This window comes from Coloeus monedula, assembly GCF_965178545.1.
Source record: "Coloeus monedula genome assembly, chromosome: 7".
In the NCBI taxonomy this organism is placed as follows: domain Eukaryota; kingdom Metazoa; phylum Chordata; class Aves; order Passeriformes; family Corvidae; genus Coloeus; species Coloeus monedula.
The window spans coordinates 18,580,586-18,641,533 of record NC_138787.1 but is presented as its reverse complement, the minus strand read 5'-3'; the positions used below and the strand labels follow the sequence as shown (position 1 = coordinate 18,641,533).

At 39.1% G+C, this 60,948-nt stretch overlaps 2 protein-coding genes across 2 annotated transcripts; one reads left to right on the top strand and one right to left on the bottom strand.

Moving 5' to 3' along the window:
- Positions 1 to 791: 791 nt before the first annotated feature.
- On the bottom strand, positions 792 to 4,202 carry ATP5MC3 (ATP synthase membrane subunit c locus 3). The gene is made up of 5 exons (XM_082284667.1): positions 4,121 to 4,202; positions 3,971 to 4,048; positions 2,918 to 2,995; positions 2,372 to 2,565; positions 792 to 1,036 (listed from the first exon to the last, which is right to left on the bottom strand). Exons 2-5 carry the CDS (start codon positions 4,007 to 4,009, stop codon positions 922 to 924), a joined length of 426 nt encoding a protein of 141 aa, XP_082140793.1. The 5' UTR covers positions 4,010 to 4,048; positions 4,121 to 4,202; the 3' UTR covers positions 792 to 921.
- LOC309574792 (uncharacterized protein) lies at positions 3,048 to 28,099 on the top strand. Its single transcript, XM_082284666.1, has 4 exons — positions 3,048 to 4,067; positions 11,897 to 11,968; positions 18,883 to 18,990; positions 20,955 to 28,099. Exons 1-3 carry the CDS (start codon positions 3,404 to 3,406, stop codon positions 18,918 to 18,920), a joined length of 774 nt encoding a protein of 257 aa, XP_082140792.1. The 5' UTR covers positions 3,048 to 3,403; the 3' UTR covers positions 18,921 to 18,990; positions 20,955 to 28,099.
- The last annotated feature ends 32,849 nt before the right edge of the window (positions 28,100 to 60,948 follow it).

Genomic DNA, 60,948 nt, shown 5'->3' with positions numbered 1-60,948 from the left:
ACCCCCTCACTAGGTTAGTATAGTAGCATAAATGCATGTAGATTGTTACAAGACAGATACTACAAGGAGCAAAAGTAGATACTACAAGGAGCAAAGGTAGATACTGCAGCTATTTTTTTTAACCAAAACGCTTTAATCCTAACCCTCTTAAAAGAATGTGCAAGATACTGTGAGGCTGACTGAAACATTAGAAAGCTGGAAGCTCTCCTTTAATTAGGTGATCCCAAAAACGCACAAACTATTTAAAATGTAACGTCAGTGCATCACAACTAAATGCCTTAGACCAAAGGAAAGCAGTTGTTTATTTAGCTCAATGGGGACACCCTCCAGATCCAAGTGGAAAACCTACCACGGGAATCAAAATATCTAGTGTACTTGAAAACTGATACGAAGTTTCCTATCACTTTCATGGATTTGTGTTTAGCTCCTTCCATCAAGAGGTGCCAGAACGTGTGTGTCAGCTAGCTTGGGAAAAAACAAATTGTGTAGAAGAACAGCTCTGGAAGTTTAAAACGCAAGTGAAGGAACAAGGCCAGCAGTACAGCCTTTCACACCTAATCTGCATCCTTTGATCTTTCAAGTATATGCCACAATAATTTAAACAAATAAGATGTTTGACTGGAAGGGTTCTATGCAATATGTCATTATCAGGAGTGTGGGGAAACACAAAAGGTGCTCCCCGTCCTGTTTGTCACTGAAAACACCGACAAGGAGTAATCCATGGAGACTGAATTACAAAATGCCATCTTCCAGACATCCCAGTGACAAAGACAATAAATGCAGGCAACAAGTTGACAGTTAAAGTTGTTATCTTTAATGAAATGACTTTGGAAATAGCATCAATTTCCATGACACCAACATTTTGGGAGTCCCATAAAATGCAGTTACATTCCAATGCCAATATTACAGGCAGATCTCCATTCACATGGCAAACAGGATCAAGAAAGCAACCATCAGACAGAAGAGACCCATAGCTTCAGACAGGGCGAATCCCAGGATAGCATATGAGAACAGCTGCTGCTTCAGAGAAGGATTTCTAAAAGAAAGAGAAGGTGTAAGACCTTTTTATCCTTACAATTAGATGTTTTTCATACAGTTTAACCTCACACTTCCTTGCCACAGATTCTGTAACAGGAAAATCCAATACATCCAAGCAGTTCTTTTGCAAGGCTTTCACTCAAGATAAAACTAGTTGGCAACTAAGACTAGATTCAGGTTATGCAGATGGTGTAACAGTTTTCCAAATGTGCACAGTTTTTGTGACTATACTAATGTAACTTTTGAATTTGACTTGCCTCCATCCTCCCATGCAGAAACTATCAGCACTATGCTTCAGAAGTTTATTTCACATCTGTGATATGAGAACTATACTCCAAGGAATTCTATGCATATCGTGTTTTAAGCAGCTCTCAAGACAAATACAGGAACTGAAACCATGTAAGTGCAGGACAAACAAACAAAGAAATATGCAGCAGTTTGTTGCAAAAATGCAATGACTATACCTTCAAGAAGTGAGAGGAGAAAATGTCCAACATAAAACTATGAAGCAATGTTCTACAACCTCTTATTGTCACGTTCATGCCAAATTCAAAACTCAATATATGAATTTTGTAGTGAAAACACTTGTTTCTTCAGGTGGAAAGCGAACTTCCTCGTCTTCAGAAGGGCTTAAAAATCCTTATTAAGAAGTAAGACTTAACTGGTTGGAAAAGTAGTCAAGAACAGGAAACCTTTTCTATGCCTGTGTAAGTTCTGCTCTTTCATGATGCCACGTGAACTACTTCTATTACAGGAATGTTGTAAAATTATCTGAAAGTTCATCCCTACTACAAAATCCTCAGCCTTGCCCCCTTCAGATTTCGAGAAGGAATAACTCATTTGCTGAAGTAACTGCGTATTCTGAGATGCAAAGCTGAATGTGTTAGAAAAGCAAATCAGGCCTCTATTTCTAAGCAACAATTCTGACTACGAAGACTAAAGCATACAGACTCTCATTCCTTACTACGAGTTCCCACACTGTTTTTCTTTAGGATTTTCCCCCTTACACAGAAAAGATCCAGTCTGGATTTTTAGTTCAGTTCTGGAACCAAATGCTCAAACACTGGACTTCCATGACCATAAGACTGACCAAGTCTACTGATGCAATTTCTTTCATGGCTCTCCTCCAGGAAGTGTAGAAAGTTCTGATTTTAACAACAGAGCCATCCTGATGAATATGGTACAGTTTCATACAATTCTCTTCAGCCATGTTTGTCAGTAACAGTAATCATTAACAGGACTTATTACTGTGCCATCATCCTTTCTACAGCTCAGCTGTCTTAAGATACATCTGCATACAATTCAAGAGTTTTTAAAGAGAGAGATTGATTACCTGGCATAACCAATGATTAGACTACCGAAGACTGTTCCAATACCAGCACCAGAACCAGCCACACCTACTGTGGCTGCACCAGCACCAATAAATTTGGCAGCAGTGTCAATGTCCCTGCTGATAGCACTAGTCTGGAATTCTCTAAGTGCTAGTCGGGAGACAGTATTTTGGGCCCCGTTAACTGTTGAGTTGCCCTAAGAAAACAAAACATGAAAAAGCATTATATTCAGACAAAAGACCAGGTGATAGTGTTATTATGCAGTTTTAAAAGCTGTATTAGATCCAATGTCTAGTTATTCTTCAGAGTGATCAGACTGTAAGAGTCATAAACTTCAGAATGTTACCTGTTCCACCTGAAAGCACCAACTTTATATGTAAAAGACTTCTCAGGGAAAACAGCAAGACAGCAATGAGTATTATCAGGTGTTCGACTTAAACCAAGTTTCACACTATAGGTATTTGAGTTAGTACAAGTGAACTCTAAGTTGAGGACATTTAGGCTCACCAGGTAATTTAGGAAGATACAGAATTTTGTTTATAAGGTACCTCTCCATTCTTGACCTCTGGCCTAGACAACACAGATGCCGAAATTGGTCTGTACAAGACTCTTGATCCAGCACGGATCTGTAAGAGAAGGAAAAAAACTATAAAAAAAGAAACACTTTATCATAGCTATTCCATACAATAGTAAGTGAATAAGACTATAAGCTACTAAGCCATTTATCTTCCTTGAAAGACAGAAATCTCTGTACAGCTGGATATACAATAAACGATACAGAAGCAAGCACTGCCATGCGATCTGACAGCACTGTTCTCAGGAGATATTATTGTAAACAGCCGCATCCTTCAGTGAACATACACATGCATTATGCTGACAGAAAATAGAGCAAAACAGCGACAAAAAAGCCCAACCGACCAGTAGGCAGTGAAACACGTTTTGAAATTAATAAATAAAAGTCATCAAAATTAATTTCAAAGTTGTTAAACGCACAGATGTAACCTAGACTTTTGAATTTAGCAAGGCACAAATGAATGAATCCTTTTTCACAAGCGGCCTGCATGTGTCCTTGGGCTCCCAGCAGTCTAAGGTCATATCGGCTCTTGCACAAAGCTCTTCCTGCAGGGGAAACCTGGGCCTGCACCATGCAAAATGAGACCTTTTGCAGGCCAGAGAGGGCATTTTCATGCAGGACAATCTCTCATCTTTGCAGGGGCAAAAAATCCCGGCCTTGCACAGGACAAGCAACAGGCTGGAGTTTGACCTACAGCGAGGCACAGAGCGCAGTAGGCCCAGGAGCTGTTGGCTGCGCTGACCTCCCTCTCCTCCGCCGCCCGTGTGCGAAGGCCCCTCACCTTGGCACAGGGCCCCGGCCGCGCCAAGGAGGCGGGAAGGAGAACGCGGCGCTGCCGCAGTCTGCCCGACCCCCACCCCTTCGCTCTCGGCTGGGCAGCGCTCGGTACGGGCTCGTCCCAGGGCGCTGCCGCGGGGCTCGGAGGTCCGCCCAACCCGCGGCAGCCTCGCGGCCGCCACCGACCCTGTCGCCGACAGGGACGGAGGCGGTGAGGAGGCGCAGGCGTCCCCCGCGCACCCCCACTCACCAGGGAGGGCGAGGTGGCGAGCTTGGCGCAAGCGAACATCTTAGCGGGCGGCGTCCCGGGGGTCACGATCCAGCGTCTCTGCGGAGAGAGAGAGAGGGTGAGGGTGCGGCGGGCGGGGGCGGCGATGGGCGCGGATGGCGCGGCTCTCACCGTGGCGGTGCCGCGCTCGGGCCGACGGGCGGGCGGGCTGGGCCGGCTGTGCGCAGGCGCGGCGGGGCCGGGCGGCGGAAGGGGCGGGGCGCGGCCAAGGTCACTTTGTGCCGGCGCCATTGGCAGCGGCGGGGGGCGTGCGGCGCGCGCCGCCTTCCCGCGCAGCCGCGGCGCGCCCGGGGGCGGAGCCACCGCGGGGATCGTGTCAGCGTCCCGCTCCCTGGGGCTCGGGTCGCGGCAAGGAAAGGGGGCGTGTCGGAGGACCCCTGCTGTGTAAAAAGCCCCTACTGTTTAATTAGTCATTTCTGCACGATGAGCAGCTTCACACCCAAGTAACGAAAAAATCCTTTTTAATCAAGATTAACCGAAATAGGATTATCTTCACTGAGTTGAGCATGTGTTCCCGAGATTCCCGCTTTAATCACTTACATGTGCTTTGATGTTTTTCATTTGCTAACGGGATTATTATTTTAATGGTCATTTGCTATTGTAACTAGTGTTAGCGCCAACTAGTAAAGATGCTGAAAAATCGAGGTTTCGAGTAAAACACTGGAAAATATATATTTAGGTTAAATTTTCATTTGATACAATCTGTGCCATAAAAATCTAAAATTGTGTGCTGCAAACGCTCTCCAATGGACCAAGTAAGGGGCTGTGTGTGCTCTATTTAGGGATGGGAACAGTCTCTTAGGTCTTAGGTGCTGGGCTCCTGCAGACTTACAGGACGATTGATATTGCTGTCACTGGTTAAACTGCAGGTGCCACAAAGCTGAGACATGGTCCATATCAGCAGCTTGAACACCCCTCAGCAAACATGGACAATAGGTGCTTTCAACAGCTTCATACTAATGTTAACCATAATGTTGCTTTTATAACCTACAGCGTGGTGTCTTCTGATCATTAGGTACCGGGGAGGTGTACTCAGCTGTAGGTCTGAAGGTGAGAAACAACAGTACAGTTTGAATTTCCCAGCCTTCTGCTCCCTGCCTCAATCCAGCAGCAAGCTTGGTTTGGTTCCAGTGTGCATCTGTCTTAGTAACAGAGCAGTAAAAATTCAGTCTGTAAAGGCCAGCAAAACAGCTTATAAGTTGCCAGTGGTTTTGGTTTTCTGGTTTTTTTTTTTTTTCTCTCTTCACAGCTTACACACATTTTTTGGGAACTGAGGTGCATGGGCAGATCTGCATTGTCTGCCACGTCGTTCTTCCATAGACCAACACTAAGAAATAAGTATCAATGGCAAAACCTTTTAATGGTTAGGCAGAACTTTTCACTCAAAAAAAAATTTCAGTCCATATGCTGTTGTGGGAACAAGTATTTCCAGCACCATGAATAAAACCATAAAGCCAAGGTGAATGCTGTACTGTTGGAATGACTTAAATGTGACCTGCTGCTGTACAGTAACATACAGAGTACCCCATTTATGAGGATGAGTACAACAAAGAAGATCTCAAGAAATTCGGTTGCTCACAGAAGGAAGTGCAGCAGTTAGAGACATGCTTTCTCCTTGGGAAACTGGAGGTCTGGACCTCCAGGCATGAAACAAACCTTCCTCCAGCTCTCATGAATGGAGAAGAAAGTGGAAATTACACTCCTGTATATACACAGCACAAAGCTGCACAGATTCAAAACTGCATTAAACGGAAACCCTCTTCTTTCACAAAAGAAGTGCCCTCTTCTGTCATAATTCCCACCCCAGAATGTTTTGCAAAAAATGCATTCACAAGCTGTTTGTTGTGAACAGTGTCAAAACCACTATTAAACACTAGTTTATTGTTACTTTTAAGGAATAGCAGCTGATACTGTATTTTGAATGTGACTCAGCTGTTCCTTTCAGGGGGATTTTGAAGAGCAGTTACTGATCTCTGGGGCCAGGCTGAGTTTAGTTCAAGCAGATCTTCATAAAGAAAGACTTGTTAATCTCACACCATTTCCTGTCCTATGGCTGGCCTGCTGGTAGGTCCCCAAGGAAGTGCATCAGTGCACTAAAGACAGTGTAATTTCTAGTTTCTCACCACGTTTCTGAAAATCTTTGAGAGTAGATTCCCAGTTTTCCAATTGTCTCTCCCCATCAGGACCAGTTACGCGTGTGGAGAGCAGCCAAGGATGCCGGAGGAGGTTTTCTCCCCATTTTGCCTCTAGCAAGGAAGACAGAGTGCAGATGTTTGAGCAGTACAAGAGCCGCTCCAGTCCTCTCCCACAGCTCCTGTGGCCTTACAGCTCCCTGCTGCTGAGCCAGGTTTCTGTCAGGGCAATAAGAACAGCGACCACTAGCTGTGGTTCACCAGTATGGCCTTCTTCTTTCCCAGAAAGGAAAGAGAAAAGGTCATCCCGAGTTTTCCAAGCTTTCTAAAGACTTCTCCTGGAACCATAAAGCTTCTCCCAGTGTTTTTGTCCTTACTTTTAGAACAGCAACATCTGTTTCACCCTCGCTGCCAAGCAGCTCATTTCCTAGGTTCCCCATGCAATGGATCAGTCCTACAGCGACATGCACTTTTGCTTTATAACCCTGAAATGAATTGGTATCTACAGAGATCGGGCTCTGAATGCTACCACGCATGAGTATCAGCAGAATGGATGTTGCATACAAATGGCATTTTTCTGGTGACTTCTTAAAGAGTACTATCAAACCTTGTATCTGTCCAGAAAGCAGGTAATAAGGCAACTCGGCACAGTATCCATAAACTGGAATGCCTGCCTGGTAGATATGGGTTGGTTTTCCTCCAGGTACAGACAAATCATGGCAGTTGCATATTGGTTCAGTTGAACAAGAAAAATCCTGTACGAGGCTAAATAAATGAGCATGTCCTGAGTGCTTTGCACTGGAGGGTCTGCCAGAATTCAGCATTTATTATTAACAGCTTATAAAAGATGAATGTCTATATCTGAATGTTCTATATTTGCTGAAGGAGGAATCTTGGCTTTTTAAGAGAAATCCCATTGTCCAAAGCCTAAATAAAATGTTCTCCTGCTAGATCGAAACCAATTCCTTCAGGTTAAATTTTATCTCCCAGCAGAGGATTATTAACTCAAAACATGTCACACACTCACACTAGTCTTTCTTTTAAAATCTGTTTTGAAGAGGAGATGTGTCTGGAAAACCAATATATTCCAATAACTCTTAATTGTTGGAAGACCCCCAAAGGATGAAATTGGATCAAAGGCCTCCTGAGATTATCCTAATGTTTGTGAAATATTTTAAAACTTAAGGGGTATTACCTCAGGGTTAGCTCTCTTGAACATCCAGATTTATGATGTACTTTGCAGGGCATTGATTGATATTGATTTACAAAGTCAGGGGTTTTCAGTGTTTTTCACAGCCTGGGCCATGTTTCAGTCCTACCTCTTCCATTCACAGCTGTGTGGTTGAATTTTCCCATTCAAGACTGAATCTTCCCATTCAGGACTCATAGAACTGGAGCAATGGTTTGTGGAAAGAAGATACATAAAAGAGAATGAATACACTCGGAGTATTTAAACCATTTTTGCTCTGGGAAGAAGGAACAAAGCTATTATTGGATGGCTCTGCTTTAAGTAGAAATTCTCTTGGTAGCACTGTCTTAATACCTGTTTACCTTACGGATTATTAGTAGGTGCCAAATTTTGACATAAGTAATGTTGTTTTAATTGCAGACTGGACTGGATTATAAGAGATGCTTCATAGGAATACAGATGATAAAGTTTTTTCTCTAAATTCTAAACTTCTCCTTCACAAGGGAAAAGGAGAAACTGTTTCTTCAGTAATCTTTGTCCCTGAGAGCACTTACCCAAGCAATTTTTTTTTTATAAATTAGGTTTTTTATAGTCTCAATGGCTTCTTTCAGTGGAGAGCAGGAGGCAATTAACAAAGTAGAGCTAATTTAGGCTGTAGAGCATTCTGGTCAACAGACCATTGATTATTTTAACACCTGAGTCCTAGAAATGGGTGAGGTTAACCACAAACATCATACCATGTTCATACTAGGTAAGATTTGGAACGTATGCTAATACTCTTCAGAACATTCACACAACTTGAATGGGAAATCATGATAATCCTTATAATGAAATTGTTGGGTCTTTAAGATCTGCTTTAAATATCACAATGATTATATAAGTAGGATCTGCTACACCATAGCCTATATATGTCAAAATGGGATGTTGTCAAGAGGAGAAACATTCTGCATCAGCAGAAATTCAGCATGGAAGAGAGGCATACTCATCTTCATCCTAGCTATTGGATTCTGGTGGAAAGTGACATCAAGGCTCTAAGGATGCCAGAAAGGACTGGTGGAGCTGCTTTCCCTCTGGATAACAAGTCCTCTTGTCTAGCATTCAGGTTCTACTGGTTACTTTTATGATGCTCTACAACAGTATAAACATTAAAAAATACAGCGGTCCTTTTGTAAAACCGAGCATGTCACAAGGTGGAAGATAATACTGTATTTTTGAAATTAATTTTATATGTCAGCAAAAATTATAATTTGTCTATAAAATTATGATTCCCAATTTTAATGTAACTTTTATTTGTATTTCATACAATCATAGAATTTTTAAAATTCTCAGAGATTATTGAGTGCAACCATTAACCAATGTAACTTAAAGTGGAAGGTTCATGAATCGTTTCAATTTATGCTTTACATCCATTACACTGTGTGTGTCAGCATTGCCGCATTCAGGGTGAGCTCTTGTGTTTAAATATCATTATTATGTACCTACCCAGTATTTTTTGGAAATTGATTTTTGAGTAAAATCTGTAATAAGACAATCCACTGATGTTTAAACAAAGTAATTTTTATAAATGCACAGAAGATTCAGAACTTTTAGAATGAATATACCTCTTACCTCTTACCTTAGAACATGAACTCCTTTAACTAAGTTTTCTTACTCATGATATTTCTCAAGGCTGTGTTGCAAAAAACAGCTGATACCTGAAATGGTCAGTCAGTTCACTGGGTAACACACACGCGGATTTCTAGGTTACAAAATATTACTGGACTTAAATGAAGAGAAATTCAGCAATGCTTTATATTCCTACTAACAGTACTAAACACCTTTTGAACAGAAAACAAAGTTCAGCTGTAAACTGACACTATTGGCTGCCCTGGTTAGAACACAACATTGGCAATCCAATTTTAACACCTTTCATATAATACACAGCACAGCCAGCCAAGACTTTGCCCAAAGTATAGCCATTTTTTTTGAGAAGCATCCATAGATTTTCATAGCTGAAGTTGAAGAAATCCAAAATGGAGGAATGTTTTCTTAATGGGCTCTTCTGGCTTTTTGTGCAGGGAGAATTGTGCAGGGAACTCTGCAACACCAGAGTTTTAGTTTTTAAACAGAAATACCTAAGCAACTTTTTTTAGATTTGTTGTTTTTCCTGTTTCCCAGAATTATATAAATGATCCTAGACAAGGCTTTTTAGGTAATACATTTTGGCTGTTCACAATCTAAAAAGAGAAATAGGAAAGGTAACTGTTCAGTGCTCAAAAAAACCCCACAGGAATTAGTAAATCTTGTTTGGAGATTAAATTAGTGTTTTGGATAACTGATCTGTTATGGCTGTTTGTGCCATGTAGAGAGCAAAAGTGGGGTACACATGTATCTGCCAGGACTGTGGCAGAAGGATTTTGCCTTCCTCCACCTTCTTCACAGAGGCTCTAGTTCCAGTTGATGATCCCTGGTTGCAGGGGAGATGGGGCTATAGCCCATTAATACATGCGAGATTCATCTGCATAATTGTAAATGACACACCTCCCAACTACGAGCTTAGATTCTCATACCCCTGCAAATTGCTTTAGGCTCACAGCCTAAAAGGCAGTGTATAAATGAACAATATTCATTATCATCTGAAAGCTTTTCAGTCTGAACCACTGAGCAGAAAACCTGTGGAATCCTTTGACTCCAGTGCACCGGTTGTGCCCTCTAGGACCCGGTGCCAGTCTGAATCCAGAGAAAAAGTTGCTGTAGTTCAGCTGCCTACTGTCATGCTTTGCATGGCTCAGATGAGCTATTTTTAAATTACTATAATTGATTTTGCTCATAGTTACACAAGAGATCATATATTCTCATGTTTCGTACCGAAAGTAGACAAACTCTGGACAGCCTGCCATTTCTAAATTCTTGGAAAGGACTCTGTCCCTAATACTCAGACTCAATGAACATCCTGGTTCTCTGGCATGCCTGTATTCATTCCCATCTGTCATGCTGGCATTGTTCCCACTCAGAATTATTGATGCCAATTTCAACAGGGCATAGGTGCTAACCAAACATGGTTTTAGAGGGACAGCTTTCATAACACAGCAAGTGCCATCTCTTTTGCCAGGAGATCCTGCTGTTTGCAAATAATTCCAGCTTAAGGCCACATGCTTCATTACATGGGATCACATCTGTAGATGCTTGTGGGTATTATTAAAAAAAATCAACAAATGTCTACTGTATTTCTCTTTCAGTTTGGCTCAGTGCTTGGAATTCTGTGTGTGGAGAATGAATGCTCTTCACCTTGTTAACAGGAGTGAGCCATAGGCTGTTAGATACTCTGAGCAGTCTTAACAGGTTACTGCATCAAAGCTGGCACAACAAACTGCAGAGTTTAGCAGAGCTGTGCTGCTTTTTTCAGGTGCCTTTTGACTGCTTTGTGTCTGTAGTTTGTTCTGAGGAGAAAATGATAGAGCGTTGTGTTTTGCACCACAGCTTTTGCCTTTCCAGGTTCTCAACAGATTTGTGTGTAAGGCATATTCTGCCCCCACCCAATTGTAAAATGGCACATATGTACTACAACACTAATACTGCTTATTAAAGTTATTAGTCTATATAATGCTCTATAAAAGATACATATTGTACGTATAAGGATACATATATTGTATTTATATGTTTATCACATTAGTATCGTAGTAGTATATTGTAGTCGCACTTGACTCCTGTTTTGCCCCCTGAACAGATTACTTGTGTTTGCAGAATTACACTGTACTGTATAAAAGCTAGAAATAGCTTAGGAAAGAGCAAAACCTGTTCATGAGCCTCAGCTGGACAGCCCACTAAGCTCAAATTTTGAAATAGAACTTTGTAGTGAAGCAAAAGAATATTTTGCCCAGAATATATCTCAGAAAATACTGTTTGGAATAAAATAAGATTCAGGGTAGATAATTTCCAGCCATGTGTTTCCAGTCATCATTTTTGACTCTTAGATATTCCATCGTTCAGCCAGGATCTGTGGAAGATAAACCAAAAAACGCAACCCCCTCGACCCCCATAGTATTTTGGCTGAATAGCACTAGGAGGACCTCGGTTCACATGCTGTGCATAGAAATGTATTTTTGCAAATCAGAAAAGGTATTTTCAGTTGTTCTCTTTACTAGCAAAAACCACTGAAGGCTGTTTTCAGTTGTATTTTACCTCTGTCTAAAAAATGTTGAATCTAAGAATGTACAGAAGACTCAAACGTTTTTTAGAGTCCTAGCACTTCAAGGACGCAGAGTGACAAGTAGACACATGAATATATTGAAAAATTCTGTTGGGAATCAAGGTTTAAAATAACCGAACATTTCTACTGACTGTACATTTCAGAGTAGTAATATGTACATTTCTGATCATTTTGTTATTGTTTAGCATGTTTATGAAATTGGGTACAGTTCACAAGATTTCATAGGCTTTGAAGGATACTTAATGTGCTTTTCCTATGCTTTTGATAACTTCAAAATACTGTATTGAGCTCAAGAAACAAAAAGCCTCATTTCACAGTAGATTACTGTATCAATTGTAACTGATCTTTACATCCTCTCACCTGTCTTCTGTCCTTAGTCTTTTTGGCAGCTAACCTGACCTTGTGGGCTGTCAGCACTGATTTGTTTTCCATACCACTTGGACTCAGAGGTATTTTGCTTTTCTTATCTTCCCCTGCCTCCTAAAAGTGCTCCCTCATAATAATTGTATACCTTAGAAATCATCTGTCCCTCCGGTAAGGGCAGCAGAGTGGCAGAAGAGGTGCATGTTATTAGTGCCATGGAATGAAAAACTTAAAGGCATATGCTTGAGAGAACAAGGGTTTTCCAACCCAATAGCTCAGGAGAGGTGAAAAGAAGGTTCTACTTCAGCACAGTCAGACCAGGAGCTGCCTCATGGGAGGGCTGTTGCACTTTTGGGTGAGTTGTATTTTGATTGTTTCTTACCAGCCATAACAGCAAAGTTATAAGGCTGCCTGGTTGGAGTCTCAGCTCTGAGACGTTGCAGTGAACAGCCAGTCCATTATCTCTCTGTACAAACTTCAAATCTTTTTCCTAAAATATGAAGTCAGACGTGGTACTCTTGTTAGGGAATACCTACCAGCAGCATTGCCGGGGCACACAGTTGAGTAGCTGTAAAAAATGACTGGTGCATGTCTAGGCAGCTTGGAAGCTTTAGCTCATTGAAACTGCTATCTCTAGAACACCAATAATTAAAGATAGCTGATTTGAAAAAAAGCCATGTCTGGATTGCTCCAATTCATGGCTGGACTGTGTTTTTAATGCCTCTAAAATGACTAATAGTGTGTATAAATAGTGACATCCAGTGTTCAGTTAGATCAACCACAGGTCTGTGTTCCGTAAAGCCTTTTAATTAAAAGATTTATTACAGACCCTATTTAAAATGCCTATGTAAAGATAGTAGATAACCTGCCAACTGCAACACACCTCCACAATAAAAATTTCCTTCCTGGCTTGTTGGGGAACAAGAATGGTGTGGCTCTTGTATAATGCTTTAACTTTCTTTTTTTATGACAGCAAGAGTCTGATTATTCCCAGGTGTTTTTGATTTCTTCTTTCTTTGCTTCTGTTGCTGTGAATGTGGCCATTAGGGCAGCAGTCATAAAGGATGTGTTCACCACTTCCTTCTCCGTCTGTCTCTTAACAGAGCCACAAGTCCACCGTCTTCTATCCACATTAATTCCCTGAGGTATCCACACAGTATTTGTGTTGACTGCCTTAATTTTGATCTTCTCTAATCATTCCCTGCCAGATGGCAGTTAAAGTTTAATGGTCCCTGTAAAAATAGTTCCCTTTCTTCTTTTAATCAGTCATGTGTGTTTGCTTAGCTAACTGTTAGATGTTCAGAAAGCACGAAGGGACCACCAACACAATTACTTCAAAATACACATCCGTATTGTGATTTCAGTGTTACGTAGAAGTGAAGAGTTATAGTGTAAGTAAGATTCCTGGAAATTAGTATGGGCTACATTACCTTAAATTTTCTTTGTTTCTTTAGATTTATTAAAAAGATTAAACTAATAATTTGTGACATTTCACGTAATCACATGTAGATTACTTTCAGTATTTTCTAGGCTCAAATGTTTGTGTTTTCTATGCTAGAAAGCCTATGAGTATTATGCTTTTAGGGATGAATTGAGCAATACACTTAAGCATCTGCTTAACTTTAAGTACCTGTGTATAGCTAATGATAGATAATAGGGCCTTGAGCAAGGTATTTTGAAGTATGCTTCACCTTAGGCCCCTAAGTACTTCCAATGAAATGATTTACCTTCTTGAATTTTTTAGAGTATGTATCGACACCTAATGACACAGAACTTGAAATTTTCCAGCACGTGTTTACTTGATTGAAGCTTATTAGGGGTTCAGGCTTTTGCTGAATAGAGAATTTAATTCAATTGCATATTCATGCTATGCCTAAGTAGCAAATCACTTCAGAGGCAAATGGTTTAAGTTATATCAGACACCTATGGAGTGAGCAGGTAAGATTATACCTCTGAGGAATATGGAGAGCCTGGGAAAGTAATAAATTAGGAGTCTAATCCAGCTCAGAGTACTGCCAGAGAAAGGGGTTCTGTGGAATTAAATGGAGACTGGATCAGGGTCTGAATGCCTTGCCTAAAGCAATACAGGAAATATATGGCAGAGTCACTAACAGAACCCAGATCTCCTGATCCAAATTAGATTTCGTTTGTATCTAACATCTGTGTATGCTGCAACTGGATGTGTCATCACAGCCTGCACAGGCCAGCTTCTAGATTAAAGCTCGCATGATAACTCCTACGCACACTGCAGGAATCACACCCACTTACACATCCCAGTAAGATGAGACTTAGCAGAAGTGCAGACCATCTACTTTATTCTCCCTAGTAGAAGGCTGAGAAAATAGGGATCCTTGTACCTTCCTTGAAAGCATATTTTAACAACCATGTCCAGAAGTTTTAAGATATGACACACTATGCACTATGACAGTACTCTGAACCTTCTGATCACTTAGTGCTTTTTGATTTTGCCATCAATGCCAGGGAGTTGGACAAAGGGAATTGCTCTAGCTCCAATTTTCCTCATTATGCCTCAATTAGCAATAAGCAATTTGGTTCTAACATAATAGAAATTTTGACCCAAAGGAAAAATTCTCTGTCCTCCATCTAGGTATTTTTCCTCAGTTCCTTTCTACATGCAGGTTTTTTGGGTAAGATCTAGGCCTGAGAGCGGAGATGTGGATGGGACGGTTTGCATTATGATAATAACCAGATGACCTCACTGAGATCAGAGCCTCAGGGTACTGGATTCTGGCAAAAACATAGTAAAAGTCAATCCCTGCACAAAAGAATGTGAAGTATAAATACACAAGCTCTTTGGTAACTCTGGGATGGAGAGGTTGATTCGCCCACTGTCAGACTGTGGCCATTGCTAGTGACTCACTCTTGATCTCTTGTGCCTTAGCCAATGGCCTTAAACCCAGAAGCACCCTTCTTCTCTACTTACAATTAATTAGAAAGAGAGCCCAGCTTTGTTACTTTTGGTATGTCAGAGTTGTAAAATCTGTCTGCTGTGGAAGAGTGGACATACCTTTATCTTTCTGTACCCTGATTTCCTCTCCTGTTTCCATATCAGACAAACATACACTGGTTCCTTACTTGGTTGGCTAAATATTGCAAAGATAAACAAGCCAAGCAGAGCTTGCTGGGCTGATGATGGTTACTAGCAGGCATCAAAGTGAAGGTGTTCCCCTGTGGACACAACCCATCATGGTTGGGCTGATGCCCAGTTCATAGGAGGGAACATGAATCTTCCAAATGGAAAGGGAGATAAATTGCATCTAAACATGCTAATGATGATAATGTAGAGAGACAGATGTGGTAACTGAGCATTCAAATCCCTCCATACGCTCTTTACTTCTGCTACACTATCACATCATATACTACTGACTAATATAAGCCAGATGCAAAACCAGAATGTTGAGTTTATATTCTCGACATCTCCAGATCTGTACAGCTTATAGATAGAACATTTTTCCCTGGCAAATTCACACAAAGGTCATTTTTATGAGCTCATATAAAGAGTGAATTGGAAAGCAATCACTGGTGTTTGTTTCAGCTGCACCACTTCTGTTAAGGAATTCTTACTATAAAAATCAAGGCAAAGCACAGCTCAGAAATCTGGATTCCGTGCAAGGAATTTTGTTTCCTTGTCCGTTGTGTGGCCACTCACACCTTTGCAAAGAGGATGCCATTTAAAGGCTTGTAATTCAGAAGTGGCTTGGATCAGCCTTACATAAATGTAAATGTAATATGTAAATGACATAATGATTTCCCAAGGTGAAAGGCAGCAGAGGAGGAGACAGAGCTCTGCCAAGTGAGGTCAAGTGTGGAGAATACACAACAACCATGCAGAACACTTATACACCTGGTACAGTACATGCCAGTTGTAAAGGCAGAAAGCCAAAGGTAATGAGCACTGTGAGAATTACCAAGAGCTCCTTTTTGGCCCAGGTTCTTGCTTGTAATTGAAGCGCTATCCTCTACTGATCCTTCAGGTGGTGTCGGAACAGTTTTATCCAGGCAGGTTTCAAGGGAGAATCAATCCCTACCGAGTAAAAGAAACTTCCTTTACATTATAGCTCTGTGCTACAAGCAAGCTATGGATGTGACTCATGAGTATTCTTAATAGTTTCCAAAGAAAGTGAAATTCCTGAGAGAGATTTTGATTTTAATTTAGAAAGTGATTTTTATGTGTGCTCCAAGATGACTAGGAAACTGTATGTATGTTTACATATTTATGTTATTAGAACATATAATGCAATGTACGTTAGTGCCTTTACTGCATTTATTAGAATATATGTTTTAAAATACTTCTGTACAGTATTAGGAAAGAATAAATCAAATATTAGCCATCCAGGAATATTCTCCATTAGTCTGTACTCTCCATCAATTTTAACAATGGGCTATTTATTTTTCTTTAACTGGATTCTAATGTATTCACAGACATTGAGTGGTTATAAGACATCATAATGTTATTCCTGGATAACAGATTTTAGCTTTTATATATCCTAGTGAGCTCCTTTTCTACAATATTGAATTTCAAGGAATTGGTGGCTACTCTGTGATGTTGAAAATTTCCTTCTATATGTCTTCAGCTGCCAGTCTTTGAAATCTCTTTTAAAGGATAATCTATACTTGAGAAAATAGCCAGACTGAAAAATCAAAGTCTAACTTGGCAATCTCACTGAAGTGCATGTAGTAGTCGCTTGGCTTTCCTTGCCTTCCACACTCTTCCTTCATATGTTTTTATTTCAGTTACAAACTGTTTAGGACTAACACTTGCTTTTGCTTTTGAAAGGGGATCTGGGATAATTGTGTGCTTCCTAAATAATCAAATATATTTTTTATTCTTTTCATTTTATGGGTATGGGGCATCTGAGTTCAGAAGCATCCTTCAGAAATGTCCATTTGGGAAAAACATTCTGAGACTTTTAAAGATAGAGTAGTAAACCTGGGAAGCACTGAATGTTTAACTGAAAAATCAGAAATACCAGCAAAATAATTATTGGAGCTGCAGAGAATCTGCAGGTTTACAGAAGACTATAATGCAAACATTTTTTGCTGATAGTTCTTTTTTTTCCCCCTTCTTTTTAACTCTTTTTTTTCCCCTGGAAGTTCAGTGATGTACTATAGTGAAAGGAAGGAACTGTTAAATTAATTTGAAACTGAAAATTAAAAACCAATAGACTTTACTGCAAATAGGAAACGGTGGAAACCCCCTGTGATTCAATCACTGCAAACCAGACTGGGAAGAGCAGTACACTTGATGGCACAGCTGCAAGGACGAAGCAAGCTGGCCTCTCTGTTACTGTTGATATTGGTCTGGGAAGACACATACTTAGTAAGTAACACTAAATACACTATTTCTATTACAATTTTCTATTTCAAATCATGGAAGGACCTCCCCTTTGGCTGTCTGTAACTGCTGAAGAGCATCACGTAGTTAATTTCTCTGTTTATCAGTAAGGCATCCTTTGAATCACACAAAATGAGTACACTGGTAGAATACAAAACCAAAACACCACACACAAACAAGAGAAAGGAGATAATACAAAATTATATTTTAGCTACTAGTGTAAGTAGACTGACAAGTCTAATATAAAAGAATCTTCCATACTACCTACTATCTTTTTATCTTTTGGTAACAATAAGAGTTTAACAGGACATTTACATCTGATTTAATGCAGAAGGCTTTTTTTGAGAAACAGAAACCCAAATTATAGCTGAGAGAACTTCAGAAAAGAAAATTCATCTTCCTCAGAAGAAACAATGTAAAGAAAACTTAGTAGCTGTATAATGTATCACTGCTTCAGAGTTCCTAAGTGGAAGTTAGCTGGTATATTAAACTGGCAGTTTATCCTCTTTGAATATATTGTATTCACCTAACTCCTGAGGAAAGCACAAGAACATTAAAGAAGTGCTTTTGCACCTGTTATACTACACTTTGCATTTTTAATGCTTAGCAGAAGCTGTTAGTGTTTTAAAATCTTCACCAAATGTATCCATGCAGCATGGAAAAAGCTGAAGTCGTTAAACTGCATGTCACACAACAGAATCATCTTGCATTTAATGACTAGATTTCTACAGCAATTATTAAATTTGGACCACGTGCTGCCCTAGGGGGAAGCCAAGTTTTGGTTCGTTTTGAGAAATCAGTCTCCCCGGTGTGCAGTAAGAGTGCTGCTGCTGACACAGGCAGGCGCCAGCGTGCAGGATGGCACACAGGATGTGTGAGCACAGACGGGCACGGTGTGTGTAGGGAGACCTGTCACGATGGAGCAGGTACAGGTGGTGGCTTCCCCTGCCCAGCAGCATGTGGGAGGCACTGCCAAGGCAAGCTAATTTTTCTGCAGGAGGTAGAAAGAGCCAGCCTTCCCTTTTTGATTGAATACAACTATTTTTTTCTTTACAGAGTCTACATCCTTGAGTTTTTCTCTCATTTTCCCCTTGTGTTCCCATGATAACTTGACACAGAGTAAACCTAAAATTTTTCTTAACTCCTAACAGGCATTTAGTAATTGCCTGAGATAAAGAAACACTAAGAGTTTGGAAAAAAGTAAACAGCAGTCACAGCAAAAGTGTGTTAAAGAATTTGGCGCATCTAATCTAAAATAGTAAAATGACCAAGTTCCAGGGCTGAATTATTCCCAGAAGAAATACCATGACTTCATTCAGGAAGCATTACTCAGTGGGATTATAGCTGGAACGTTTTCAACCTTAAGGATTCATCTCCAGAAACATCATCCTTGGAGTGCAAAATATCCTGAACCTCCCAGACCTAGAATAGGTTCTCTGTTAATAACTCACATTTCTGCATATCATAAACTTCAATTTGCTTGTGAGTCATTTTTCTGTTAAAGAATTGTGTAAAATACTAATTTTATATCAGTAAGGGTTGAGAGTCCAAGGAATTAAGCTTTCACTGAAATGTGGAATTTCCCTACACACTCTTGAAAATCCTGTCTCCAGTATAAAAATATTTCATTTTTTTTCTTTACAGAAGAAAATTTCATGCAGTTATTTACGGCCTCCCTGTAAGACGTGATAACCTACATCCAGAGACGTGAGATAAGGTGGTCTCCTACCATGAAGTGGACTGTTCAGTGTGGTGAGAATATAAATATATAAATAAATATATAAATAAGAATATAAATAAATAAATATTTATTTATTAAAAAAAAAAAAAAAAAAAAATTAGAAGTACCCAGAAAATTGACATTAATTGAAGCATGCAAAGCTATAAGACATCAAGAGCTTTGGGGAGCTTTTTCTCTTGGTGCTTAAGACGCGCTATGGAAATTTCTTGCCTGGTGGGATAAACTAATGGGCTGACAAAAATACAAACTCTACCTAGCAGGAATTGCAGTAAAGGAGTGTCTTAGTTCAGAGTGCACTAGAGAAAACACCATGTTCATTGTATCTTGACTTTCTTTCTATTACACAAGAACTCAAACTGAGCCAGAGTGTCCTTGATTTCACTCATAAATACTGTGTAGAAAACTGACAGTCCTTTTATTTTTCTTTAAAACTGATATGGGGGTGGTGGTCCTGAATAAATATTTTCATCTGGAAAAACATGTGGAGTAATGTTCATTATACTAAATACTTAACCTAATTTAATTTTAGGGTTTTTTTCTTGAATGTCATCCTTCCATGATTGTGAAACTTTGGTGCTTCCTTGGATGACGCCTTGGACACCCACATGGAAATTTCCATTGGAATTAGGTTAAAGTAACTCACTCCTATAAGAGAGTAAATCAAGAAACTGGAACTATACTGTAGTTCTCATTGCAGTCCTCTCAAAAATGCGGTTGCTGCCACTGGTGGTGGTTTTTTGTGCTGGACAGCCAATTTAAGAATTACGAGTAATTGGAAAGCTTTTCTGTATTTGTCATAAAACTGTATTTTAATGTTGGTAGCTCAGATCACTAATCTAAACCTTGCTCCTTGTGTACCTGCATGCAAATGTGTAGTCAGCACTCCTATTATCACGTCACTGCTTCCAAGTGTACCCTTGACAGCTCACAGACAAGAATATCTCTTGAGGAGAAAGTAATTTAGTTATGTAGATCTCCCTATTATTTCAGTCCAAAAAGCTCAGCTTAAATAGACTATCAACTGAACTGAAATGTTTTTTGCAATATGCACTGATGTGAGACCAACAAACCTATTTTGCTGAGGTGCCTTAAGTAGACTTGGATCTTTAGTTTTAGCTGTGCTATTACATTTCCTTGAAAGCTCCCTTATTCATAAAAATAAAAAGGGGGGAGACACATTTTCTTGTGACTTAAAGGCACCTGGCTGTTGGGATTTTTGTCTTTCAGTTTAGGGAATAATGAGTGGGAAATCTACACGCCTTGTGTCTGAATGATCAACACTTGCATTGCCATGTGCTTTCCTGTTAGTGTGGAGGTACAAGCTGTATGCTAAACACTAAAGTCAGGCTCAGATTCTTCTCCCAGATGCACATGTGCAACTTCTATAGCAGTGAGTGAAAGCTGCATACACAGATGAAATTTTAAATTAATACAACCTTGCATCCATTTTTCTCAGATGAGAATTTTAGTTTAAAGAATTAACAATTTACTGTCATTAAGTCCTTTAGCCCTTTACCATATTCATATTATGAAAATAAGAATACCTTTCACACACACGGTGTTAAAGACAGATATAGTAGGAGGTGTGGAGTGTCTTGGCTGGGAAATCATGTGAGTACTATGCACATACATTTCCTGAGTAAGCTGCTTATTGTTTCTGTTATTGTACTTCTGAACAATTTCTGTTGGCAACAGGGTATTGGCCATACATTCACAAAGTTTGGGGCAGAATCCATTCTGGATGCTAGCTTGCATCCTGATTTTTATCAAATGGCTGCTTCAAAACGAGGTTTTTTTACATTAGATAGTTCAGCACTTTATAAAAAGAAACATGGTTGAAAATACATTAAATTGCAGTAGGTATGCCACACTGAACACATCAGATGAAAAAGAGCTCAGTTTGACACAAAAATTGTGGATATTAGCTAATTTACACATATAAACTGTGAATATTTTATTTTGTATTCTGGAACAGGTATAACTCCACGACGCTGATTGTAGTTTCATCTTTCATCACCAGCAGAGGGAGCAGCAGTGACTGAGCTGCACAAACCGTGGGGGTTTAATCCACTCCATCAGCCAAATTCCCTCTGCAAACACCCTGAAAAACCTCTAGTGCTGTCAGCAGGAACCAAAGAAAAATGTCTGATCCTTGAATACGTTAAAATATTCCTATTTTCTTCAAAATAAACTCTTGTGTACCCCCTTAATTAAATGAGTAGCATCACATTCACAGCTTTGTGAAAAATATACGGCATACGAGTGGTATTTGGAAAGAGATCAGAGACCTGACAACACAGACCATGGCCATCACATCTCATAAGCCTAAATCATGCTTCAGAGATATTTAGCAAACTCTGTTCCTGATTTTGCAACTTAAACCACAGTTCTGTGGGAAGACACATTTCAAATACGAAAACTATAGTTACTTGAGACCTAAGATTTTGAAAGATGTTGGAATGCATTTCAAAATTGTCAGTTGTTGTAGTTTGCTTTCAGACAGTGTTTAAAAGTGTCAGAATCCTTAAATCAGTCCTCATTTTAGCATTTTCATTCAACCAATCTTAAAAAAAAAAAAAAAAGGAATTTCACAGCTGTTAAAAAAACTTCTAAGAGAAGACTGGATTTAAAGCAGTCTAGTCCATTACCAAAGCTCTGGGTTTGAACACTTCTGCTGTGGGAAAGCAGTAGAGAGACCCTCTGCTACACAACTCCTAATTGAGTCCTAATGTGCCAGTGAATACATTAGTTGGCTCTCTGACATTTCACCCATTTCAGTAATCATCTTCACCAAATATGAACACCTATGCTATTGTAGACTAGATGACAAGGTTCTGTCTTCCTTCAACCTTATCAGCACCTCTAATGGAAGATACTCTGACTACAAACATGACGTGCTTATAAACACAGCCAAGACAAACCCAGCAGCCCAGTTCCTGCCCAGGATCATGTCAGTTCAGCTCATCCCAAAACCAGCCATCTAAAACTGAAAGCCTATCTACCATCATCAGCCTGACGTTTATTACTTATTTCTGATGAATGTAAAGCAGTAATAATATTGGGGAAAATGGTAATTATGGAGACTTCATATTACAGGCAGAGAAAAGATCAAGGGTTTGCTGGTGGTCTTGCAGGAAAAGAAGTGAGGGATCTCAGAGTTGCTCTGGGCTCTCCCTCACTGTGGTATCAACTCGCCCTGGCTGTCAGAGATGGTGCCTAAGGAAGCACTACTGCAGGTTACTCTCAGCCTGTCTAACCTGCTAAGGATCTGGTCAGAATGCCTGGCAGGGGGGAGGTGGACACATGCTATTTGAAATGTTCACAGTGTTTCATAAGTAAATTATACTTGGTCACCAAAATTTCATTTATCCACTCTCAGTTTCCTGACATGTCACTGGCACTCTGGAGTCTTTTAGCTATTGGTGTCAATAATATGAAAAAATTAAATCTTCTTACCTTGGGAGGCTTTACAGTAATGACACACCACTCTTCAGAATCCACATCAGCATGGTCCTCCCAGTCACTTATTTGGTTGAGGGCAGGGCATTAACCATACATTTTTTAATACCTGCAAAGAAAGAAATTTCGTATCTTTCCTGATCAAAAGTATCTTTGATAAATGTCAGTGTTACTGTGTCCAAAGAGCTTATTCAGTGGGCTATCCTGCCATATGGGCTAAACAAAAGTCACAAGGCTTTATTTTGTTAAAGAAATATAATTTTAGCCACTTTGAAGAAAGGGCAGAGGACGGATTACAAGTGTAACTGTAGCATTTCTTGTGTTTATCACACTTACAATACAGCAGTGCAGTTTGGTTTGCAGCATGTGATCTTATTAATTTATATGCGTTCATATTAATAATTAATATTAAAATCACTTTAATTAATTTTTGCCATTGGATTCCTTGAAAGGGAATTTAAAGCATGCTTTCACTGTATATTTAACACAGTCCATTTTTTCAATTTTGCTATATGTGATTCCTCTTGAATTTCGAAAGTCATTTTTATTATTTCCCAGAATTGTCTACCATGTAAGAAAAGAATCAACAATTTCGGAACTCAGAAGGATGAGTGACACTATTAACAGTGATACTAATAATAATTCAGCAACTGAAGTTCTGTGTATCTCTTTCATATAGCACTAGTCACTGGATATTAATTAATTACATGGTATTTACTAATGTAGCTAAAATGGGTCTGAGTTGTTGGACCCATAAGCTGTTTTTGTCTGCAATCTGCAAAGGTGATAATTTATCTTTAAAAAATATTTCTTTACAATGTTGCTTTCTGATCACTGCATCATTGATCACTAAATCAGAAATATTTTTTGCCACTAGTACTGAAAGGCTAAAGTTTCCACATGCTTTAAGTGCATACATATTCATCAGCAACATAATTGCTTACTTTCCTATAGTTTAATTTGCCCAAACATACAGAAATCTGCTCCAATGTTTTCATTGAAGATGACAAATACACAATGATACTGTGGGCTGTCTGGTTTTGGTTATGATCCATAAGTGTATGTGCTATTTAACAACCAATAAAATATGACAGGCATATATAATTCTGTCTGAGCAGGAAAGAAGATTTTATTGCTCAGGTTTTAGTCACACATGCCTTACATAAAGTTGTACAGTCAGATCAGTATTTTATTGTTACTTACCATATGTGTTACACCCCTTAGGCATGAAAGAGCAAGCTCAAAAGCATTAACCTTATCTGCAGAAAAAGAAATTACTTCAAGTAAGTTTATAGTCAATACAGTCTTTCTTTAGGAACAAAACAAAAAAACTGGAAACAAACCTACATATCTCATAGACTTCAGCCACAGAAGAAAGGAACCATTATTACAATCTTAGCTTTATCAGCTTCTTTCTTAAACACCTTATCTCCTCTTACATGCCAGAATAATTCAGTATGCACTACTATGGATCGCTGACATCAATAAGTGCTATCTGTCATCACCCTACCCACTGTATCCCCCCTAAGCTCCTGGTATTGGGGGTCTTGGCCTCACACAGAGAAAACATTGCTAATCTTATAACAAGGTTATGTGCATAAATTTATGCATACATTTATCAGAATCACCAGGTATGTTGTGCAGAGGCAGATCAGTGGTGAACAGAGAACTCAGCAGGACACATCTGCACTCTGTTCACACTTCTCAGGTTCCTTGTACAGCTCAGCAGGAGAGGGCAAAAGGAGAGGTGATGATTTTGAGGCACTTCTGCAGTTACGGAAGAATTCCAGAACAAATTCCACTGTCTTGTTTTTTCAGAATACACAGATTATATTTTCTTTAATACACATGGGAACCAGAATTTACTTTTATGATTCACTACCTGCATTTATCTCCACCAGTTGAAGAAGAACGCTAACAGCCTGCAAAGCATTACCAGGGCAGGATATGAACCTACACAGGATATGAATTTATAAATGTCAAAGGAGTGTAGTAGTAGCAACATGTAAATCAAAGTTCAGAAAGCCGGAAAATCTTACTTTAAGATCAGCTGATGCAAGGTAGCAACATAGTTATTTTTTGGAAAAACAAGTACTTTTGTGGCACCAGACTGAGGGACTGAATCATCAGCAGGCTATGACCTGACAATGATTGATTCATGATAGAAGAAAGGGAGAGAAAATGAGTTGTATTTGAGATTCCAGCAAGCAACATACCAAAAACACTGAGCAAGGTCTCTGAAAGCCAAGTAAAGAAGCTTTCCAGCTTTCCTGTTTCTTTGGGCACTTTATTTATCAAGACAAACTGAAAAAAGAAAGAGCTACAATATCTTCATTTAAAATGTACTAGGTAGCTGTCTGAGATATTTTTAAGCAACACTGGCAGAAATAAAGGAGGATCAAAGAAATAACATTAAGAATATTCAAGACGTTTATCCTGGATAAAGTCGCTATTCTTGAGCTTCAAATAAACTAATGCAGAGCTCACCCAAGCAAAACTTCAGTGCAAGTTCCTTAGAAAGAAGAAAAAAGTGTAATTTTTCTCTGCAATCACATATTCACACAGAAATAGTGTATTTTTATATATAGCTAATGCTGGATGACTTTATGGCTGACTATAGAAGTCTGAGGATTACAGAACCATTGCCTGAAGAGTGAACACTTGAATTTAGCCTTACTAGTTGCTAATATTTTTCTGATTCTATTTTTTTTTTTAATAAAGTGATTTCAGGTTTGTGAGCAGCTACCTATAATAAGAAACAATCCGTTTGAAACACTGGAGAGTGTAAGTAGAAGGTGTTAATTATAGCTAAATGCCCAATTCCCCTCCCCCCCTCTGGGCTAAACCCTACAGTTTTAGGCTGCTTTCATTTCAGTAACCATTTGATCTTTCCCAGGAGAGGATTTCGTACTATTTCTTTTAATCTTCTCTGCATGCAGTTCAAAACTGGCTTGCTGAACTCAATTTAAGTTAGTGTTTGCGTTTATGAGGAAAGGATCGCATGGTCTACAACAAAACAAATAAAAATAATGGTTATAAATGTCAGTTAAGAAAATTGTGTGAAGTAAATTAGGTGCTTATGAATGCATCTATGCAAATTTTAGAATGATGCTATTACTCCCTCTGCTCACTATGATCTGCAGGGAAAATATGATTTAGAAACCTTCGACCTTTGGTAAGTACAATAAGCTTTTACTATGGTGCCTTTGCAACTAGTAAACAATTAGGCAAGAAACTTAAAAAATATTTTGAGAATAAAACACATTGATGTTTCACTCTATACACATAAGGATCTTCAGTGACTCTAAGTAATTAACCAGACAGAACAAAGTTAAAAAAACACGTAAATCTTTGCAGGCTGGACATTCTATGCAGTAAATAATGCAACACCTCCACTGTCACCAGATAAGGTGCACTGTGCTAAATTCAACTGAGCCACATTTTGGCACTAGCATCAGTGCCAAACAGACTTATCTTGTAACTTTTACCTCTAAGGATCAAGTCTCCAGAAATCAAAATGGCTCCATTGAATCAAACTAGATAGGATTTACATTAAAGTAAAAGCAGGTCATGCAGTCAGCTAAAAAATTGCAAAATGTGTTTACCCACCTCAAAATATTGCTCCATATCTCATTCCTTTTGTAAGAATGTTTGTAAATCTACAAGAATTCTTTTTCACATCCATTGTTTTAATAAAGTTCCAAAGAGACATTCATTTCCCAACTTCCTGCTAGCGCTGCAATAGCAAAATATGCTGCTGGTGCTGGCCATAGTCATGTCCACAGTTGGGTTCAGACAAAGTGACAAATCAGCTGTAAGAGCCAAATGCACACAGGAGAAGTTGCAGCAATACCCTAATTATGCTTACAACAGAAAAATATACTGCCAGAAATACTGAATAAGTACTTTGCAAACAAACAGAAAAAACAAGATACAAGGAAAATAGAAAATAGGAAAAAAAAAAAAAAGAGGAATCTATCACAATAGGTACTGGTCAGGACCCCAGAGAATAAGGATTTTCATGCATTAATACACCAAAACCAATTGGTAGCTTCATTTGGATTGCCTCTACCAGTCCAAATAAAATGTAGCAAAGCAAATTTATACTCAGGCCCCATTAAAACTGACTAATTTCAGAGTTGTTGAATTTAGGAGCATTTTATCATATAACTGGAACCAGAAGTTAATGTACTGAGAGTTGAGTTTCACTAAGATGAAATATTAATTCATGTTTATTGTAAATGTTGATTGTTTTAATATCCTGAATTTAGATGCAGAAGATTAGATGTAATGGGTTCTTTCCATATGTCACAAGTAATCTAGTTGCTCTTTTAACTGTAAATTCTGCAAGATTTCTTTTTCTTACCTAAAAATTCAAGCAAATGATTTAAAATTAAACCATTTTTCCAGCACATGTAAAAATGTGTAAATGATAGAACTGTCAGTATGATGATTGTTTTACAGATAAGCATTTTCTTCATCATCTTCAAGGACATCCAGATTTATGATCTAATCACTCAGCCCTTTAACAGGATGCATTTGAGTTTGATTAAAAAAGAAAACAAACAGCAGTGTGGATTTATTAATGAAATCGGGGTGACCTTTTCACATATGGAACACTCTCAAAATAGCAACCTTAAAGTTGAGTATGGTCTCCTTAGCTGCTTTAGCTTTGCCCATCCTAGTGCACACCACGTTTTTGTTATGCTTTTTTAAATTGGCAAGTGCAAATTTTGGGAAACCATTTCCCCCTCCCCCTCCTTGAACTTTAATTGCTTAACCTACATCCTAATTCAAGCTGCTCATAAACCTTAGCCTTTGTTGTAGGTCCGACAGCTGCGTTATGTCAGTAGCAAGTAAAACCTTCACAAAGTTCCGGAATGCTGCAAGACATTTTATAGGTGCTGCAATAAAAGGCAAATTGAATTTACAAAAATGCATTTGTCACTGATTAAAAACTTACAAAGTTAATTGGAAACACAGTGTAGGTGTTGCCACACAACTAGAGGTGTAATTGGTGGTTTTAATTCAGTTGGAGCATGGGGGAGAGTAGCTGTTCATGTAAGGCCAGCAATCTTTTTCATATTTCTTTTCCCTTGAAGAAGCAGGGTGTTTTTACTGGAAGACTTGCATGAATGGTCAATAGCATTAAGATGTTAGCTGAGGAGTAGGGACCACCTCCATGCCTAGCTTTCAAGGCTGTATCAAAGTAAAATTTGCAAGTACCAGTCAGTGCCCATTAGTAATTGCAGGGTCCTTTGGGAAAGTTTTCCAGTCCTTTTCTTGTTTTAGGTTGGCAAAGCTGACACAGCAAGTGAGAAGGGGAGAGGGAGGTAACCAACAGCCCTGGCAATCAGCACCCTCCCCCTGGAGCTGAGTGAATTATCTCCACATAATCCACTTAACCTTTGCCATTGTGGGACCTGGGAAGTTGAAGGTATTTTTAAACTTGAGTCTTTTAATTGCCAGTTTATAGTGTCACTAGTCCAGCTCAGCTGGAAGGAGGAGGATTGGAAAATAGTTCCATGAGGCAATAGCTTTTCACCTCGGCTAGGAGTCCTAATTATTATTGGTTTTGTGGCTCAATGTCCTCTAAGACTGTGGGGACAGTGATCTACAGTGAATCCACAGGTGATGGAGTTTCTTTAATCACCACTTCTGGTTAACATGGCTAAAATATCAGAGATTCTAAACTGCTTACAATGTTCAATTTGGGTAACAAACATATTGTCATCAATTCTTAATATGCAGAAAAATCCAAGCTAACAAAAAATGTTGTGAAAACAGCTCTGTAACAATAAAGTTTAAGAATATGAAAAAGCTCCTTTGCAGTTTCTGTTCTTGGCAATCTCCACTTGATATAAAAGTTATTATTTTATTATTTACTTGATATTAAATTTCTTAAAATATCAAATAATCCCCTTATCAGAAAAACATTCCTTGAACAAATGCTGAAGGATGTTTCTGGGTAGTTTTCCAAAGACAAGATATGGAATATTTAATTAGGAAGTGATTAGTTCAGTAGATTGTAATAGCCTGTGAGAGCCTTCTGCTATATTTTCATTCTTGGCTGCTTAAATTTAAATACCACTTACCTATTTTGTTGATAAATATTCCACTGTGCTGGACTGCATGTATGTCCACATTTCAGGGATCATCAAATCAGGCAAGGAATCATGCACATGTTCTTCACAGAGACACCAAGAAATGGACACTGCACCTTTTCCTTGAATTTTCAAAAAAACCCCAAAGAGTTAGGCATTCAGCTTCTTTGTACATCTAAATTTTAGACTTACTGGATTGTATAGGTCCCTTAAGATTTTTTGGTTAAAAATGGGATAATGATTCCTTTTATTAATACTCAGGAAATTCTCACTCCTATAGTTTTTACCCCTTGTTCCCTTCACAGTTTTAAGTTTCCCACCCACTGGTAGAGACGAGGGGAGCATGTGGATGTCCTGCACTGCCAGGTGCACCCATACTTCACTGGGCAAGGATGTGGCAGACCTATAATGTTAGTTATTTTGCAGCAACACCAATAATCAGTGTCCATCATGCTTGTACTATATATACCAATCCAAAAAACCCCAATGGTGCACACTCCCAGAGCATTTCTGAAAGGGAATTACTCACTCAACCATCTCCTTTATTAACATTCTTTGGTGCATACTCAACCAATAGAAAACCTCCCTGTGTGATACTTCAGCATCAGTACAGAAACAGAATTATTCTTGGAAATTCATGTCAAAACAGACTTGCTGTTTCTCACCACGGTCTCTGTGTCATCTCCTTGATCTTTTATTAATGATAAGGAAGTGAACAGCAGTAGTCAGGACTGAGAAGCAACAGCAGGGATGATCCAAATATTCCATTCCCACTCCTGCTTCTAAAATTCAGCAATATATATGGGAAAGTCCCTATTACATATTTTCACTTGCAATCTTGGAAAAGAAACACAGACTAGAGTAGGAAAAAGAAACAAACAAAAAATTTTTTCGAATTCTAGATGTATGCTTTTATCCAGGCCTACTGAGTAAGAAAGATACCCACTTTGTTTGATATCCCTTCTCACCTTCACATGTTCATATCAGATGCTTGGCTTTTCAGAGAACTTAGAAAATTGAGAGAAAGAGAGAATGCCATGGAAGACTGTAGTCACGTCTGTGACTTAGCCAGGTCCTCCACTGGGATAGTTCTGGGCTAGAATTCTGGCAGATTTTTGTGAAAATTCATTTTTCTTGACCCATATACCAAGATTACCAAACATAGGTTGTAGGAAGGAAGAAATGGGATTAAATAAAAGAGAAAGTGTTTGGCTTACTTTTCTAATTTTTCTGTTATTTCTGTAGATAAGACTTTTTTGGAATGATCAGTATTGATATAACATTTTGCAATGAAAGGATAGGCAGAAAGAGGGGACTACTGTCTTTGATGAAAGACCAAAGGAGCAGCACATCAGCCACACCTTTCATTCCACTGGACAGGTTCCAAATACGAAAAAGATTAAACAAAACCCTGTACTCATCTTGATATTGGGAACACTCGAAACAAATTTAAGTATCTGCTCTGGTTTAGATGTTAATTTAACTTTTTTAGATGAGGATTTAGAGAGGTTTTGTGAACAAATGGAAAAGCTTCTCTTGTTTCCAATTCAACCTAATTTTTTTTAACTTCCCCCTCCCCTTCTCTGTTTTTTGTAAAAACCTTGGAGGCATTTCCAGGTTATATCTTAAAGAGCTGAGATTTCTCCTCTGAGAAGATCCCTTTGTGTCTGGCTATGGCGTAGTGAAACTGGCCATTACAGACAGATGCAAGTCTTAAGTACTTTCCCCTATTAAAGCCATGGAAGAGCCATAGAGCCATGCCCTGGCCACCTTCTCTCCCAGCTGTCATGTCCCAGACAGGCTGCCATGGCTCCAGCCGTGACTGCTGGGGTGCCTGGGTGCCCACTGAACCCCCCTGAAATTAACAAAGGGCTTTGTGCTGCTGCATAAATGAGCACTGGTAACTGATATTTAGCGGGGGTACAACTCTGTATTAAAACAAAAAAAAATTACAGATTTCCTCCCAAGTGTTACAGTCTCCATTCTGACCCTCTGCACTATCCCTAAAGCCTCCAACAGCCTCATGAATGGGAGATGTTTTTCTTAACAGCGGTGGTAGGTAAAACACGGTGCAATCTGCATGGTAAGGGTTTTGCCATGGCCTTCAGCTTCTCATCTTTCCTGAACAGCTGTGAGCATGTAAAATAGCTTACACTCATGTTTCCTCTGCTAGAAATGGTCACATAGATGGAGAGAGACAAAATGCTTTCAGAAAATACTAGCAGCTCCTGAATACAGGAGCTGATATCATCTAAAGTGATATTTTGTATAGCCTGAGAAAAGTGTCTTTTATATATATGTTCTCCTTTAGCAGCTTAACTTCACTTGCAGCTGATGAGATGGATCTTTCACTGAGTCACAATAAGGTTCTTAAGACCTCAGTCATATTTTTCCCCACAGAGGAAAGGCACCTCTCACTGTCAGCCGAAGGATTGTAACTCCAGATTAAAGTGAAAGAGCAGAAATGAAGCCTCTCTGAAGGAGCATGGTGCTCCCCTCCTTCCTGTAATCGGCTGCAGCTGACCACACAGCAGACAGACAGCTTCTAAAATTGTACATGTGCATTATACCATAAACTAAATTGGAAGTTACATACCCATATACCCACCACTTTCATCTCCACCATGTAGGTGCATATATTGCTGCCTCTCTGAGCAAAAATTCTTGACCTTGATGTGATTGAAAATACCAGGATGGTAGAGCACACTGTTGAACAATTTAGCCAATTTCATTCGTTCATTTTCATGAACATGTGACACGATATTACTGCTATTAATTTAATAATATTATCCAAAGCTGGTAAAATCCTTATCACTTTTGTCTGATCTCAAATTAGGGAAAAAAATAATCACCCATTTCTTACAAGAACCTTATAGTAAAGTCAGGTCAAGTTGCCCAAACAGACCTGCAAGATCCCATGGACAGGAGCTCAAACAGTTTTGATTAATGAACCTAAGTTATGAACTGCCATCTCCTTTTTGATCCCACCACCCCTATCATTAGCACAATTCATATGCTTCTTTTGTGTTTGCAAATATATGTATGCTGTGCTTGCTCATCTACTTAGGATGAAATGTGAGAGAAATTGTCAAAATAGAAGGTTCACAGAGTAACAAAGTATTTTTTCCATCTCATTCCTTGTATCACATTTCCTTCTTAACTGGAAAACACTGTTGTAGTGGTGAAGAGAGACAGAAATTGTGATTGCATTTCAGCAACTTAGGGAGGATATCATATATTCACATACTGGTTTATTTTCATTTTCTGGAAGTGTTGTTTTTCACGTAATATTTTCTGGGTATAAGGAGTAAGAGAAAAGTGAAACAAAGGAAATAATGAAGAGCTGTGGGTGATGCACCAGTTGTTAGAAGGACAGAAAACGATGCTTGGAAAGTAGGGGCTGTGAATATTTGGAAGTCATTGCTGAAAAGCAGCTGGAAAAGATGTCATAGAATGACAAAGAAAGACCTAATGTGGTTCTTCAAGATGTAGATGGAAATACTGGGAAAAATGTGGTAATAGCAGTGATATATGTGACATTAAATCTATTTCTGAAGCAGGATGTTTGGCGTGGGATGTACCCACCCTTCGGAAGTGTGTTGACGTATCAGAAAAACTCTGAGAAAGAAAAACCCTTAAAAGTGGGAACCTACATTTCTGCAGAGATTTGGAATAAGCTCAGTCTATTTAGTTCATCCACAGTTAATTAAGAGATAATTTGATCACGGTCCGTAATTATCTACAGATGAAGACATCTGATACCTATAAACAGACACGAGTATAGGAAGATGTAATGATTGGAGAGAAGACAGTGAAGCATAAAGCGAGAATAAAGTGCAAAGGGTACTTAAACACTGGAACTATTTCCACATGGCAGATTCATCTTCATCTGAAGATTTTATATCAAGTTTAATGTCAGTCTGAAGAAGCAGGATATCTTGCCAAGAACTCAGAAGCTTGATGCATGGACCGTGAGGTGAATTTCTACAGCCTCTTTCATGCAGGAGGCCAGGTAATATCAGATGAATGCAGGGTTGATGAAGGATTAATAAGAACTTGTGATCATTGCTGATAAATGTGAGCTCCTAGATAATGAGTATGTCTGCCTATTCATATAAAGAGAAGACATTTTGAAGATGTTTATTGGTTTGGCTGAATGAGCTGTTGTTCAGTTATATACCACAGAACTTCATTTTTAGTCAGAAAACAAGGCATATGATCATTTCTTTGCAATATCAGTGTGAAAGTCTATTGGCAGGAGCCAGCTGTCCATAAAGTACAGCATATTACTTAAATCACTAAAAAAATAATTATCTAATTATGTACATACTTTACAATTCTTACCTTGTAGCTGGTTTTCTGGTTCAGCTAGAGCCTCTTCCAAGTCTTCATCTGTGAAAGCTGCTTCAGCATGCAGAGCTCCTAATAAATGGAAACAAAATGAGGAACATTCATTCTGGAAGAAAAGCACACATTACTAATGTAGTTTTATGTTGATTAGAGATCAGTTCTGCTGTAACTTGTTACTCTAATCTGACCAGATTAGAGTCAACAACAAGCTATATCCAAGGCAAGGACATCAAAGGTCTAATCAGTTCAGTATTTTCTTTGAAAGTCCTTTCCAAATTATTCTTGACAGAGTTTGCTTTATGAAAACTAAGGAATACCAAGTTCATGGTTTTAAGAAGCAACCCAATCTGAGATGTTCTCCTTGAGTGGCAGTAGTTTTCTCAGAGCTGATTTCTTCGTACACTTCATACACTTCAGCATGTATATTTTGCCCTTACTGAATTTCAGCTACCATTTTATTACCCAGACAGTTATTATGACAGCTGCAGGCAATTTCTATTTATGGTTTTACATTTGACTATTCCCAATAATTGTATGTCTTCAAACTTTGTCCTTGGATAACATGCATCCTTTTTCTGGCTTAGTTGTTAATTGAAAAAAAGGAGAGAAATAAAGGGAAATATCTGTATATATGCAAATATAGAAAAATGAACATTTAAACACCATTTCATCTGCTACTTTTCTTCTTTTAATTTCCCTCAATTTTTTTTCTAGTTTGTATTATCAAAAAAATCCAATCTGTGCGGAAAATTAGTGACCGATTATGAATATTTCTTTAATCACAGATTCTGAGTACTGGTAACATTACTTCTAAGGTAGATGCTATCTGACTTACAAATCTTACATTTTATTGTCTGTCTCATTTTGATTTCTATCATATTTCACATTTATGATTTGTTCAGACATACTCCTGTTTTGTTCAGTAGGAATCTGTGTGGTCTTTGATATAAGGCATAATTTATTTGACAAGGACATATGAGATGGTGCCTTGAATCTGCATTTAATTGATGGATTGAGAATTTTTAGCATTGCAACAAGACAGATTCTCATCCAATGTGTCATGGAAGGAGCGTTCTCTTAATCTGTTCTCCTGTGGATGAAAATACATGTATATGTATTTTGAGGAGTAATTTTTAAAGTTCTTTATTGAAGGTAGTTAGCAGGGTTTTCATACATATCTGACATTCAAATACTAAAAGTGATTGATGCTCTTATCTGTTCATAAGGGTATTTTTATATCCATGAGAAGTGAGTGTTCCATTCTGACAAGTCTTCTGGAAATATTACTAACATTGCAAATGAAGACCAGCCCTTGGTAGCACATTAAGGCTGGATATGAATATAACCTTTAACCAGCAACACAAACCTGATGTGAGGTTGTGCTTGTAATTAAACTTTCTGCCATCTAAACACCAGTCAGACCCATTAAAAAAATTCTTAATTGATAATTGCATTATTCTTCTCCATGGTTTTCCATAGGGCTGTATAGCACACCAAGAGCTTTCAGAGGTTTCAGTAAAGTGTGGTATGCTCTACTTGCCATCTTGTACAGTCTTCTGCTCATTACTCTTTCTGTTTATCATCCTCACAGCTCCTCCAGCTATCACTTAAACTTAGGGGATGCCCTCAATCTGAGACAACTGTCTTTTAACACTTACGTATTTTTTAATGCCAATGCAATCCCTGGTTACTGGTACTTCTTGAGACATTTTCATATAGAATATAAAGATGGGTTTTTGGTCATCTTTTCTGACAGAGTTCTGCTTCTTAAGTATTACAAAGCTATTTTGGAGCCCTGGGGATGGTGGCAACTAACAAAGCCTCTGAACATCAGGTTTTCAGTATATGTTTGTCTACCTTTTGTAAAGGGAAATTTTAAGCATGGCTACCTCCAGCAAACTTTACTGCCTTCCTTCCACTTCACCCAGCCACGATTAACCAGGAAAACACTACTGGCCTATGCAAACTATCGGGTTTTTACTGGTTCAGTATTTTGGCTGTTTGGAGAGTTTTTGTGTTTGGTTCCACCCCTGACCCCAAGTATAATTTCAGTGCTTTATAGAAGACCAAGTTTTGTGTCCAGTGCTCTTGATGCCTTGAAGTGGCTACCTGAAAACAGAGACTAGACAAGATTAAGAGAATAAAAGCAGGTGTTTATTTGAAGGGCCTTCAAAGGTACACCTTGGGCAGTCAAAAGCCTCCAAGGGGCTCCACCCAAGATGGACGATGGGTCATGGGTTTTTCACACTTTTATAAGTTTGGTCCATTTGCATATCAAGGTTAATTCTCCAATTATAATTTCAGGTAGTGATGTAATCACCCCAAGTTTGCTCCTCCTGTCAGAGGCTTTAGTTTATATATTTTGGGGCCTGGGACAACAAGGTGTCCTTGAGTTCAGGCCCAGAGAGGGTTTGTTATATCTAACCAGCATGAGAGAACAGTAGCTAACAGGCTGTATGAAGTTTCAGAGTTACATATGGGATTTGAAATATATAAAAGTTAAAACCTAAGGCATCATTCTGACATAAATCTGAAAGTGAGCTAAGAAACTCCCAAACAACAGTGATGGCATTCCTCAGACAGTGCTCCATGGAAATCGCACAGTACAGCAGAGAGCAGCTGTGGCCACATCAGTGGCACTGCAGCAGTAGAGAACCACTACTGAGAGTCAACATCAGAAGGCACTCATTCACTAGCTAAACATGAAAGTCAAAGGAAGAGGCAGATAATGTTTATTTACCTACAAGACAAATGGCAACAAAGTATTCTAATATCCCTTAACAGAACAATGGCAATCTGTGTTACAATCAGTATCAAGACTTCACTCTTAAAAACTTACTGAAAGGCAAATTTTGTATTTTTGTGACATCTTACAAAGCCTCTAGGGACTGGACTGGTAATCTAGAAAACCTGTCATTTATTGTCTGAATAAGGATTGCAAAAATCAGACAGTATATTCCAAAATTAAAATTAAAATAAAGGTGAGGTATTATATTGCAATGGCCTACTTCAATTGTAGCAATCTCTCTCTGTTTTTTACCTTGCCTGCAGATTTATGCAATAAAATAATTGACATTTTTCATCATTACGTCTTTATATCTTTCATGAGAGAACCACTCTCCTAGTTATCTTTATTCAATGCTGTTAAAAAAAAAAAAAAAGATAATGTCCCTTACCTCATAACACAATGCCTTTTAAAAGCATTCAGTTTAGAGCTAGTGTTAGGCCATGATGAATTGCTGAATGGTTGATTTCCTGACACTGTTTCTTACTAACCTTTCGTGACAGCTTCTGGATTACTCTACCTGGTAATTTGCACTATAATAATGGCTACAGTGAGATGTCTCCTAACTATTTCCTTTATTTTTAACAAGATTCTTAACACCCTCTGTAGGTGACAAAATGCAGTTACAGACATGAAGTGTCCCCTCGAGGAAGGCTGTTCACAGATGCCACCAGTACTTTAGTAGTGCAACTGTTAAATGAAACAAAAACAAAGAATCAGATTTTCTAAACATCCAGTTCAAATAAAAATTTAATTAAAAGTTATGAAGGCATTTTATTGATTAACAATCTTAGTAATTAAATACTGTCGTTGACTTTTTTTTTGGTTGGATTTGTCCTTCCTTGGAGATCTCTAATTGTGGTATGGCTTTACATTTATTGATAACTCTTTTTGATGAATACAGATGCCACCTTTTATGGCAGTCGTTGACAGAGTAATCATATTGTGAGAAATACCAGGCTTATGTAGTAACAGGTGTTGCAGTTATACATGCTGATATCCACTGGGAAAATGTGTTTGCTGCTATCATGGGTACACAATAAATGGAAGGTGCAATAAAGCACAAGCTAACATTTTGAAAATCCTTACAACTCTAGGAACTTTATTGCAGATTACAAGCACTTTGATCTCTGTCCAGTACTTAAATCTTAATTATCAGACTAATTGCACAGACTATGTTCATTTTCAGTGGTAATTCTTTTGTGAAATGCTATGTGAAATGATGTGCTATGGAGGAAAGGTTCTGCAGTTTTGCCCAGGGCCACTGCAATGCAACTGTTTGAAAGACTACAAAGCAAATCCAGTCATCAATGCCCAAGTGTGTAGACTCTGCCAAAAAGCCAGATGCTGCTATGGGAAGCATTATGTATCTTTTCTAGTTTGGCACCTGGGTCCTGCTATGAGCAGCCATGTCTAATGTCAGTCTGTAACTTCAGATTCTACTGGTGCCTAAATAACAGCCTTTGTTTTGGTAATGTGTACAGTTAAAGGTTCCCTTCTAATCCCTCTTCCTCACCGTTCATCATTCAGATTGATTCCAAAGCAAGACACATGCAAAGTTCTAAAATGTGCTCTCCTCACTCACTCGTGGTAGTGTGGTACCTGTGCTCACTTCATGTACCTTTTTCTCTTTCTTCTTATTATGGTGAAGGAACCTGATCAAACCAGACTTCTTCCAGACAACCTTCTTCACTGAAATTGTTTGTTTTCTATGCCGGTTAGTTTGGGGCTAAGAGGTAACTTTTTGTTTCTTGCCAGTAACAAAGACTAGTAACTATTAAACATCTGCTCAAAAGACTCAGAAATTGAAGAGGAAAATTTATCATATCCCATCCATATTTAAAGTAGCAACAATACTCCCATAATTTTATTGGAACTAATATCTCACTTTCAAAGAAAAAAGAAAAATCCTTCTTTTTATGTGCCCCATTCCAGAAATTAAGATAAAGCAGCATTGCCTCTATCTAAGAGTTCCTCCAATGTGTTCCTTTTGATACTCTTATGATGTACATAGTGGGGGTGGCCCAGCCACACTCTTTCCTGAATGGAATGGAGATAAAAGCGGCATTGTATTTGAAATCAATAGAAGTGACTTGTGGCCTGTGATGGGAGTGTCTGGCTCCAGAATTATTAGCTGGTGCTAAGTGCTGACAATGCAATAGGATCTTTACAAGAAAGAAATACACTGAGGGATCTCCAAAAGCCTAATGCTGTCCCGGGAAGCAAGGCTGTCTAGACTGCTTGTATGGAGTATGATGGGAAGAGACTTACACCCACACTTTTGTGAGAAAAATGAAGAACCCAAACGGAAGCATCTCCTGCCACATGTAGAATGAAAGGCTGAAAGGCTCTGCATTAAACTTTACACATGTGCTATTCTAAGCACTTTAATCAACAACACATTTAACTGAGTTCAGAAAGTTGTGAGTGGGCCAGGGACTTGGACACATTTTCTGAAAGTTACTGAGGTTCATATATTGGCAAATTTGAGGAATACCTTGCATTTAGCTATAGTAATCTGATGGGTTTTGGTAATTCCTTATTTGGACTAAGACTGCTGATATTCATTGTTGTTTACATAGTCATAGCTAGCCAATTTTTAGGTGTCTGATAAAAAAATTTGAAAACTCAAAGGGAATTGTGATGGCTGGCATAGTCACTTAATATTTTGAAAAACAAGGACTGTATGTGGGGGAGACCTGTCCCTTTTCACTGACTGCAGAGAAAGATGAGCCTGCCTACACTAAAGCTGGTGTCTCTCCCCAAACCCCTTGCTCTCTCCCTCCCTGGGTATGCTAATTAATTTGAGTAGGTGCACAGAGCCACTGCCCAGGGAGATGACAATCCAGACAGGGAGCCCATAGGTCTCTATTCACAGGGAGATCTAAAAGCAGTAGGCAAAGCATGACATGGCACAGTGGTATGAAGGTCATCGCCCAGTCTGCAGTTTGAGCCATGCTGGACATCAGTGAGCTCCAGTTATGCAATTAGGATAAAAGAATCATGGAGAGAAATGAGCACATCCACGTCACTGAGAGACAATCACAGATACAATTATGGATGTGAAATGCTGCCAAAGTTACCTGCTACTGGAATTACCAAACCACAGAAGCAAAGAGATCTAGTATAGCCTCCAGCAATGCACATACAAATGAAGTACCAGAAGGCCTGCAGTCAGGGAAACAGATGCTGTTCTGCCATCTTTTTCTGTTGTAGAGCACTGGGCTACCCAGTACAGCTCGTTCAATCTCACTGACACCACATGCAGGATCCACAGGAGCAGTGGGAACACAGGACAAAAGAATGCTCCAGGAAATTCTGACAAAGCAAAGGCAGAAGATACTACATAATTATTTCCCTTAAAACCACAAAGACTATTGAAGGACATTCCTTATTTCTTCATTGTGACCTTCCCAGGAAAACAATTTTTTTCCCCTGTATATTGGATTGTGGTTTCACTTCTTCCCTTAGTCTGGGTCTTGAGGTAGTAAAAACTATCATACTCTTGAGCATAAAGGAAAAGCCTTTTCTTACATAAACATTTACCTGTTTGTGAATGATAAAAAGCAAACATTCTCAGCAGGTGCTGAGACCACCACAAAAAACATTGCAGTGGTATTAAGAAAACGGGAATTTCCTTTTATACCTGCAGTCATCGCAACACTGTCAATACCTGCTGCACCTGAGTGGCCTTGGAATGACCTACTGCAGTCTAATCCTCACCTCATCTACTCCATAGTTACCTGCAACTTCTGATAATGCACAGAAAACAAATTTATAAACAGAAAACAGCATCCTGTTTTGTTTTACTTGTCTTCTGTTTGGTTTTTTGTGGGGGGATGGTGGTGACAGGGGCAGAAGTCAAAGGTCTGTTAGAACAGCAAATCACCTAGGTAACAAAATTCAAAATATTCTATTCATTCACATCATAGGCAGGGTGTGATTACACAACTATTTGGTTCTGTGTGATCTTCTTTCTCTCTTACCTAGCTGACATCCATTTAACTATTTCATTCACTCTGCAGCACCATCCTAGTAAATCAGCTGTTAGGTTTCCAAGGCCCCAGTTCAATATGGTACTGAGACCATTCCTAACTTTTACCTTGAGTATGAATCTACTAATAAAGCTTTGCTACAAACCTAATAACATTACTGTACTGTGTCAAGACTAACATCTTGGGAATATCAATGCATTTCAAATGATAGCACGAGAACCCTAAATTCTTATGAGAACCCTAAAACCACTGTGAAATACAGCTAAAGCATATCAGTGCTTACTGTAACTGTAAAACTGAATAAGGGAATTAAAATGAGTGGGGAGGTTCTTATGTGGAAGTAATTACTGAAATCCTGCCCAGAAAATATGCTTAAGCTCTACATTTAAAATAGGAGATACTCATAAGTAATTGTGCTATTTATTTATTGAAAAATAGCTTAGCTCCATATTGTAATAGATGATAATCAGACATTTTCATCTGGATACTCCTACACTGAAAGAAGCTCCTGGACAAACAGGAGCTTTTGTCCCTGACTGAATTCTGACTGCCAATTTTAGATGGTTGGGATGTGGCTTTCTCATCTGCACCAGAGCAGACATATCAGCCTATCATGTTCCTGTTGCTGGCAGCTCTTTGCTAATTTGTACAATGATAAGCACCTATTTCCATCGCTCCTGGTAATCTTGTCATTTCCATGATGTCATCAGCACAAGTCAGAAGAGAAAAGGTCAGTGGTACAATGATGAACCGTATATAAAATAAGCCATTAAAAAAAGAAAAATGGCTGGGTATTTAAAGGCCCAAGCTTGCTCAGCACAGTAACAGCTATTCTGACCATCTCAGAATGTATTTCTTATGTTATTCCCATCATAAGCAAAAAAATTCCCTCCCCACTGCATTTTCCCAGAGTGGTGCTTTGTTTACTGCACAAGGGAGCCCAGTTATGCCCAGGGAGACCATTGTGATTCTGGACGAATGTACTTTTAATAACAGCCCCTATGAGTATTTACTGAATTTTTTGAGCATCCACAGTCAGCCTTTTCTTTTCTCCAGTTTCTATACTACAGAAATACATACTTAAATGTGGCATATGGATTTTTATTTCTTTATATAAAGAGAGTTACCAAAAGCAATGCAACAAAACCTTTGTGCGCTAGAAATGAAACAGGAAATAAAGTCAAAATTCAGACAAAAACCAATGTTACAAAAAACTTTTGAAATCCAGTGACTGTTTATAGATAATGGGGGGAATAAGAGAGGGGAGGGAGAAATTAGAGAGACAAGGAGCCACGTTGAGAGACTGCCACCAGTTAAGTAGTGCTATGTTACTGCTCAGCCTGCAGCCAGACCCCATGATAGGCACTACTCAAGGAGCCCTCTGTTGCTCTTGTGTTACAGTTATCAGTGAAAGCAAAGCTGGTGAAAAAATGATGCCATTTCAGAAGGTAACCAGCTGCAGGATTCTGGCTTAAAGTGGAAAGCTGGGGATTGAAGTAGGTGAGTTGAAATGTTACTATGTCCTTGGCTGCAGGGACAAGATCTAGCAGATCACAAACATCATGTGCAGAACAAGGGAAATGCCTCTTTGTCAGAGCTCACACATTGTTTAGGAACAGAGAGCTCAAGTAATTTCTAGTATTACTGGCTACTTTTCCTTGTCCTTCTCTCCAGCCTCTCTCTTTAGAATTATGATTCATATCCTTTCAGTTAACTTCAGAGCACATCACCCTGCTCCACTTAGCCTGCAGCTCTCTCCAAACAGACAGAATCAGCAGGATTTGGTATGCATACACAAGCACATTATCTGCATTTTAAATTTGGGATAGTCACAGTACTTTGTGGATTTCCATCACTATTGCTTACAAAACTAGTGATGAGCTAAGAAGAATGTGAGATGTAGTTGTTGTCAAGTAAATATTTCAGTCACTGATTCATTGCTCATTTCTATGAGATGCTGTTGCTGAAGTCAGGAAGTGAAAGGGTGGAAAGCACAGCACTGTTCTATGCCAGAACTGAGGGATGATCAGCAATATGCTGTGGATAAGAGCGAACAGACGCTTGCCCTCATGGCTAATGCTGGCACAGTAAGGCAGCAGATAGTACTGGTTGAATTACAAATTCTATTGCTTTCCTTATTTATCAGTGATCTTTGACCACAGGTGAACACTGAGGTGATAAAAGGCACAGATTACACAGATAAAGTGCACTAAATTATTCAGCTAGGTAAAGACCAGGGAAGGCTGTGAGCTTGAGAGGAACTTAACTAAGCCAAATACAAGATGTGCAACAGTGTTTGAAATCCACTGCCAACCAAGGGGAAGTAACACATGCAAGAAAGGACATGCCAGGCTTTTCATCTTTTAACTCCAATTGCTTTGGAGAAGAGCTTGGGCATTTTCTGGGTGAGTGTACTACTGACAAGCTGACTCTGTGAGAAAAGCTAAGCAGTTTCCTGCACATGGGCTCTTTAAACTGTGTTACTCTGAAACTCCAGGTGTTGGTATCTCCTACAACTTGGGTTTTGGCAAATGCAGCAACCAGTTCCTTTCAGGAGTGCAGTCCCTATATTCTTCAAGTTAAACATAGCCAGTTTCATACCACTGTTTGTATTGCGCTTCTGCAATTTAATGTTTTGTTTTTGAAATGTGGGGAAGTCATGTGATTTTTACGAAGCCTACACCACCAGTCTATTTGTATTGTATTTTTAGAGACATTGTATTGATTGAGAGGGAACTGGCTAACCTGAGATGTAAACAATGACTGGCATTTGCCTTAACCCGTGTGGTTAATATCACTGATTTGTCATGCTGAATGATGTGAGAAGAGGAACGATTGGTTGCTGATTATTGAACAGCTCAACACAGGGCACATTTGGCACCTCAGATGAGGGGCTATTCTAATGAGTAGCACTGCTGCCAATTACTTAAGGGCCAGTGCCTCCTCTACAAGAGAGATTTTGTACATCTTCAAGATGTTTAACTAAATTCTAGCTCAGTAACAGATTGCAAATGAGATGGTTAGATTTGAGGCTCCATGCATATATATTCCTTTAACATCATTTCACATGCACCTGCCTGCTAATGGAGCCCTTCATTCTCTGGTGATGACTAATTAACATACCACACAGCAGTCAGTTTAAGAAATGTTTTGTTCTTTGTATAGGTTGTTCTTTGTATAGGTTGTGTAATTGAAACATTCCCTCGTATTTTTATTTACTTATTGGATTCAGGAATAAAGATTTTATCAGCCTTGAAAATTGTTAGAAGTAATAAGGCTGGAAACATCTCTGATCATGTATGGCCCATTATAATGACACTGTTTACTTTCAGATCAAAGCTGTAGGCATTAGAGAACCAGTAAAATATAAATATTATATCCCTGATTGTATCTCAGCACCGAGCATGGTGGTCATAAACATCTGTACTTCAGTATCAGACGAAATTCCCATTTTATATTTTCGTGGTTGTGAAATCAAATTTTTCTTTTTCCAATAGCATAAACAATATCCATGCTCAGACCATCTGTAAACATGTCTTAAACCAAAAAAATACTCCAGCCAGGCCCATCCAGATACTTGACTCACTCCCTCTGCATAGAGCATATATGTGGATGTGTGATCTTGGGATACAAACACATAGCCCAAAAAACTGGGATTAACACTATTACCCTCAAATATTTTTAGTTGCTGCTGATCAGCAATTATTTTAACTGGTAATTAACAACTAGCTAGCATATTTCCATTTCAAATATGGTAAGTGATTTAAAGCTGTACCCACGTTAATCCAGACTTCTAGAGCATCGAGTCTGCTCATATGAACATGGGACCTTCGGTGGCAACAACCTACACTGTGTGTACAGGTGATGACAGGAGAATATTTTCCATTTTCCCATGCATTGTGTTGGGTCAAATCAGTTGCTTATTGCCATGGTACATGCTAGTAATGTTAAAGAAGCAAAATCACATAACAGTGTATTTTTGACAGAAAATATTACTGAAAAATACGTATGATTAACTTTATATTGATGTGGGGACACATACCTCTTCTAATAATGGGACCATGAATTTTGTTTAAAATAGATATTTAAAATTCTGAATATTTATTTAAATCTGAGTTTAACAGAATCAGTGTACTTGTCCAGGAAACTCCAGAAGTTCCCGCCTTTGTCATTTTATTGTGCTATCTAGATAGTCCTAACAACAACAACAACAACCAAAATCTTCATTCAATTAATGATTTAATTTGTGGTCTATATTATTATTATTCAAAAGATTCCTTATAGGATCTGCCTGTAAACTGGATATTGAAGAAATGTGAGCTTTTGTGAGCCTGATGGCTCTCGATAGGCTTCCAGTTGTAATACATATTTGCTTTCATTTTTGTGCAGGTTACCACACAGTAAGCCCTTTAGCACATGTGTTCAGAACAGAAATAACACTGAAGTACCCTGAATTTCATGGTCACAGAGCCTGAGTAAAACCTCACTGCAAATGCAAGGTATCTTTAGGTACACTAGCACCATAATTTATGGGTATTAAAATTAATCATTTTCTTCTCGTTTTCCTCTAGATATGTAGGATATGAATGCCTCCTAAAATAAAAGGGGGTTTTAATAATATGTTTGGGGTTCTGCAGTTGAAGCACCTTTATATTTTTTTCCTGATGAAATATTTGCTGTTTTCAATCACCTGGGGGACATTATCTTGATGAAGCCACTGAAATATGCTCCATCAGTCTCAAAGGGTTTTCCTAGTCTACTTTTCACCCTCTTCTTGCCAATTAAGCTGCCACATTATGTATGATAGTGAGGGTCACTTGTTTTTTCCAAGTGTTATTCTGAATTGGTGAAGATGACAGCAGCATACCAGTCTAGTGAATAATTAGAATGCCTTAAACTCCCAAATCACCACCTTGAACAGCTACATACTAACTATTTTTTAACCTCAGCTCCTGTCTTCTAGCAGGCTACATGCATTTTTGCCAGAAAAACATACTGTGATATTCTGTGCTGCGTGCCTATATTTTATATTAAAGACCTACCAGATAAAATAACTAGAGAGACGATGTTGAAAAATAGGAAACATTTGAAGTAAAAAAATATGCAATGCAGGACTTGCCTCCACAGGGCAACATTGCTCTAGAACCTCATAGCATTACTTATGCTATATCTTGTAAATATTGATAGGCAATCCTTCAGGTTTTGAATTTGCATACATCAGTTTGAACACGGTAAAAAGGCAATTCTTCTCAATGCTTTAAAACCATGAAGTGCTATTCTAATAATCCTAAATCGGTAGTGTCCGCTGCACTCAATCAGAGTTTTCTACCCAATGGCAATTATTTATTATCTTTTAAAATAACCATTCTAGAATTTCTGCAGAGCAGCTTTGCCACTGCACAACCTCAGAACAAAGTGGAAGCAGAGGACAGCACAGGTCAGTATGTTTCCTGCATATTATGAGCCTAAACCAGCCTTTCCAAAAGGGAGACAAATATCCTAAATGTTCAGGCTTAATCCACTGCCCAAGACATTTTACAAAGAGGCTTAAAGGAAGAGCTACTGACACTGGGTGAAGTTTTTAGTGAAAAATCAGAGATGCCTCAGCTTGGCTAGCTTTCCTCACATAGCTATTAACAGTGATCACTAAAAACAAAGGAGAAAATGTACAGTAACAAAGGGATGACCTTCCTCCCTCTTTCACCTCATTTTTTAAGTTGAGGCAATGATGCATCCTGTGACCAAACACCTTAATTGATCTCTAATTCTGTACAGAGTGTGAGAACTAGATTTGCAACATAGATCAAACATTTAAAACCAAAATAAAAAAAGACTAGCCACTAGGAAGTACTCCAGTGGCTTTCAGTCATCTTTTTCTTTTAAAGTGTAGCCACACAAGTATAACTTCCCCCAACCTCACCCTCTTCTTTGTTACACTCTCTTCCTGAATCTCAGTTCAAGGTGAGTTGTTTATTATTCTTGGTTTACCCGGCTCTGGCATAATAAGATTCCTTAAACTGAGAGGATCACTGGACTCTTATCTCAAACATAAGCATATATCCATAATTTATTGGAGTTGTTCCTCTGAAATGGCTGCAGCCTGTGATTTGTTAACCGAGAGGCAGGCAACATGTGCTAAGGCAGAGAACTACAGGTTCCACTTTTCTTATGCCTTGGGTCACCGTGATCTTTCAGCTACAAGAAATCACCTTCTTAACTCTACTGGAAACAGGGCTATTAGTTACTTGCAAAAGTGGCTGGAAGTGGAAAACAGACGGCTGATTTCACAAACGGAGACATTCTGGGCAGCTCACAGAAGAATTACATCTTAAACCATGGTCTATGCCTGTTTCAAGCTACTGAGGGTTGCACAGACTCACCCAGCCCCAAATACATAGGTGAAAAGATCCTTTCAGCCTTTAGAGTACAGCATACCTTATATTTTAGTGAGTTTTCCCTTTCCCCTAATACATGAAAATTCTTCCACTCAGCATACTTCCAATAAGAAAATTTCAGCGCTGGTTCCTACGTGTGAGTTTGCCTTCTCTAGATAGGATTTCAGCTGGCAATTCTGGTTTTGTTTCTCTCCCTTTCACTTAATACTATTTGAAAAAATACATGTGGCAACAATACTAAAACAGAGTGCAGGCAAAAAAAACCCCAAGCCCAACAAACCCACATCAGTGTTCATATGCTGGGTCTTTAAGATATTTTGAAATGGCATAGCAAGGGCAATAGCAAGCAGGTAAGTTGGATATAATGTTTATTTTAGAGTTAGTGATAAATCACTGTGAGATAATAATGGGAGCATATGTCTCCAACAGCTTTTCAGAAAAGGTGTTCTATACTAAACATAAACTAGTGGACTAAAGAGATAGTGAAGATTTATTTCCTCTTTCTTGGCAGAAATAGATTTCTTTCCTTAGCATATTAATGATGATACATTAAAAATGTTTACAAAATACCATCACTTGAAATTATGAAATGAATGTAATTAGATTGCCTACAAGCCCTTAGGGCTATGAGCACCAGCTTAAGCATTAGTGAGACAGATTGCAAGCCAGGATTCGAGTTGTTTCCCTCATGCTGAGGAGAAATGGAAACAGTAGTGCAACTGAGAGCTGTACCACTGCATGAAGTGTAAGTCTGGAATACGGCAGTGAAGCAAATGTCCAGCAAAAGCTAGCACCAACCTGAAAACCCATCCAGATGAGCAGCACTGGTAACTGGCATCCCTGACCAAGGTTATCCTGGAGAACATTCACTATCATCTATTTGCTAAACAGTTCACTGTGGACTTCAATAGTCAGACTGAAAAGGCCTTTGTTTAGGTAAAACAAAAATAAAATAGGATGCAGACCAAAAAGGGATCTTGACTTGAAAAAATAAGTTTTCCCAATGAATGTCATCATCCTCTTGGCACACAGTTGTCCTGAGGACAGAACCAAGCTCTTCCAGCAAGGTCGTGTGACTGGACTAAAAAGGATCTGTATTTATAGGTTCTGGAGTCACCACTCTCTTGCAGCTCCTCTGGGTGCTTATTATCACCAGTGTCTGACCCAGCTGCTCTACAGGCTGGTGCTTTTTGGGGTGACTGGTTCCCTCAGAGCCACTTGCGTGTGTGCTAGAACTTAAAGTGGGATCCTCTATTCACCACTTGTCAGACATGATTGCTTGTTAATCTTGGCTGTAAAGGGTGGAAACAGCCAAGTGTTCCAGCCAAGGAACGGGAGGTGGAAAGAAAGTCAGGAGATGAGACAGGACTGGGGATGAATGTTTTCAAAAAAAGGATTTAACTTTTAAGACCTTATTAATGAGTCAACTTCGTCATCTACTTTTATTTTCCTCCAGCTTCCACCCAGTATACTTTGGAGAATATCACTGCAGAGAAGAGCTATGAAACATTGTTTGAAATCACCTTAAAATGAAGAAATTTAAACTTGTACTTATGAATGTATTCGTACTCTAAGGCATCTCTGCAGCACTGCATGGTAGAAAACACTCAGAGGATCTCTCATTCACTGCAAAGTCTGAATACAATTTTCTAAACGTGTTGGGGAGAATGGTCTCACAATTAAGACAGTTGCCTATGGCATATTCCATCTCAGTTTGATGGTTATCTCAGCAACAGGGCAAGTGTTGAACAACTCATTGAAGAAAAAATTTTCCACAAGAAAACACTAACTGCTGATCATATTTTCTCTTTCGATTTCCCCCCACCCCAGTCTGGCAACCATGCATATTTCAAATATATTAAACATACATGCATTTGGGGAAATGATCCATAAAAAAGAAGGGTAGGATATGCCAAGAAGAAGAAGCCCCAAGTTTAAAATTGAGGTTGGTTTTGGGTTTTTTTTGCTATGTACTCCTCTCAGTAAGTAATTTTCTTTTCTTTGTAGTCTTCATGTATAAATTGATGAAAACAAAGCCTATGAACCTGTGCTTCAGAGTTATCATGCAGCTTAAACAACTGATGCTCAAGCAGTTCTTTAAACACAGTCTCAATCTTTCCAAAGACTTGCATTTCCAAAGCAGAATGTTTAAGAAGCATCCAAAATTAATTGAGACTTAATCTCCCTTTTTCAGCTTGCCTATCTGCCTATGTGGTATAAAGGCAATTTCCAAAGTGAATATGATAACAACACCAAGCTGTAACTCTGAAAAATCCTTATGGCAGTAATTCCTTCACTAAGCACTTGTCCCAGATCTTGGAAAACATCCATCCAGTGGGATTGGAGTTTTGTGTAAAAATTAGGTAAGGTAATGTTATTCTGTTACATAGGACATGTCCCAAAAGGTATTTGAATATGAATAAATTATCAGTAAGAAGTTATAACTCTACAAAATCCCTATGGCAATGTTTCCTTACCTAGCTCAGGAGGTTAATGCCAAGCAGGCTGGCATGGATTCACATGGTGAAGAGAATTAAAAGCCATGCTGAAAAGTTTTCTTGTTTCTTGGGAATCATCCATCCAGTGAAATTTGGGGGGGTTATAAAAGGTATGTAAGAAAATGTAATGAAATGTAGTAAAACGGCTCTATTACATGTTACAGGCTGGAAAAGGGTCACATTTACAGTGCAATGTGAACTTCCAATTTCATACAGTAAGTCTAGACATATATGAGCAGCTGAGTACTGCAGACAAACTCTCTAAACAGGAGAAGCATACACACCAACAAGGAGTTACATTGTGTGCAACTGGCTTTTCTATGCCCACTGCACATCAAGCAGGAAACACCTTCCTGGGCATTTTTGAGAGGTTACAAGTACCCTTTCTCCCCTCAGGCTGCAGAGTTGTATGCCTGGACTGCCGTCTCCCTGGGCAGGCATCACACAGGGACACCAATAAAATGTGGCTTTAGCAAGTTTGTGACAACTGCTGAGATACAGCAGACACATGACAAATTCTACATCCACCTGGTCAGCAGAGTTCTCACCTGAAACTGTATTCATTACTGCAAAGCAGAGCATCCAAACAAAAGCATTGAACTTCACATGAACAATTGCACACTATTTCTGTATGAGATGTGCTACTGTGGACAGCCAGAAGACAAAAGCAGAATATTTCACCAGAGAAATTTCACAAACAAATCAGTGGATCTGAAATGTTCTCCCACAACCCACGTCACTGGCATCTTACCTTATGCTGCTCCTCTTGGATGCACAAGAAATCCTTTCAACACGTATCAGAGGGTCATCTAACTCAGCAGCCAAGTCCAGAATGTAGTTTCTCTGTGCTACTCATTGCCACCTTTCTGAAACATTTTTACACTTAGTTAAAGCCTGCCTCAAAATCTGGAGCTCTCCAAACTGAGAAAGACAGGTGTACTGAGAGCAAGTCCCAAAGGGTTCTTTCCAGTTAGCATGGACACTTGCCACAGCACTCAGGGGATGGCTTTTGCTGAAGAATGAATGCATCAGCCTAGAGTTTGTGAAAACAGAGCTAAATTAACACTAGTATTTAGAGGATTTCTCATGTGAAAAACAAAACTACAGGATGAGGGAGTCACTTTGCTGCTTTGTTAATTCAGTGTTCCCCTTTAACCACTGTTTAAAATCCATCTTATTTTCCTGTACCTTTGTGGATTGTACAAAATCTCAATGCATCTGGTTTCAGAGAACAATCTCAAACAGCCATCTTTGCCACTTGGTACAGGTCCTGAGTCCTAATCACACTAAAACCAGATTGATGTGCAAGCCCCAGTCTTCCAGCTCTGACCTGATAAGGTGATCTAGCTGACTGGGGCAGGAGAAGGCCACAGGGCTATGGCCTCTGAGAAAGAGCACTGGAAACACTTTGTATTAAACAAACTGGGAAAATATAAAGGTCTGTCTGCTCCAATATGGAAAGAGATCCTCTTGCAACACAAATTTAGTTAGTTTCAGATCAAATAACTCTTCATTTCTGTATCAGGCTATTTTGAGGGAAGTCAGGACACCCACTCAGGGTACCAGCACTTGACCATGTGCTTTCCTCAGGTGATTGTTTCCGGCAATTCATGTTTCCCTGGGCATAATGATTCAGCTTTGGCAGCTGTGGAGTTTCAGGCCTCATCCCTAGAACCATGTGAAATATCTAGGGTAGCTCAGTCCAACATACGTGGCCTCTTGTTGGAAGTTCCTCACTTTCCATCTTTGTACACGAGGATGTGTTCGGCCATCTCTCGTACCATCCAAGAAGGGCAAGTGGGCTGGGCTGGTCCAGGGCTCTTGGCAGCTCAGCTGCTGTGAGTCTCCTCTGTTCTGCTGGGAAAGTCATGCCTCTTTGTGCTTTGGAGTACCCAAAATTAGAATGCCAAGTGAGATGTGGAGCCAGCAGACAATAGTTATCTCCTGCTGTGTAATGTGCTGTATGGAGCAGCAGCAGCAAATACTGAAAGCAGCTCATCTTTGAATAACCTTACTGTTGTGGTTCGATGCTTTCCTGGGAAACATTTAATTCCTGCATTCCAAAAAGGCAACCTAACTTAATCTCCAGTGAGAACTTTGTATCTCCTGGTTTATAGGATTAACAAAAAAAAAAAAAAAAAGAGAGCTCCTCCTTCATTTTGTGAGCTTAAAATGAAAACATGGCCCTTCAGAAGTATCAAAGGACTTAAAAGCACCACAGTGTTTCAGTTCACCTGGAAAATCAATTTTAAGACCTAAAATAATTTATAAGAGCATTAAAAAGTACCCTCCCATGAGGGAGTGACATGAATTACAGTTACAGCATATCTATATCCAAATTTGAAGGATCCATACAGAGGAGCTCTGTAAGCAGGCATCTGTATTTTCTGAGCCTTTGGATATACATTTTTTTGATCAGAGTTGTATCTTTTCTCGTTTTGTGTTCCAGTGCTCCTCTGAGGCTACTCATGTACCAGACTGGCTTGAAGTGGTACATCTGTTCCTTCATTATGCTCTGCTCAGGTCTTTAAATACCTGGAGCAAACCCCAGACTCCAGATTTACCTGCTATTTTAATATAGCTGAACTATCTTTTCTCTACTTGGCAGTCACTGTTATTGCACAGGCTGTATAGTTGAAGATCATAAATTTTTCTTTGTGCCCAATAAATGCATTCTTTCAATAGGCTAATGCTTGTATCCTGCAATTATTCCAAACAGGTGGGCACTCTGACACTTGCCATTAGCCAGCCCACAACACACAAATGTATTGATCAAGGCAAAGATGCACTTCTGACTTGTGCTAATCAATGTATCTGTTCTCCACGGGTTTTTACAGTGTAACGAGCAGGAAATATATATACCACTCCTAAGTTTCTCTCTCTTCAGGGAGTAACTGAGTGCACTTATAGAAGAGCTGATGTACTGATTCGCAGTAAAGTGAAATAACATCTCCAAATAAAATTTTAATCTTAAGTATGTATGTAAAGTTTTGAGGAAGACTGATGGGCAAACTTGCAAAGTTCGCAGAATTATAGGGCTTAATATACAGCTATGGAGCTCCTATGCAATTGTACCTTTTACTGTGAGCTTTCCAAAGTTAACTAGAGTTCGACCTGCTTTTAGACCCCCCCAAGGAAGCCAAATGATGCCACAGGAAGTGGGTTTTTTATGAGGAATTAGTTTCTGTTCCCACCAAGTGTGTTCTTGAGCTTTTAGCTTTCAGAGGTGATATTCTCAAACTCTGAGTTAGTGGCTGATCTTTAATTTACCACATTTTGCCTTCAGCTTTGGAAGTGCAGCTCTGCATTAACAGTGTCAAGCAGCAGTCACACATTGTCTGTTTATTTACCAAAATGAGCAAGTCAGTTCTCTGCACACAGCCATGAAACCCAAGCTTTCTGAAGACTGGCATTGTAATCACACTGCATTCAAATTTACAGTTAAGACTGAAGACCTCTTATTCACATTAGATTTGTTAAGCCTCTCTCCACTGGTTCTTTCATTCAATGTTCAGAGAATTACACAACTTACCTCCAGTCAGTGGCATGATTTGTCACCTTCAGTAAAGTTTGACATGCTGTTTCTGGTATAGCAGCAGATAAAGGACTTTAATAAGCTGCACTCAGGATTCTGAGTCAGTGCAAACCAGTGCTGACTCTGGGGGAGGTCACGAAGAGTGTCTAAGGTTACCTAAGGTTTAAGTAGCACAGCAAAAAACAGCATAGAGGGAAAAACATCCGCTAAGAACTTTTGTTTACAGTGAACCAGTTAACCTGCAACGGATGATAAAAAGTATACTGCAAGCAATCCCTGCAATTTTTACTGTAGTCTCATAGTTATACTCTGCTCATAATGACAGGATGGGAATTCAATAACTCTCTTTTTGTCTGGATCTCAAAGTCCATACACCAAATACGCTCATTTGGCTCTTAAGTATGTCTCAACCAATGGTAACCAAACCAGACATTTTTATGAAGTCTTTTGATACCTGAACACTTATACCAGTTTTATGTAAAAATATAACAACACTATGACTAGCTGACCCATTTCTCATTGCCTACTCTTTTCAGGGGGCAAAACTCCTTCTGAAAGGAGTTTTTGTGCCTTCTGAGAGGCACAAAAGGAACCTAGGAATTCTTAATCTCAAAATTCAATGTGTAATCCACCAGCACAGCATGAGTCACATATTTTAATGGCCAGTGTACACAGATGTAAGTGTACAACTGCAAGCAGCTAATGGGTTTACTCTTTTAATGGAGGAAGCCAGCAGCTAATCTGAGGGCCTGGCGTTCAAACTCTACCCATGACCCAACTTAAATTATTGCTTTGTTAAGCAAAGACTTAAATACGATTGATATAGTGCAAGCTATTTAATCTGCCATTATATAATGATTAACATTCATCCATCTGTTCTATAATCAAAGATGTTAATAAAGTTATGAAGATAATAGTATAACAAGTGTTTGTTTTTGCTAATCCCAAGTTGTTGGGATAGTTCTCATCTGGGAGCAGTGAGGGACACAGCAGGGGTAAGAGTCCATCTCTATTAGGAGTGATTAATACAATTTTAAGCTATAATTCCTTGGATACATTCACACAGGAGACTGCTACCCAGCCATTAAGTATCCTTAAGAGGATGATCTTTTGTACCAAAAGGTCCAGCAGTTTTTCTGACTTTCTGACAGTTGGGAATTTTATCTCCACCTGGTGCCTAAAGGGTGACTCACACATAGAAAATGCTTCAAAGGTGGCTGACAATGACAAAAAAAAAAGTTGATATATCATCTTTCCAAGCATATTTCTCTAAGGGGATGCCCAGCAGTTATGTGGCATGAAGGTTTTACTGAGCTGAAGGCAGCTACTGTCTCCCTAGTCACCCTGGAGAATCAAGAGCAGCACTGGCTGTTTGGCGTTGCCACTTGAAAATCAGCTAGAACTAAACTGATGGAAAACATGTGAAATCTCAGGGGAATGCCTTCTTCCCTTGAGTCTGACAACCACGGTGTACAACCACAGCATGCCATTCTTGGGTGCCTGCCAGGAAGAGCTGCAGGCAGGAGGGGTCCGGCAGCTTATGGGTATCTATCGATAAAGCAGCAAAACAGTGACACCTCATCCCTTCCACTGTGCTCGTGCACTCTCTTCCTCAACCACGTCATGCTTGCAGTTAGTTTGCCTGAACATTCATGAAAAGTACACTGAGGTCTAGAACTCAGGAAAACCCTCTTTTCTCCACAGAGATATACAAATAGAGGATTCAAAAGGTAAAACTTATATCTTAAAATATCGAGAACTGCATTTGCAAGACTGTGAGTCTCCAGAAAGTTAACAACACAACGTGCAGATGAAAGAATTTTGATAATCTTTTCTGGATACTGTTTAATGTTAGTTTAATGGTCAGTTTTGATTTCTGAGAAGAGCTGAAGATGCACCCAAAGGTACTACTGCAATTTAGCCAAACTATCAAATGAAGAAAACATTGCTCAGAGGGCTTAGAAGCCATAAATAATCATGTCATTGTAAGGGATCCACCATAACAATCACATTCCACACATTCTGCTTTCCTTAAAACTCAGGTTTCTGGTGAGCTGGATGGACCTTCTCTCATTTTCCATTTAAATTTTAAACTGGCCTGAAATTAGTCTTTTTCTATTTGGCATAAATTTTTAAATGGAATCTTCTTTCTCTCTGGTTTTTTTTTTTTTTTTTTCTTTTAGGTTACTTGCAAAGCCAGAATCATATATCCTTGTCAGCTTTATTATTAGTAGCCTAGACAAACCTTGCATACCTGGAGCACACCCATGTTCTGAAATATAACAACATGCAAAAACACAGAGGGAGCCCTGAACTCTTACATCTTTACTACATGTGTTGCATTGGTGGCGTGAACTTGTACATGTTGACTGATTAAAGGGTACTTTCACTTCATCTGATGTTTCTGATGAAATTCCAGATTATAGCTAGAGTTCTTTTGAACACTGCATTTAGTTTTACTTCAAACTTTTTTTCCCCTGAGTTCTGACCTTATGATATTCCAGACATGTTCCAAACCATCAGTGCCTTCAAAATTTGCATCATCTGCAGTGTTCATTAACACACCTATTTTGTGTCAAGGTAGTCATAATAACATTTTTTCAGCCCTTTATATTTGATCAGCCTTTGAACCAATACCCTCTTTCCAAGAACTTTCCCTTTCAGCGCAGATAAATATCTACTGTTAGGGCAGTTTCTTGCTCATCTGATTCTTTTGCCAATGCTTTATTGACATTTCTGAGACACTTCACCAAAACCTTAGCTGAACTGGTGCTTCAACAACTTTTACTCACAGTGCCACATTCTACTTTTCAGGCTTTTTACCTTCAGGGTTCTCAACTTTTCATAAGACCGTATTCTATTTCTTATACATTAACAACTAGAACTGAAGGAAAGTAAAAGGGCAACAAAAGCGTGCTCATCTAGGGAAAAAAAAAAAGACAGGAAATATTTATTCTGTCTTCAAAATTCTGAAAGTTTTCAGAACTTAACTCCAATAAAAATGCTCAAAGTAGAAGTGGAAATAAAGAATAATAATTAAGATATGAAATGAAGACACGTAAAATAGAAATATTAAATCTAGAGTCATCTAGAAATTTCTTCAGTGCCTTTTCAAGGTTACTGCCCTCTGCTTATGTCCTTATAGGTTTTAATGAGTTTCAAACTTTTTATTCAGTGTTCCTAAGGAAGAAGCTGAGCCAGGACTACAGTTAGTTTTGACATCTTATTTACTCAATAGTGAGATAACTTTCAAAGATAAAATATCTGTTTTAGTTTTCCTCCTGAATAAGTAAGCTTTGTGGTTTTTTCCTACTTATCTGCTTTCCTGTTTGCAAGCTGCATCCTTTACTGCCACAAAGAAGTTTTATCTCATGGGCAAAGAATCAACGTTCATGTTTTTACCTACAAAGGGAAATAAAGGGGAATCGGTTTTCTACCTTTTTCCACCAACCGTGGAATCAGCAAAGAGACCTTACTTTATTTTATCAAAAAGTCAAATATATTTAGAATCCTATACTTACCTTAGTTTACATTTTAAGTCACTTACTCTGGTAACTGTTTTGTTACATTTGGAAAGCATCTCTAAGCTGCAGAGTTCTTGATACAACTGTAAAAATTAAGCTTTTCTATTTGTAAATGAGTAAAACCAGATAACTGCAATATAAGCAAAATATCAGCCTCTTTCTCCTGCCCTACAAGGAATAGCAAGTGCTCAGATCTGTGTATGTATCAAAGAAATAAACATGCATGGATTGAAGTGAATGCAATAGAGGGAGTAAATATGACACCTAGTTCAGATTAAACAAAAATGCTGCTGTGGTACTGTGACTGCTATAGAAAGGACACTTGTTTAAGAGGAAAAGGTACTATATGCCATAAAACTGCAAAGCCTTCCTACCCTGCCTTTACAAGCAGGTGGTTATGTCCATCACTAGGTCTATACACAAAATCTGCCATAAATTGTCTCTGCAGTTAGATGTTGTTGTTTCAGCAAAACAAAGATTTGTAACAGACTACTAGGAGGTCCAGCTTAAACCCTGTACCTCCTAGTAGAAATAGCCTGATACAGGAGTGTAGCCTGCACTCTGGATCACCATTGCTAAAGCTTTCCGAAGGTCTTATCTGTTTGCCTCATTTCAAAAATCATGAAATGTCAAGTGTTCTCTGTATCTCTGTGCACTGAGTTACAGTCTGGATTAGAGCCTGAATCCAGAAGATGATAAGTAGTCTCATTGCTGCTCTGTTTAGACAGTGTGAGATTGAGACCTTTTGTTTCAGCCCTTCCATAAAACACAGAAATAAATGGAGCAGTTTATTCTGCAAAGATCCTTGAATTCCCAGAGCTTTCTGCCTCATCCCTGGGGTAAGTATCACACCTATTCCCTGCTGTAATGTTCCAGCCTTAAAGATTTGGGCTGAGCTGAAGCAGTTAAGACTCACAGTCCTTTTCAGTGTTTGTGAGTCAGCCAAGGTGGCAATTTAATAACTTTTCTAAAAAGCCAACTGGTCAGGTACAATGCCTATATTCTAACAAACCAGAGTACTGTGGCCTCCTTAAGATCAAATTACACTCTTAACAGTGATCAGGAGCATCGGATTAATTGTAAACTTGAGGTTTACAAAACAGTTAATGGTAGATATTGGTAGTATTCAACCTGTTCCCATTTCTTCATCTTTCAGCAGTAAAACTTCCCATTGCAGTGCATTACAATATGGGAAATAAATATAATCCCTCTATCAACACAGCTGTACAAACCTGTCAGAACCACTCTGAACAGGAAAAATTGCTAAACAGCTCACATTATAAAAACTAAATATCGGACCAAAACACTGAACACTTCGCAGAGTTTTCACTTCATTTTACAAAAGAGATTAACTGGATTCAAGGTGGGCTTGCAGACAGGCTATTGTAAATTGGACCAGAAATCATCAGCCACCTACAGTCTGAATTTGACCCCATTATATTAAACAAAGAGCCCTGAGAAATAATTGAGCTGGGAGCTGCACAACAGCCTAAACCCCTGCTGGCTGACAGTGTCCAGCAGAGAACAAATGAACCCACTACTAATGGTAGTCAACAGCTTCTGCAGAAGACTGAACTTATCAGCCTCTAAAGAAAAAACATTATTCTGCATAGTCCTTAAACCAACGTGATGTAGAAAGCTGGCCAAATTCTAGGCTCCTGTAGATTGCTAAAAATTTCTTCTGAAATCAAAAGACCATTGAGAATTTAGATTATGACCTTGTCAGCTTCTCCTTACAAAACAAGCATGTGAAAATAGTACCAAACAAGCTGCAACATTATTGTGTGTGTAGGACCTTGCACTGGCATTACAGATGGGACGATCTCTCGGCAGTCTGGGTGCAATGGCAGAGTCCCCGGAAGCACTGATGCACGATTATCATACGTTATCATGCACATGGGCTGACTGAACAGGTGTGCTCCTCCTCAGGTGAACGTGTAGGTCTCTAATGTGCCAATAGCTCATAAGAAAACACTGTCACAGGCTCTGAAGTTGGTCCTTCCCCAGTGACAACACCTGTCAGAGAGATGGAGGCAAGATCAGTTTTTTTCACTTTTGCATTTTTAACATAGTTGAGCTTTAAGTAGTTCCTGTTCTAGAATAAATAGCTATGTGTTTTACAGGCATAATAAGGAGTACTGTGAATCTACAAACATAAAAGCATTGGTGAATTTCTGGCAGTGGTCACTGCTATCAGCTACGGTTGGTGATATTCATGCTGCAAGTCAATGAAATAAAAACAAGCTTCCTACCTAAATTAGTTGGAATACAAAGCCCAGCTGCTATGCGGAGGAAAGAGAATTAAATAAGCCATGCCCCACTTAAACTCCCCAGCACACCATGATTTCTCTCTGAACCTGCCACATCTCAAAAAATTGCTTCCATTCTTTTGCAGAAGTCAAAAAGAGCAGGTAATTAAACCAGAACCTGAAGGTGCTCCTCAAGCCAGGCCTGACCTGCTGCTTCCATGATGCTCAGGCAGCTTCCCCCGGGGCAGGAGAGACACAGACCCTGCGTGACACTGCTCTCTGCTGAGCTCTTGGCTAGGGACAGGGCAAACCCTTCTGTCTAGTCAGATAAAGTGGTGGGGAGACCATCCTCCCTTCCCTCCTGGGATAGTTTCAAGCTTCACTCATTCCTCCACAGAGGCCTCAGCTGTCTGCAGGGCTTGGCTTTTATAAGGTTTATACTGGGGAAGAGAGTGGCCAGCACAGAAATCTTAGTTAATCCACAGAAGAGCTTGTACTTGCTGGGAGTGTCTTGCATTTTGTGAGAAACTTGGTTTATGTTTGAAGTTTCACAATGAACATAATTTACTTGACAAATTGATCAGTTAAGGTCTTCTCAGGTTCTTCCAACCACCCTACTGAGTACTGGAACTTGTGGTGAAGGTCTGAATCTCAGCACAGTCCGATGCAGAGACAGTATATCATCTGCAGCATGAGTACAGGGTACACTGATAATTCTGGTGCCACGTAGCAGGTCAGTCTGATTAGAACTCTTTTGCCATATTCTGTGTTTTGTCTTTTTTTCCTGCAACTGATCAGGGAATCTCAGAATTAATTAAATCTCTTGATGTACTTAGACAGCTTGTGGAATAAGTGGTAAGATGTTAGAGATACTGAACTTGTTCATTTGATTTCATCTCTGTAACCTGAGCTCCAATTTAATGCTGTACTTCTACCCTCTTGAAGACTAATTACTGCATGAGTTAGCAAGTCATCTCACCAGCTTTCATTTGTGAAGAGTGTAAGTCAGTGGAAATGTAATTCAGGTATTACTCTGGCTTTGTACATGACCGGTGAAAATTCAAAGATTTAGCAGTTAAATATATTTAACACTACAACTCTCTTTTCTTGAAGCCAACTCAAGCACAGTTATAGGTGAAGGAATATGCCTAACATTTAAACTCTGGTCTCAGTTCCCTCAGTAGAGACAAACTCAGTCACAGCTCCCAGTACCAGAGAAGTTTTCAGGATTTACACTTGTGCCAGTGAAGAGATGGTAATTCTTTAGATTTCAATTTTTTAAAAACATGTCATGGCTTTGTAGAAATAACAGCCTTAACATTGGCAGGAGCGTCACAGGACTGATTTTATAGTTCTAGCACATGACTGTCCTGTTCCTGCTGGGTCTGCAGTGCTGCAGTGAAGCAGCTCTGAGCTATAGGGTACCAAGATGTCCTGTTCACAGATACCTCTGCTCTGGACCCTTCATCTCTCTAAGATGAGGTACACGAAGAACTTAGTGAGACTCCATGTTCTTATAGCTCTGCCATTACGACACTCCAGTGAAGGGGATCAGCTGTGTTTGTTCAGGCTTGTGTTTGTGCCAGAAATGCAATTTTGGTAGCAAAAGAAAGATCAACAACTTGAAAATATAACAAGGTAGAGACATAGGAAAGGAAAGCGGTACAGACAGACCCTTCAGTTTAAGAATGACACATTCAAGAAGCTTTAGATTGTGGGACAGTAACTTCCTTGAAAAGTTCATGGCCAAAATAATATTAATTCTAATTTCCAGGCACTCAGAGAAGCATATTTTCTTGTCAAAATGAAATTGATTAATCTCTATCCATTTTCAGAACTCCATAATAGGTGCAAATCTACCCTTAACACAGCTGAGGTTTTAGATTGTCTTGTTCAATGCACTTAAGTCCAGCAAACTCAAGCACTAGCCACATACAGAAAGGTTCAGAAAGATGTTACATGCAATCCCAGGTAAAACTAAGTCTGCATTGCTGCTTCCACAGAGGTCCTTTCCTTGCTTCCAAGAGCCGAGGTAGCTTTGGTGACAACCACTCCTTGTAATCTTGACACTTGTCACAATTATACCTCATACAAAAAAATAACCCTCCAAACCTGTGCTTCCTGATGTGCAGAAACCCGGCCCAGCCCTAGTGGGCACTTGTTTTGCCAAGGAAACGCTTACCCATCCCTAGGATCACTGTAGTTCTTACATTACTGTCAATATTGTCATTGCTCCTTGCAATGCCTGCTAACCTTGTTGTTCTCCCTAATGGCACCAACATTCCCACCCTCAGTATCTGACATACAGTACCTACACAGTCTGCTCATAACACAGACATCATTTATTCTTTCCTAGAAGGCCTTGTCCCAGGAGGGCCAAAGGTGGCTTCTCGATTTATACCCTTAGGGTTAATGGATTTTTCCAATGGATTGTTACCCCCAGGATTCAATCTCTACATTGTTTCTCCATACACCTTTGAAAGGATTGCTTACAGGACCATTAATAACCCATAGCAGTTGCCTCCAGGAATACTATGACTAGTATTTGTTTTCTTAAGTTTCTTCTAGGTTGCTTCAGTTATACACCCTAGAAATGCATCCAAGCACAAGCATCACTGTCTGCTTTAGCAGGGCACCAGGTTGTCTGTTACAGAAAACATGCAACAAGTCTTGCATTAATTCAGACGTCCATCCCTTATCTTGACATCTGAAAATGGCACCTCCTGGCAGCTTCCTCTTTGGTATTGTCTTTCTTTTAAGGATGATGTATAGTGGCAATTTTGCTTTATCTGCTAAGACCATCAGCAAAGTGACAAACCTGTTTTTTTCATTGGCAGTGTTTTTGATAAGTCATTTGGGCTGCTTTAGTGCATGGTAATATGGTGTCTAAAAAATCCAATGCATGTCTAAATTAAAAAGGGGATGCCTAATTTGTGTTGCCCGTGTGCATTTGTAAATATTTGTAATTTTTCTACATTGCTGCAAAGTGTTGAAATTCTATTGCTTTTTCATATAGTTAAACTTTATCCTAGTGTTATTTTACATCTAATATCTTGAGTATTACATCATTTTTAC

Coding starts and splice junctions, on each gene's coding strand:
- ATP5MC3 (XM_082284667.1), bottom strand. CDS start 4,009: ATGTTCGCTTGCGCCAAGCTCGCCACCTCGCCCTCCCTG. Junction 2,566..2,917: donor CAGAGGTCAAGAATGGAGAG/GTACCTTATAAA, acceptor TTGTTTTCTTAG/GGCAACTCAACAGTTAACGG. Junction 1,037..2,371: donor CTAATCATTGGTTATGCCAG/GTAATCAATCTC, acceptor TCTTTCTTTTAG/AAATCCTTCTCTGAAGCAGC.
- LOC309574792 (XM_082284666.1), top strand. CDS start 3,404: ATGAATCCTTTTTCACAAGCGGCCTGCATGTGTCCTTGGGCTCCCAGC. Junction 4,068..11,896: donor TCTGCGGAGAGAGAGAGAGG/GTGAGGGTGCGG, acceptor TTCTGTCCTTAG/TCTTTTTGGCAGCTAACCTG. Junction 11,969..18,882: donor CATACCACTTGGACTCAGAG/GTATTTTGCTTT, acceptor TTTTCTTTACAG/AAGAAAATTTCATGCAGTTA.